General features: G+C 42.4%; 2 protein-coding genes and 1 pseudogene across 2 annotated transcripts; 2 read left to right on the top strand and 1 right to left on the bottom strand.

Moving 5' to 3' along the window:
- Positions 1-22872: 22872 nt before the first annotated feature.
- LOC147450329 (uncharacterized) lies at positions 22873-27072 on the bottom strand. Its single transcript, XM_086520449.1, has 7 exons — positions 24252-27072; positions 24009-24096; positions 23839-23962; positions 23602-23739; positions 23432-23489; positions 23272-23344; positions 22873-23101 (listed from the first exon to the last, which is right to left on the bottom strand). The coding sequence occupies exons 1-7, from the start codon at positions 27070-27072 to the stop codon at positions 22873-22875; spliced, it is 3531 nt and encodes a 1176-aa protein (XP_086376575.1).
- A 20865-nt stretch (positions 27073-47937) lies between these two features.
- Positions 47938-51387, top strand: LOC147450328 (uncharacterized). Its single transcript, XM_086519586.1, has 4 exons — positions 47938-48480; positions 48579-48779; positions 48890-50137; positions 50674-51387. The coding sequence occupies exons 2-4, from the start codon at positions 48588-48590 to the stop codon at positions 50851-50853; spliced, it is 1620 nt and encodes a 539-aa protein (XP_086375712.1). The 5' UTR covers positions 47938-48480; positions 48579-48587; the 3' UTR covers positions 50854-51387.
- Positions 51388-60306: 8919 nt separating this feature from the next.
- On the top strand, positions 60307-60862 carry LOC147450327 (uncharacterized; annotated as a pseudogene).
- Positions 60863-72089: the final 11227 nt, after the last annotated feature.

The following is a 72089-nucleotide window of genomic DNA, read 5'->3' as shown; positions in this document are numbered from 1 at the left end:
GCAACACTATGCACAATCCCGATTGAGCTTGGTGCCAATGTATCTCCTTGTCCTCGAGTAGTGTCATGGAGAAGCTTGCCAAAACATCTAAAATGACAAAGATGGTCTAGACATATTGGACTATGCCATGTACTTCTATACTTTGCTAGGAAGGATAGTGAAAGAACCTTATTATGAACCGTGAGGCACAATAATGCAAATGTACCACCACGATATTGTAACTTGGGAACAAAGTATAATAGAAGTGGACATGCTAGTGCTTTGCATTTTACAGTTTCAAAAGTTTTTGGCTCTTGTTCACTAGTATAGTAGTGTTTGGTGAATATGCTTTTATGCTTGTTTGCTATAGGTTCCTTTGGGCATTGCCTTACCAAATACTCACACTTGGCACCTACCTTATCCCCTTACTTTTCCTTCACTCAAAAGACTCTTTGATGTCACTTTCTCATGTCACGAAAGTTTTGTCCCCTTGGATACCTCAATTAATCACAAAATCTTGTTCATAGTTGAATATGCAGCTCACGTTCTTGAAACAATTTGATGATCTCTTTTTTTTTTTTTTTTGCAAAACTCATAATTGTGAGTGGATAGTATTAAGAACATCAGAGATATACACCAACCTCAAGCTCAGATCGAGCCTTGAGGGTCAAAGGATAACTGAAAATGTCGAATTATCATCATCAAACAGTTTGATTGGCTGAGCACTCGATTGCCATGACTTGGGTCATGGGTTCAAGTGTGACCTAGTGACTAGGATTTTGCTCACAGACACCTTTTGTAACATCGCAAGTCGGAATGCTCATACTGCTACAAAACAAAAAATGATAACTCAAAATGTCATTTTGTGCTCATTATTTGGTGATGTTGGTGGGAATTACTTGAGGTATACTTTACAAATGAACGTGAACTTTCTACACGAATCAATTATATTGGCCTATTTGAAATCCATAGATCTTTTATAATTTAAAAAAACCTAAAAAACCTCAGTATCACAAAATGTTACACAAAGCTCCGGCATATCCTTTGCATAGGGTTATCCCGAAAAAGAATACATCCAAGGAGGGTGAACTCCTCCGACTAGCCTTACTTGCAGTTGGTTCTTATTACATTGGAGTTTCCACCAACATGTATCCAGAATAGCATTTGAAACAGTCTTCGGAAAAAGTATCACATTCTTGGACTGCCACATAGCTCTTAGTATAGTAGCTCTTACAATGCATATGTCAGTTAGAAGGTCAAGTTTGTCAATGCGTCTTGAGGCCATAGCAAGGTCGCGTCTAAAGAATGGGGTTCCCAAATGAGTGAAAATCCTCCTGAAGACTAAGCCCGTGAAAACTCTGGTTTTCTGAAATCCTTAGATCTATTTTGAAAGACTACAAAATTCTACAACAAATAAGGTGCTATGTACGATGAAAAATGAGAATTTTTGCCATGTGAAAATCAAAAACTAGCAAGTGCATTCTGTTTATAATTTTTTCTATGAACGGTAGTGTCCAATTTTTGCTAAAAACCAGAGTTTAGAGTATTTGTAAGTGGATAGAATTGCAAAACCCCGATCAGTGTCCAGGGGAAGGTAGAGGGAGAAACTTATGGGGTCACAATTTTTGAATGCATTTTTTTGGATAGAATCTACAGAGATACCACTCTACAATGAATTGGATAAGGGTTGCAATGTTGAAGGAAAGGGAGGCTTTCGAGGAGAAAGTGGGTCGGAGGGTATGTGGAAGAGAGAGGAAAAAAAAATTTGGGAGGTGTAAAGGTGGAGGCAAAGAGAGAGAGAGAGAGAGAGAGAGAGAGAGAGAGAGAGAGAGAGAGAGAGAGAGAGAGAGAGAGAGAGAGAGAGAGAGAGAGAGAGAGAGAGAGAGAGAGATCATCCATGTTGCAACAAAGTTCCTCTTTTACCCAATGGCAATGGCCACAGGGGGGGGTTGAGAGGGGGATTGTGCACAAGGGAGGATGGCAACAGGGCTCAGAAGCGAGGTCGATTTGTTTTGGGTCAATTCAACCATGCACAAAACAGAATCTATCAAGATTTTGTGTTTCAAAAGTGAATGGAGCCAGTAGTATAGTATAGTGATATTGTAAGTATTGATTGCCTCAAATTTTAACCTAAAATTGGGAAAGTTATTCATAGAAAAATGTTTTTGGTGAGCCATACTGAAATTTGCATGCATTGCATCACTGCATCAAGTCTTTTGCAAAATCTTGAGTATATGTTACTAAGCATGGGTGAAGTTATGGGCGTTTTAGCTATTGGGCTTCGTTGAAGATGAATGATGAGTATTGGGTAGGGGTACTAGCTTGGGGAGTGGAAAATGATAATGAGAATGTTGTTAGAGTGTTGAAGATAATCCTTCCCAGGTGGCAGTGCTACCAGGTCTTCCCAGCTGGTAGCTGCCAACATAGACAAGGCCCATGACATCTGCAACATAGAACTCCTTTGGGACCCTTCCGGCAACATGAAGGTAATTCAAACGTGATTGTCACAAAAAATGTAGGTGTAGGCAAAGAGCTCTCTCTCTCTCTCTCTCTCTCTCTCTCTCTCTCTCTCTCTCTCTCTCTCTCTCTCTCTCTCTCTCTCTCTCTCTCTCTCTCTCTATGTGTCTCTCTTTGTGTGAGGGAAGTGACACTCCTTAATCTCCAATGGACATCAGAGACTTGGCAGCCACTTGGGAAACCCTCATCTCGATTGAGATTGAGAGATCCTACAATAGTGGAAAGTCTAAGCTTGCAAGTAGACTTGGGGCTGATGGTTCATGAGCACACAAATCAAGTTTCAATGAATATACTCACATTGGACCGAAGTCTCCCACCACAAGTAGTAAGGCAAAGCTTCCCATGCATGAGCCAAGCATGATGGCTCATTAATGAGGTAATTACCTTGTTTAGAGATAGAGAGAGAGAGAGAGGAGGTGTGCCCCCCTCATGTTTTCATGATATCGTGATGTTCTCCATGAGAAGCTAAAGGGGCACCCCCTAGCTGGGTTGCGGCTAGGATAAAGGGTGCATTTTGGGGGGGTTTGGTGTGTGTGTGTGTGTGTGTATGGTTTTCGGTGGGTGTGTGTGTGTCTGTGTTTGTGGGGGGGGGTTTGGGGGGGTTTGGTGTGTGTGTGTGTATGGTTTTGGGTGGGTGTGTGTGTGTGTCTGTGTTTGTGGGGGGGGTGGGGCAAATGCTAGTGAGAACAAAATAAAAAAAATCAATGCGTGATCCTTGCTATCATTTTTGTTACTTGAAAACCAAGAAAAGGTGAAGGAGGACACCAATGCTATGACAAAATTCTCCAAGAGTGCTTTGCTTTTAAGCGTGAAAGTGCTCTATTTGAGATAGCAAGAGAAAGATGAGCGTGAGAGAGATCTAGGTAGATGAACACCACCATGCTATCTACTAGCATAATATGGCAGAAGGGGGATCCCTTTACACGTGTCGCAATCTGCGACCTAAAGGCTAAAATCCAAAACTAAAAAAAGCCCCTTTGCATGCGATAAAGAGGGAGAGAGAGAGAGAGAGGCCGCCGAAGGCGGCTAGACGTACTAATAAACAATATGTCACGAATGATGAAGAGCAACGAAAAACCAAGAAAGAGTTGTGTAAAGGGAGAACATAGTAGATAGAACGATTTATTGATCTCTTATTGATAAGGAATCCTTGCAAGTGATGCTTTCCTTTTTTTTGTAGTTATGGAGCTAACACATGGTGCATGGTGATGGCACTTTGGTTAGCGAGTTAGGAGGGATGCTAGGTGTTAGTGTGCCAAGAAATTGTCATGGCCATATCTAGCATAATGGTGCCAATGATTAGTGTGTTCTTAATGTCCTTCCTTCTTAGTGGAAGTCATGATAGTGTGTATCTACATAGGGTAAAGGGGCTAATAACCAAACAGGGTCCAAAACAAGGCCACCTTTAAAGTAAATGAAAAATACCACCAAAAAATATGAGAATTATAATTGGGATAGCATTGGGAATAGCAAGAGCTTAATATAAGCTATCTTTTTGTATCAATTTCATTGAAAACTGTCAATCCTATTAAATAATTCATATCATTCAAGATTGAATGTCCCTCTATTGGTCCCCATGTTTTAATTGGCCTTATATTGGCCCCTTTACCCTAGTGCATTTGTAGAGTATCATGTCATTGTGTGTTGCCTTTTTTCAAGATGGTATATTGTCATACATAATGGTGTAAATTCCCTTGAGTTTAGCCTAGCATATCTTTATGTGATGTAACCTCCTACTCTCTTGGTGGGGTGTGTGATTCCCTTGGATGCCATAGCTTAGCATTCTCTACCATCTCCTATGTTCTCTCATGTGTCATCCCATGTGTGTTTATGTACTCTGCTATTCAAGTCCTCCTTGCTATGTGTTACTTCTTAATCCCCAAGTGCGCACACGACTTCCATTTATAGCCATGTAGAGGCTTGATTAGAGGAGAGAATAGGCAACAATGTCCATGTGATGTTGACATGGCAAAATCCTACCATCGTGACTTTTTGTGTCAAGTGATGATACATCTAGAAGATGCTTCTAGCTAGGATCCATGTGCCACTAGCCACATAGGGGGGGGGGGGGGGGGGGGGGGGGGGGGGGGGGGGGGGGGGGGGGAGAGAGAGAGAGAGAGAGAGAGAGAGATAGAGAGATAGAGATGTCGTTTGAGACCTAGTTAGGAGTACTTCACAGCCAATGGTCATTGGAGAGTTGTTTTGCCACTTCAATCCATGGTAAGTACTTGTGAAAGGATGATTGTAACTCTTTGCAAATCTCAATTGATATGCCTTCTTTCTTGTTATTTGGATCTAGGCGTACACATATGCATGTTAGTGTATGAGTGAGTGATTTTCATGTCTTTTTGAAAACAGGGTGAGTGCATATTCACACCATAGTGACGTGCTTATTCATTAGGAAAAATATGGACTTTGCATGGGCCTTGTAAGAAAGCCTAATTTTAGGGATTAAGGCTAATGTTGTGCAAGGTTAACGGGACAAGGGCATTCAAGAAGCTCATTTTTAACAGGTTTTTCTAGCCTTTACTTAAAGCCCATGTAGGATGTGGATCTAGGAGGTCCCTCTCTCTCTCTAGCTTTTTAAAAGTAAAGGGGGAAAGGGAGTGTGGCCACATCATAAAAAACGCTCATAACTAAGGGCCAAAATTTGACTTTTCTTAAAGAATCATTTTTACTTAATTTTTTGCCTAAAACTCTCCCCCAACATATATGCATATCAAAACAAATCATTTTTTGCCACTTTTTTTAATTGAAAAGCATTGAAAGTCCACTTTCTCAAAATTCTTTCTCCCTATTAAAAAAACCTTTGTTCTCTCCTCCTCCTTGCTCCCCTCTCCCCCCCCTTCCTCCTTCTCTCCACCTCCTCCCTTCCCTCTCCCTCCACTTTCCTCTCCCTCTTTCATCCTTTGATTCCTCACATATCAGCTGCCATGGTGTTGAATGACATCACAAATTGTGTTCCTCCACCACCACGTACTCCAAACACAAGCATACATAATCGCTTGCCCAAAGAATTTGCACCGAAGGTCACACATGTGGTGTGTGAGCAGAGATCTAGTGAGACTAATGTCGAACTTTAGGTGGATGGCCATTTGTACCTGTACCATCCTTTAAGTTTCTTTCATCCAACATTTAATAGCCTTTTGATGTTTCTTCAGTATCTTGGGGGGAGCAAGGCGGGCTTGTTAGGTTATTGCAAGTTGTTCTCTATGGGTGCAAGTGCTTCTTTGCATTGGTGGATGCACCAATGTCAAGCATTTCATCTCAATACATTGGGATTACAAGAAAGAATTGTTCTTGGAAGAGAGAAGTTGCAACTTTTTAACAACAAATGCAGGAGAAGGATACCAACATTTTGAAGCTTGGCAACACCATCATGCACATGAAAGAAACACCCATTGGTGCAAGAGAATGCAAGCGTGCATTTTTATCTATTGAAACATTTGCACATATGGGTCACAAGGTGATTTGTTCTTCACTTGCAAGAGATGTTTCTACTTCACACTAATTGCTAATAATTATCTTGTTGGTTGCTAGAAGCTTTATTCAAGAGGCATGCGGTGGAACAAGCCAAGATGATTGAGACAACCTTCTCACTCGTTGTCTCAATATCCATGATGTGATTTCTATCTTACATTCACCTGGGGGGGAAGCGCATTAGGTCAAGTGACATAGGATTCTTCTCTTATTTTATCCTTTGGGTTATCACTGTGGCTTGTAATATAGGACTCTTTCCATAACATTGAAGGATAGATGCCTCCATCATCTCTATTTGTCGTATTCTTGCTTCTCTAAATTGTAAAAAAGGTGTCATCAATGGATCTAAGGATAAAGGAAGGACACGTATCAAGTTGCCCCAATCTTTGGGCTAGGGACCTTATAGTGAGGGAGAGAGAAATGAAAAGGGTGGAGAGAGAGAGAGAGAGAGAGAGAGAGAGAGAGAGAGAGAGAGAGAGGGAGAGAGAGAGAGAGAGAGAGAGAAAGGAAAAAGTGGAGAGAGAGAGAGGGGGGGGGAGAGAGAAAGGAAAAGCGTGGGGAGAGGAGAGAGAGAGAGAGAGAGAGAGAGAGGAGAGAGGGGGGGGGGGGGGAGATTGAGATTTTATTATCATCCTTGGAGGAAAAATATAACCTATGGGATCAAGGATATATGTGAGGTACTATGTATGGGGGTGACAAGTGATTCTTGATGCTCTAGGATCATGGTGATGAGAATCAAGATGGAGAGCCCATGTTGTCATTGGGAGAGGAAAGTGTCTAGGTCTAAGTCATGGCTAAAAATGTGAATGCAAAGTTTGGATGTGAGAAAAAGTTAAGTAATTCATTAATGTGTGGTATTTAGACTCTTGAACTTGCATTAAGCATAAGATGTGTGTGTGTGTGTGTGTGTGTGTGTGTGTGTGTGTGTGTGAGAGAGAGAGAGAGAGAGAGAGAGAGAGAGAGTATATGCATGGGATTTGTTGTACCATGCAAGGAGGAGCGGTAGCCTTCACTTTTGCTACAACAGAGGTGTAGAAAAAGGGGGATACACATGCAAAAGGATATGTTAATTCTAGAATGAGTGGCCATGTACTATCAACTTCTAGTTTTCTTTTCATTTTTTGAAGAAAAAATTCTTTCTTTCAAGGTTGATTCCTGCCCTGGTAGACAGTTAGAGAGAATATATTTTAAAATTGACCTCAATAAAGGTAATCATCCCTCTAGCCCACTCCTCTTCTAGCTCCTTGTGATAATGGCTAGAGGAGCCTTTTTCCCCCTCTTGTTCTTCTATTTTCTCTAGTAACTTGATCTATAACCCTGAATCAAGTTTCTGGAAGTAGGGCTTCAGTATTTGTCAATTTACTCTTGTCTTTTGTAGCTTTTCACTAACATCGTGTCTCCTATAGCTCCCGTTGTTGTTTCTTTTCTTGATAAAAAAATGTCTCTCTTATATAGACATGAACTTCTTATCCTTCCTTATGCAATAATGGATCCCCCTTAGAGTGATGTTGTCAACATGAGCAGGCATGTATCTATAGGGAAGTGATAGGACCCATGTGAGTTTTCATAAAGGTGAGTAAGCCCAAATATGTGCAAAAAGCTTTGAACTTCTCACAAGGGCAAAGCCGTTGTGAATAGACCATGAGGGTTGTCTTGCATAGGCACATAAGCCAAGATGACCTCTCTTGTAGAGAGTTTCTTCCTGACATAATAATAATGCACCTCGATGTACTTTGTGCAAGCATAGAGCACTTGGTTCCTTGGAATTTCCAAAGCACTACAACTCTTAGTATAGGTAGTGGTGCCAGAGTGTTGTCCACCAACACCCAAGGTATTCAAAAGGTGATTGAGCCAAATGCACTCAATAATAGCTCTGAAACCTGCCATGTAATCAGCCCCACAACTAGAAGTGGCCACTATAGCCACTTCTTACTCAACTATGAGATGCATTCATTGCCTAGCATAAAACAAAAACCATTAGTGGACACTTGTGTGGCATAACAACCATTCAGGTTTGAGAAAACATGAAAATCCAGCAATAATGATCCCTTCTAGAATAAAAAACCCAAGATGTATAGTGCAACTCAAGTACTAAAAGAATCACTTAACTACCTTCTAGTATGTAGAGCCTAGGCTATGCATAAATTTTATCACCTTTGAGACTGCATATTGAACATTTGGCCTTGTAGTGCATACATAAATCAACAATCTATTGCGGATAGAGAGTGACATCAAGAACTCTTTAGCATCATAGATACTAAGCTTCAAACATAATTTCCCCAAAATTAGCAAGAAGCTTACCACCTTCAAGACTAACCTTATGAAAAAATGCTCAATTTGCTTTGTTTGACGTAAAGATATACTTCCATCAACCCTTAAGCTCAATGTCTTCTGTAGAAAATCTAATGTAGCTCTTCAGTCCTCATATTTGACTTCACCTTGCAAGGTCTCAATCATCAACTCAAGTTTGGTGATCTGTGTTTTTCCCTTTCCTCATCAAGGGGATCTGATGTAGTTGATTGTAAAGTCCTGTAGGTGGTGTTTGGAAGTCTCAAGCTGCTTTGTCACACTTTGAAGGACTCTCATGGATCCCCATTATGATGCAAATTTGCCTTCTAATCATCATGTTTTTCTTCCAATTGGGTGAGTTTTCCTCCATGCAGCACCACGTACACCACATCATCAAGCAGCTTAAGTGGTGGAATCCCAATCTGCCTCCTTCTTGGAGTTGTATGCAAACCAGAGCCCTTGCCTACATCCCCCCTTCATCCACATCAATACACATGGTCATGCAACAAGAACTCTCGGGTGTAGTAGAAGAGTGAAAGGTTGCTCACTTTTGCCTTTTCATAGAAATCTTTCTTGCTTCCATGTTGGCTACAATACTAACTTAAAATGTCCCCCAATTCACAAGCCCCTAAGATGGTCATATAAGAAACCTCTCACAAACACCTTCATGATTTCCATGTTGTAATTTACTATAGGTTCTTGATAAACATAGGTTAATGATGTGTAAAACTTCTTTCAATGCTCCCTCTTCATAGTGTCGCACTACCTTGCTACTTCTCCTAGGCACCTCAATGAATAGCTGCAACCATTTTTAGTCTAAGAAGTCTATCAATAAGAACCATAGGGTCTTGGCGTGAATCATAGAGATTGTACACCTTTGCAGTCTTTGCCATGTTCATTAAAAAACCATCTTCCTCTCAAACTTTACATGCATAGACCACCACCATGACATGGTTTCAAGGGCCATCACCTCAAGATGAACTTTTGTCCTACTAAACAATTTGACTCTTCTCCATTGCCCCAACACCCTGTCTCACATCAAACGGAGTTGGAGCTAACAAGTGGCTACAATAGTGCATATCCCTGACAAGGGGATAGACTCGAGCATGTAAGTGTGAGTACGATTTCCCCTTTCAGTGAAGAGTATGGTTTTATAGTTGGGGGCAACATGGGTGGTGTAATGTATGAAGCGTGACCCACCAGATTCCTCCCAAGCCGTAATACATTGTCTTTGTATAAAAGCTTCATTCACTTGTGAGTCAATCGACCGTTGAGTGACATAGTTAGTCAATTATGGTTATAGTCCATGACTATGCCAACACCAAACACACAGATGATAAAATGTTCCTAGAGATGTACAATTGGAGACAAACGCCTCATCTACTCGTTCATATTCATAAGAAATGATTGTGTACAAGATAGAAGCATGAACGAGACCATGGATTACAAACTAGTCTACCCAATTATAATGGTGCTCTAGACAACCACCTACTCATGTTTGAGTATCCACTTTCTTTTATCTCATCTGAAATATCCATTGTGCTTTTTTAATCTTGTTTCTTGATTCTAACTACCCATGATTGATGGTTACCCTTTCTAAATTCTCACCTCTAGCACATATATTCTTGTACTGACCATAAATGCTCTTTACCACATTTCATGTTTTTGCTTGCTCATCTTCTCCATTTTTATGTTGGAGCAAGGTTCACTTGGCCTCCAAGATGATGTTTTAATTGTTGATAAAGGATCACTAACTACATATAGACAGCTACATTCAATACAACACTGGCCCTTGAGACTTTTCATCATGCATGGGATGCGTATATCTCTAAGGGCAATGTGAGAAGCAAGGCTTCCTTTTTCATGCTTATGGTATAATACCTTTGAGCATATCAATTTGGGGGAGCTTTACCACTATATGACATGACCATGAAATGCTCCTATTATATCTAAAACCATTTCTAGTCAAAGGTGCTCCGCATGGCTGACCAGTTGTTGCTACTTGAGAAGCCGGCAAGGGTTTCTCTATTTTTGTGTTCTCGATTTGCAATTTTCTAGGACATGGTTCCAGGTAAAGTTTTCCCAACATTTCATTGATCAAGACAAAGCTATATGGTCAAGGACAACAATAATCAAGCCAAGCAGGTACGCAGTACATACCTTGCAAATTTTATTTTATTTTTTTGCTTTTCAATACGATGTACAAAATCGACAAGATCAATTATCTATGAATGCTCACAAGGCCGACTTTCTTTCGCTATGACATTGTCAGTTGGCAAGAGTAACTGTTAGCTATGAGCACAAGAACTCCATGAGTACTTATGTGAAGCAAGGCCTCAATTTCGACATCTGGCATCACGGTTTCCAAAGTTTGGAATATGCTATTAGCAAACAAACTTGGGGGAGCTTGCCAAGGTGTCTGCAAGTTATTACATCCCAAGAAAGCGCATATGGTACATATGATATGGCTATGAGCCAATTCGAGCGAGCTTCTTACTTATGGATTATCAGACACGTGGCCACAGGTGGGTGACAAGGTTACAACTTTTAAGTTCTTGTCTTTTAGTATGTTAACCTTTATTTTGCAAAAGATTTCTTGCCTGCAAAGCAAAGTGCTTTGATAGAATTCATAAGAAGCAAGGCTTCCAACCCCGCGCCCAGCCAGATATTTCCCATTGATTTGAGATCAAGGGCAATGGCACATAGGTTTGGGATTTTGGCAGTCGGGATATAAGTTCACATTTTACATAGGATAACGTTTAATTGTGGTCTCCAAGCCACTCCAAATTGTGCATGGCACTTATTATCTTGGCTCACTTTGTTGTTGAGACCATCATCGTAGCCAAGGGCTTACCTCTTTATTTCTCTGCTTTGCATGCATGGCATACCAATATTTTTCACGCTTCCTCTATAACACCAGCCACTCTATCAAGGATACAATCAAATGTTGAATGGTTAAAACCATTCAATCAAACAAATTTCATTCAAGGGAAACGCATTAGAAGTAAGTCAATCTGATACAGTCATGATCACTGCCAAGGATAGGTGGGTGAAGCTGTGACTTATGTTTTCTGTTGCATCTCGAAGAGAGAGCGTTGTACAAGCACACAATTGTACGCTTATACAATAAGCTACGACACAGACATTGTCTGCATAGAGGCATATGTAGGGGGCATATAGCACATTATAATAAGGGATTTTCCTTATCCCAGCATTCTCTCTCTCCCTCTCTTTCCTAATTCTCTACGAGAATAGTGAAATCAAGCATGATTTTACTAAAATCTTTCTATGTTGATACGGTGAAAGAAAGGGCTAAGAGCTGTCTGTTCTCAAAGGGCTATATTGAGCCATCTATTATGGAATGGCTAAGAGCCATCTCCATCAGTGATTGCTATAAGGATCGAACAATTCTATCCAATTGAGTAACCATCCATCCTTATGGACAAGCAAGAGTCTTTCCATTAGTGATTTTTTGGGGTGTTACTTTAACACTACATACTTTTAGTGCGAAGATCACGTTGAGTTTTTGAATGTCTTAAACTTGTAAAGGCTTATCTCTACCAAGGTGTATAGATAAGGCAAATATTTCAGACAACACCGCTGTCCACAAGAAATCCAAGCTCATGGATTTTCAAGTCCACCAAAGATCTGGTTGTGAATATGATTCCAACTTAAGTGGATCCCCTATTCTGACTATAGCACTAAGAGTGGCTATACAAGCACAGTTTTGGAGTAAGATCGACTCGCTATTACTAAATCACTTACTAAGTGTTGATGTCAATCCTTTGAACCTTAACACTTGCACTTTTGAGGAAAGAAGTCCACAAGTTGCCAAGGGGTTGTGGACAACTTCAACTTCCAAAGTTGACTTCAATTAGTGTTAAACACGATAGATTGTGATAGTCATTGTTTGCTGCTAGGCTCGCCGGGGTCACTATATGTAAAACCTATATATCACGTGCGTTCAAGGACTATTTATAAAACCCCTTAGCTATGAAGTTTTCACCAATAAAAGGGACCCTTTTCCTATTCAATCTGTTAAAAAAAAAAATCGAGTTCATTTTTTCATCACACTTTTGTATGTGAAAATGTGAGAAAAATATAGAATAAAATAATCCCTACTTTTGAACCCACGTGGTAGGCATTTTGTTATTGTAGTGACCCCCCCCCCCCCCCCCGTGGCTAGGTTGAGTAGTTGTTTGACATTGCAGCAGCTAACCAAGGGGTTTGGATTGCAAAGGCAACCCCGAGGGTTACCGCTTTTCTAGTAATGCTTGTTTTTCCAATTATATTCTTTCAGGTATGCAAAGTGCATGTGACTATAATTAAGTGAACGTTATGTTCAACCTCCATGTATGCATATGATTTGGTTTTCTTCCCTTTTCGAGTATACTTTGCTTGATTTTTTCAAGAAGGATGAATATGCTTGAATACTTTCATCCATTTTGCTCTTCAAAGATGTGACAAGTTCATGTTAGACCAAAGAAATCTGGACCATGGAGTCCCAAATTCATTCTACATTACGCAATTATGGACCTATATGTACGGTTTTCTTTGGCACATGTTGTCACATGGGATACAACATGGTCTAGGAACTCAAAGAGTTCGATTTAGCCAATGTGGAGCAAAGTATATGAGGGTCCCTCTCACTCATGTCGCAGATTGTTTGCATTTACCTCCACACACAAGTACATCTCGTCGTTGAAGGACGTTCTTCTTATGGACATCCTTATCTGAGACATATTCCACATGTGGAGAATATGAGTCTCTAAGATTGACACTAACACCGCTATTTCAACTATGTGTCGCGACAAAGTCCCATAGTGCTGGTCAAATCCGTTTTATAGACCATTTTGAGCATGTGGTATCAAGAACAATTTCAATGGTAAAAAATTGTCAGATACGTAGTCTAACTTGTTGAAGTACACATTCTGCTAAACAACATTAACGGATGGTTGTTTCATGTTGCATACAACAAGGCTATGTGTTATAAATGAAAATGTTCCATTGTTGTATGTAGAAGTGACTTCAATTTCACATTCTATTATGGTTCACACATTGCAGCAAGGCTTGCAAATGATTATAGTAGAAAGTATTTAGTTTCTTTTTAGGAATATATAGACTCCTCTTTCATGTATGCTATGAGCATCATATTCGCCATAAGCGTTGGCAAGTATGATCATGGATATGCACGCTTGGATTTGTTTTTTCTAAATGCATGCATGCTAGGTGTTATGGGCCCTAGTGTTTAACAAAGGCTAATTTGGAGTGGCATGCACATTCATGACATAGATCTAACAATCACCAATAGAGGTCATGGCTTGATTTGGGTGCTTGTGGATCTTTCAAGCCAACCAAGATGGTTATTTATAACATTTCTGATTCCTTAGCTACGTTGTAAAGCATTGTGACCCCTATTTACCATTCATTTTGGAAGACTCTTTGTAAATGTTGGGGAAATGCACCTCAGTCTTGTCGTTTTTCCAAAGAGGATAGGCAGATTACAAGTGCAATATTGTGCAAAAGGATATGCAAAGTGCATACATTAGCACCATCAGGTAAAGCATGTTTGTGACTCAGTTTAGTCTCTTTATGTGTAAGTCAAATTCTCAACCTTGAACACTAGTTATGGTGGGGTTGTTTACTGTTGATGAAAGTTGATAACAAGTCAAGGACTTACACTTTGGTGATGAGTCACATCAGCCAATTACTTTTATCAAAAGTGAAAAGGGGTAATCTTTTGGGTACATCTTAGTTGTGATAACTTGTTTATCATATGTTGGATATGGGCCGGTTACACAAGACGGTTGCAAAGGGACAACAATGTGAAAAATCAAGATGTTATTATTGATTTCATTGAACCTCCTATTGAACTGTGTTCCGGTCAAGTGAACAATTTGATCCATGAAGGACGCCACTGTGGAAAACAATAGTGTTCTTATGAAGATACAACCACTTTTGTTTTCGAGAAAAAAAGTGCTTCTCCAAGAGGGGAGTAATGCCAGGCCAAGGGACAAGACTCACATGCAGTCAAGGGGTGCCATATATGGCGGCCTATATATGGTGAGGATGGGTGGAGAGTAGCATGATTGAGTCCCTACGTTCTTATATTTCTTTTGAGCTTTTATATAAATATATGCTCTCCAACGTTTTTTGGAGACCATGGCTATTCCTACCTACGTATTTAATTAGGCTAAAGGTTTACTTTAACTTTCCTTATCTATGGAATTTTAGGTTGGCTACTATAAAAACCTTTTGCCCACATTATCCTGGCTCTAATGATAATAAGATAATTTTCTTTTTTGCATACCATAAAAATGCCGCCTACCTCACAAACTTTAAGGCTACAATTAAGCCGCTTACTGCTATCTGCAATGAATGCCAAATTGAAGCTTCTATATATATTATGCGATGCAATGTTCTATATGTGCTCACTCTTGACTACTACAAACCACCGTCATGGGCACATACAAACACACACACACACACACACACACACACACACACACACATATCACATGATAGTCAAACATGGATTTTATTGTGGGTCTTCGAGTTAGCTAAGCTATTTGTTGACAATCTATATATATTTTATGGATTGCCCAACACTATTGTGGGTGATCGTGATCCCTAGTTTAACAGTCACTTTTGGAGGGTTTCCTATAAACGCCTAGGAACACAAATCAATATCGATATTACAGATCATCCAAAAACAGATGGGCAAATTGAACGAGTCACTAAGTGTTAGAGGACATGCTATGAGCATACGTTAGCAAGAAACAAGCACATTTACCTCCCTCTTTTGGAGTTTGCTTAAATCATGTTACAACACACTTTAGTCTTTTCATGCTTACGTACGACTTTCAACCTAGATCACTAGCTACGATGGGGCTATTGAGAAAATTTAGCAAGTTAAGGACTTTATCAAAAATAATATGGAAATGCTGAACATTGCTCGTCAAAATGTTCAACAAGCACAAAATCGATACAAAAAGTATGCTGATAAGAAACGTTAGGCAAGTAATCTTCATGGAAGGAGAAGAGGTATTCTTACATGTTTCAAAACATTCAAAAAGTCCCAAGCTTGAGGGGCTTGAGGGCCAAGCTTGTGGTGAGATTTGGGCCCAAGGTTGAGGGGCTTGAGGTGTCACAAAATTCAATGCAAATCCCTACAAGGAGGGGGCGAGCCATGAAAGATTGCTGGACCACTTTCTCTCCCAAAGGGCACCCCTTGCCTAAGAGGCAAGTAGGACACATGTCAAGCCCCTAGCTAGGTTACCCTCATGGTGTGCCTAAAGCCTATTGGTTGGCCTTCCAAGGGGTCCAATGATAATTAGTGGATTTAATTAATTGTTTTATCATTTATCAAGTCCTCTCTCTCAAAGGGAAAGGGGGACACTTGTCCCAAGGCTACCCTTGTTGCTTGATATGCCTTTTCTTGTGATTGGCTAAGGCCAGGAGGGGTCCAATGAGCTTCAAGCATGAGCTAGAAGGGGGGGGGGGGGGGGGGGGGGGGGGGGGGGGGGGGGGGGGGGGGGGTCGACCAAAGCAAACTAGGGGGTTTCTTGACGGGTATACTCTCCCACACACACTCACACACTCACACACACACACACTCACACTCACACTCATTGTGTATTGTGCAAAGTGCAAGAGCTCCCTCTCCTTCTCCAAGCAAGAAGAGAGGTTGAGAGCCTACACCAACACTCTTGGCTATGGAATGTAAATCCAACCAAGAGTTTTTGCCCCTAGTTAACCCTCGTCACTATATCACACGGGGGTTGGCCCAAATGGGATCTAGGGCCCAAATTTGGGGGCACGGAGTGGCTTTGATCTCAGCTGTCCGATCTCTCGCCAATGAGGAACTAAGATTAACTAGGGATGGGTAAACCAAGGGGTCACCATCTGTCTGCTATGCCGACATGGAGATCGATGCAAGCTAGGGTGGCGATAGGGCTTTCGTGTGGCAAACAAGAGGTCTCGAGTTTGATCAACTCCCTGCTAGGCCGTTGAACTAGGGGTGAACTTGGGGCACCGTTTTTGCCTCTAGTTCACTCTATTTCACTCCTAGTTCACTGTGGTAATCTGACGACACAGATCAAAGCCACCCCCCCCCCCCCCCCCCCCCCCCCCCCCCCCACCCCCCCCCTCAACTTGGCCCTAGATCCCATAAAAACTAACTAGTTTGTTAGGTAGTTAAAATTTTGCACCTAAAACATGTTGCAGCCTAATTCGTGTCTGTTTGCGAGCAGAGGAAGATGACATCATGGTCTGCAATGAAGCTCTGTAGCGATGGCAGTGAGGGCTAGGTATTAGGGATCTTTAACCTGGGTCCCATCTTGTGGTTGTATGATGTTTTGTGTTCATCTCGGCCTTTAGTTCAACTAGCATGGCTTCGCTATGATTGGTCTTTACTGTTGCGGCGTCTCTACCTTCAGCTCAGCCAGCGGCTCTTGCCATTCTTTTTTTGTGCCTTGCGGTTTTAGCATCATCTTCGGCGTCCTTTCAATTGTCTTTCTGAATGCTTGCCTGCCTTTTGGTTGTCTGCTCTCCGTATCTTGCTCGTGATTATTGTCTAAGGGGGAAGACGATTATTACCTTTTTGACTCCTTGCGATTATTGTCTAAGAGGGAAGGCAATTATTACCTATTTGATAGAGCAATTATTATCTCTTTAAAGCCTTTTTGCCCTTAAGGTATTGAGTTTAATCAAGTATTGTAAGTCTTCGTCACTTGGTAATGGAACTCGATGCTCTGGCCATAAGTGAAGATATTGTCAAATTTTCACAGATGTTAGCGGCAGGTAAAATACCCAAAATGGAGTTGACCGTGCCGATGGATGAAGGCGATGGCTTGGTCTTGAGACCATTGTATGATGCGGAAATGTCAAGCCCCAATTCGCCAAAGGCTTCAACCATGAAAGAGGACAAAACTGTCTCGATTGAAAAAGTTCCCTCTGAGGAAACAAGAGAGAAAAAGGGCTCAGCTCAAGGGTTTAAATTCGAGGTAAAAACCCTCAAAGATGGGGTTCCTCACGGTCCCATATGAACAAACGTAAATAAGGTGTCAAGTGCATCTGGAGCTCGCAGGCTGGGCATTTCGTTTGCTAGCTCAAGGGGCCTGGCTCTAAGGATTATGGAAAAGGCTCATCATCAGAAGGGTTGTCAAGCGAAACTGTAGAATACAAGAGCTAGACTTCATCAAGAGCTCAAGAAATTCAACAAAATGATTGAGTCCGGCCCTAACAACACACAAAAGAACTTGTTCCCAAACAGATTACAATGGGCTGGTTGAAGACAGGTTGGCAGATCGGGCCTTTTATGCTCTAAAAAAGTCTTTGCCATAGCAAGTGGAGGTTGCTGAGGCTATTACTGGAGCAATTCCACCAACACTATCAAAAAACAATTAGCCAGTCAAGCTAAGGTAACGCTTGTATTTGGGTTCAATGGAAGAATTTCGAACAGGTTTGAGATGATTCAATGGCTTCAGGGACCTTCAATTCTTGGTCATGGAGGAGCAAGTACTTTTTACCTAGCTAAAGGTTTTTGTTTAGTGATATTCAAAGTGGCCTCTGATGTGGAACAGATCCTTGACAAAGGGCCCCTAGTATTTAATAGGACAGTGTTCGACTCAACTGAATCTCTACAAGGGTTTCATCCGGTCTGGGTTGAGTGAAATGGAAACCCTGATGGAAGGGTTGGAGAAGCAAGGAGGCAGTAACAAAGAGGCAAATGCAGGGAAGGATAAAGAAGCTATGGTAGGTGACAAAATGGATATAAAGATGTAGGAAAATATTGTGGAGGAATCGATTCCCATACAACAAATCTCTGAAGGTGCATGCAATAATAATATGATCATTACTCACGCTGCTACCCAGAAATTTATGACGGTGACAGATGTTCAAGTCCCTAGTCTGAAAAGAGCCAAAAGGATGAAGGCAGTGGCAAGAGACTCCAAAGTGCTTCAAGTCGTGAGAACACTTGAGGTGAAATGATCTAATCCATCCTCCACCCCTTTGAAAGGATGGGAGTTCACTATCCCACTGCACAATCCATTTGCAGCACTGCAAGAAAAGAAATCCCCTGACTTGGAACCCCCAGATTCTCCTGAGACCTAGGAGAGGGGGGGGGGGGGGGGGGATGATTCGGATGCTGAAGAATTTGTTCCTCTATCCCAATGAACCCCTCATTAATGATGGAGTCTCTCATATCCAATCTTGGAACGTAAAGGGGTTGAAAACCCGTGAGAAGAGTACCCTATTCCGGGAGGAAATAAAAAAGGAGAAGGCAGTCAACTGCTGGGTCATCCAGAAACACCACTTAGATGCTCATAGCAAGAGAAAGTAGGTGCTAGGAAAGAAACTAGTATTCTATGGAGAAGGAAGTAACGGTTTCAGTGGCGTCCTCAGCATTGCGGATAGAGAATTGGAGCCGAAGTTGGTTCTAAACCACCCATTCGACAAAATCCTGGGGATTAGAATCAGATGGGAAGGGCATCCCTTCACCAATGTGAATGTGTACGGCCCTTGCAATGCAAAAGATAGAGCTAAACTATGGATGCATCTTAGAGATACTCCTATTGAAGGTGAGTGGTTGTTGGTTGGCAACGTCAATATGGTAGAAAAGAGCAGGGATAGAACAGGATCCTCCAGTATACTGACTGGCTCGAAAAGGTCTAAATGGAAAAGTTTGTGCGAAAGTGGGCAATGATCGACTTATCGGAAGTCGGCCCATGCAACAGCACGCCTCGTTTCACCTACACAAGCTTACAGTATGCCCGCACTGCCTCCAGGCTGGACAGATGCTATTGCTCACACCAAGCTGACTGGATTCCTTCATTGATGGAGATGAAGGTAGTCCCAACAAAAAGCATTTCGGATCACATACCTCTCCACATACATTTTAAGAAGAATAAAGGGGAGGACCAGACCCCAAGAGATGGGAAAAAACTGTTAGTAACAGGGGCACACCTATTCAAAGACCCTCTTTTCAGGAATCTAACCAAGAAAGCACTGGGTAAGCTCAAAAAAGATGTCGACCTCAACAAACACAATGCGTGGGACCTCTTTGCTCGGAGCATCCAGAAAGCAATCTAAACCTCGGGCCCCCGAATCAAAAAATTTAGGGAGGTGCACCTTCTGCAACTTACAGTGGAGGTAAAATTGCTTACCTTCATAAAATCCAATGGGCTTGCTAGTGAGGATGAGCACAAACGATGGCTCGAACCAAATCTAACCTTGCTAATGAGCGGCTAGAAGATATCAGAAAGGCAAGGCTTTTCTCCAGGGAGACTTTCCTACAACCTGAAGCCTCTAATCAAGCTCAGTTTTTTAGGGCTTTAAAAATCAAGAGGAGCCGGGGCCACGTCCGCTTGCTCTATGATGAGAAAGGGACATCAGTTCATAACCAGGATGAGATGGCTGGTTTGATGTTGAGTTATCTTAGTCAAATCATTGGACGGCCAGAGATCCAGTCCCACGAAGTGGAAGAAGCCAGAGGGACCTTACTTCAGAGTGTCAAGAAGAAGATTCCCCACCCAGAAGCTAATAGCTTGGAAAGGGAATTTTTCAAAGACGAATGTTGACTATCATTGCAAGCCCTTGGCAAGGAAAAGTCCCCTGGTTGGCATGGGATGACGGTGGAATTCTGTAGAGAATTTTGGGATGATCTCAAGGTCCCAATCACAAGGTTGGCCAATAAAGCCATTGTCGAAGGGTCGTTCGAGATAAGTGTAAAGAGAGGGCTTATCAAACCCATCCCAAAACAGATCTGTTGTTATCAACTGAAACATTGGCGCCCTATAACGATGATGTCAGTGGCCTACAAAATTATTGCTAAAGCAGTAGCCCTCATACTAGCCCCCTTACTAACCAAGATCATCTCTCCCCATCAACATGGGTTCATGAAAGGAAGGTCCATTTACGATAACATCTTGGCAACAATGGTGGGCATCGAATACGCAACTTTCACAAAGCAAGAGTGAATTCTGCTACAGCTGGACCTGGATAAGACTTATGACAGAATAACATGGATATATATAGAAGCCGTCATGGAAGCTTTGGGCTTTGGGCCTCACCTATGTCGTCCGGTACATGTACTGGGGGATGGAAGCTAGTCTGAGCTCCTATTCAACGATATAATTGTGGGCTCTTTTGAGGTCAAAAGTTCTATTAAGGGATGCCCTCTACCCCCCTGCTTTTCGCCATAGGATCACATCCTTTAATCACGACGCTCGAAGCTAGTGCGGAATGAGGGGAGTTGCAAGTCCTGGCTTTACCAGGAAATAGCAAACCCCTACCAAAATTATTTGCACACGATTCTCTCCTCTTCTTGAAGGCGTGCCCCTAGGTCATCAGGAAAGTCGCTGGAGATTGTACAATTATTCTCAGTAGCTTCGGGGTCCCACTGTAATGTAGAGAAGTCAAGGCTGATCTCCCTATCGAAAAATGACTCATTTGACCCTTCTGACTTGTCGGGGGAGATTGTCAAAAAAGGGAATATCTTTAGACATCTGGGAGCCCCCTTGGGGGTGGACGTAACTCACAAGCAAAGATTTGAGTGGGTGCTTGAAAAAATCAAAACAAAAATGAGTAGGTGGGAGTATGCACTTCTCCCATTCCCAAGTCAGATAAAAGTGGTAAAGGCCTTTATGATTCCTTATATTGCCTTCACTAGCCCGCTTCTCAAGATGGCTAAGTGTCACTGGAAAGAGTTCTTAAAACCAGTAAAAAGGTTTTTATGGAAAAACAACACGATATCCTCCAGGCCATGGAAATGGGCCCGTTGGAAATTAGTTGTTGGCCGGTGAATCAAGGAGGCCTCGGAATTCTCAACCCTGTGGCCCATGCAGAAGCTTGTTGCGCCAATTTTGTTGTTTCATTGGCTAAACATGATCAAGTTTGGGCTGTCGTGATCAGAGATATGATAGAAGCAGCTAAACTTGGCTCGAAAGGTTGAAAGTGGAGAGGGGTGGAGGTTCATGACAAATTGTTAGCCCCGACGTGGTCTACCCTAAGACTGGGGGGTAGCTCAAGAGAATTGGTAAGAAAATGCAATAGAGCAGCAGGAGACTTAAAGTAGGGGGAAGAAACCAGATACTTCAAGAACTCCATTTTGCATTGGTCCCTCTGGCTTTCCAAAGTTGTAGATCCGCCACAAAATCCCTATTGGATAGAAACAACTAGGAAGCTGAATAACAAGGGTCTGAATCAACTTTGGCACTTTTGGGACAGTGACAACAAGAGTTGGAAAACCATTGACCTTCCGGCTACCCAATACCAACTTAATAGCTTGGAGGTCTTGCTTGTCCACAAAGTGATGAAAGAGCTTGACAATATAGTGATGCCAATCTGTGATTCGGAGTTTGACTTGAATTCCTGGAAATGGCCCGAAAGCAGTCTCTTATGGAAACCTCATCCTAAAGGCATTTATCATACAATGATGCATAAGAAGAATTCGTCTAGCCCCCTTAACAAGACATGGAAAAAACAATGGCCGTAGGAAAGGTGGGAGCAAGTAATGGAGAACATCTAAAAGCCAAAGGTTCCGCAGCACATGAAGGTATTTTTATGGAAGGTAATTTGGGGTGCTCTACCGACGGGGGTGAAGATTCAGGAGAGAGGGATTGGGCCAGATTGGTGCTTGGAGTGTAGGTTGGCTAGTGAAGATCTGGCTCACCTATTCATGGAATGCCCAACTATCAAAGGCCTCGCAGGGAAAATATGCAAGTGGGTCCAAAGAACATGGAAAATTGGTTTTTTCAAGATTAATCTATTCCTTCGAGATAAGAACTCAGGTAGTCCTGCCCTCCTCATCAGCACTTAAATCGTCAGGTACTTCTTCTTACATAATGTATGGCAGACAAGGAACCGCCGTGTGTTTGAAGGAGGTTTTGAGGTGGCAAGCTTCACAGAAATTATACAAGAAAGCAAAGTGCTAATATAGACGCTTGGGCACAAGCAACACTTGGAGGATTGGTCTAGGACTACTTGTGCCTCGTTGTCAGGAGATGGAATGCCTAGGACGGGAGAAAATCTTGGCCATTGGTAAATTAAAGATCTCAGAAGAACATGATTATGGAAATTGTGTATCAAGGATATGGGGGCGGGTCGGTAGGGGTGGCTGCCTTGAAATCCGATGTAATTATGGTCCCTGGATGATGTCATGGCTCAACACGAGCATGACAAGACGTAATTTTTTGAGTTGATCAATATGATTCACTCACAATTGTGAGTTTTGCAAAACAAAAAAAAAATTGCACCTAAATGACCTAGGAGCATTTCTTGATAAAGAACTAGCTTGCGCGACCCGCCTACCGACGAGTCTCGCTCGCTCTTACTTTGACACAAATTAAATTGATGACACACATGGTATTCATATAAGTTGTGCTTGTATGATCTTAATTAGTTTTTTTCATGGTACACACACACACATACACGCGCGCGCAAAGAGTGCACCATGGTTTTCATTCCAAATAGGAGCCAATAGTTTTGTTACAAAAAAGAGGCTTCTTGATAAGAGAGTAATCATCAGAAACATAAGGGATAAAACATAAGGAATCCCAACCCCAAAAAGAGATCACCATCAAACCAAACCCATTGTAGAAGGCATCATTTAGGTTGAAAGCGAAGCTTGCGATAGACACGGTTTCGCACCCGTAACACCCAGAGCCCAATGTATCGCACACTTCGTCCAAGCAGCCTTGGAGTATCATCGACAACATACATTCTCGCTTTCCAATTCTCTGCTTCAAATCCAAAGGAAGGTAGTGCATTTATGGGCCGTTGATACCCTATCTCTCTAAGAAGACATGACCCTGTCCTGCTGCCTCGTCTAGCTCTAAGGCAACATGATAGTATCCTATGAGTCCTAAATAGCACGTGGACTCATATAGACCTACCAATAGATGGGCTGGATAATAGTGTTTTCTACAAAAACGAAGAGTATGTTAAGAAAAATCCAAGCCTATTGCAAGACATAAATAAATAATAATAATTCAAAAGCCATACCTTATGACATCAAAGTCTTCTAAGATATGGACAACATCATTTGCAGGTATGGGTCCCCTCCAAAAAAGTGGATCTATGCATCATACAACATGATTAGTATGCTTTAATCACTCAAACTTCAAAGTGGGGCTCATTTTTTTGTAAAGTTTCAACAAATTACCTCGAATATATTCAGACACCCTATCCATTGTGTATTTGACTGTAGATCGGCTGGCCATCTATAAACGACAACAAAAATTAGGATTAATATAAAACTTCATTTAACAAAAAGTTAATGACAAAGAGTAATGCATGGATGAAAGATAGTATGATACCTTAAACATTTCTGACCTCTAGCACTTCTTTGTAGACAATGTTTGGGCTGCAAGCCATTGGATTTGCATTTGAATTTGCCATCGATGTTTGACTACCATCTATCAAAATCTTTATGGCAGTAGAAGAACGCACGCGAGACATTGCTACATAGAGCTGACCATGAGTAAAAACAGGTGTAGCAAGGTACAAACCTAAGAATCCAAGTGTTTGACCTTGTTCCTTGTTGATGGTCATTCCGAATGCAAGTCTCACAGGAAATTGTCTGCGCTTCATTTCAAAAGGTAATCCTTGAGAAGCTCCTATAATAAAGTCGATCCTTGGTATGAACACATTGTCTCCAACATGAGAACCTATGATTACTTCCGCCTCAATGACCCTGTGATAAAAATGCTTACATATCAATCTTGTCCCATTGCATAAACCACGCCTTGGATCCAGGTTGCGAAGGAGCATGATTGGAGCATTCTCTTTCAGGTGCAAGCAGTGTGGTGGGAAGCCACCACCAAGATCCTATGAGTTTTAAAACTCTATTGGATATAACCCACCATTACAATCTAATGTACAAAGAGAATCTGCACTCAAGTATTTTTTGTCAAGTCCTCTCATTTTATGCATAGCCAAGTCATTGATTTTGGAAACATCCTTATTGCATGGTGCAAGAATACCTCTGTCCCTAAAGAAGCTTGCATGTCTTTGGACATTTTGTAAGTCACCATATATACTGTGAATTAGGCCTTGAACATTGTTATCTTCGAGTATCATACTACTTGGAAATGCTACAATATCAAGTAAATCCCCATGACATACATTCCCATTGCCAATGTCTAGTACCCATTTTGCAAAGTCTCTCTCAACCAAGTCATTGGAACAATGAAGTACACGCATATTCTCTATTAGCTTCAAAGTCTTCACATGTTTCCATACATAAGATCGGCACAAAGAGGCATCAACAATATCTGCTCGACTTCCTTTGGGCACAACTGGTAAAATTTGTCTAAAATCACCCCCAAGGAGAAACACCTTTCCCCCAAACAATGCATCACTTTGCATAACATCTCTCAATGTCCTGTCCAAGGCCTCAAAAGCATAACGAGGGACCATGGGAGCCTTGTCCCAGATGATCAATGATGCTAATCTCAAAAGCTCTGCAAGTTGACTATTTACTTTGATGTTGCATGTTGATTCAGAATGCACTTCTATTGGTATCTTAAATCTCGAATGTGTTGTACGTCCATTGCTAAGAAGTAAAGCTGCAATTCCCGAGGATGCACATGCTAAAGCGACATTCTGTTGACCACGTACATGACAAAGTAGTGCATTATAGAGATAAGTCTTCCCAGTCCCACCGGGTCCATCCAAGAAAAAAAATGTCCCATTTGATGAGTCAACTGCTTGCATGATTTCGTTATAAGCAGCTCTTTGTCCACAATTCAAAGATGCTTCCATACGAATGGCTAAAGCCATTTGCTCGTTTGCATTGAACATCCTCTCTTCTGCTATCAAACCACTCCCACATCCAGATAATACAGAACGGTCTACTTCGGGCATCCCAGAGTAGTCACAAAGTCGTTTCCCATATGATTGAAGCAGAGACTCCAAGCTACATAATGCTCGATTCTTAGCTATCTCATGACATACATCCTCATCACTTGTACATTCATGCAAATCATAAACATAATCCTCAGAAAGCTCCAAGGAGAATCGGTGCCACATTGTACCTGGACATAATGGCTCACAAAATACCAAGATCATAACAAATAGTTGTCGTAATTGCAAGCCGGTACTTGTACATGATGCCTCTTGCAAACACACAAACCATTCATCATCATTTTGTAGCAAACCCCTGGCACTGCAAGCTTCCTTGAAAGTGGCATAGATTTGTCCGTTGAAAGTGCGAAGCTCCTCAAATGGTTTACAACCCTTGCATATGGTAAGCAGCATACGTAAATAATATAGATCGCCTGCATTGGGAACAACATTGTACATTCTCCCTATAGTATCACCTCTTTGCCTACGTGACCACACTTTATTAGTGGGGTTCCAAACCCATTCGGAGGGAAAATCTATATATAATAAATCATTTGCTTCTGGATATTGTTGATTCGCTACAAACCACTCTGTAAGTGTTGTCTTTCTATTATCATCATTATTCACCAAATTGGATAGTTCAGTAGAGTCTCCAAAAGCAACCATATTTTGTTGTGGAAGATGCACTTGCAAACGCAATATATCAGGCTTTTCCTCATGCAATGAGAATCCAAAATTTCTCCAAATTTCTTCCGATGCGGATACATAGCGTGCATCTAAATAACTCTTGATTTCATCAAGAACACCTTCTCCATCTTGGAGCACAATTGTGGCCCTATCATGTCCTTTGTACACATACTTATAGAGATACTTCACTGCTGATATGGTTGAGCATATCTCTACATTGATGTGAGCTTTATATCTTAGAGACAAAAATGGATTATAGGGAACAATCCATCTGTTATCAAGCCTCTCTCGCTTTTGAACCACATATTGACCATCATCTCGCCGCATATACCTTGGATATCCATCACCATCAACAGAAGTAGATTCACAAAACTCGTGCGGGTATTTGAATCTACATCTTTGATCTACCATGCATGGAGCATTTCGATCCAATGCGCCACACGGACCATGAACATTGCAATGACTCACAACATCATATAAATCAGGAAATAATTTTTTATCTGGAAGTTTAGCACAAACCATTCTATCGTAATGCGACATCTCTATCGGCTTATATTCGGATGCAAGAATCAGTAAGATATGAGCATGGGGAAGACCTCTCTTCTGAAATTCTATCACACAAACATGTCCAACAACCTTTCCAAAGATAGCCCTTTTAAGAAGTAAGTCCATCAAATCTTTGAATTTATTATAAAAGACACGTGTAGTCAAGTCAGGACGATTAGAAGCAGTCTGTCCTGGCAATAACGCATCTTCTATTTCCTTCCACCTTGGGTTGCATGTGAAAGTTATGAATAGATCAGGCTTTCCTCTCTTACGTACAATTGCCATAGAAACTTGATAGAGTTGCTGCATGTACCGAGGTCCCCCCCACAAAAGATGAAGGCAATACAATTCTTCTTCCAACATTAACACCCATGACCCCATGCGCATTGTCACTGGAACCAAGCATGTCTGCAAGGCCTTGATACACTTCTGCACGAATTGATCTTTGATTGTTTCTAAACCATAATAACCTTGACTCCTCCATAGTACTGTAGGCATCAACAATGTACTGCTGCAACAATCGTCCTCCACGTAAAAGGCATTCTGTGGTGTCACTCCTAATCTGCAACCTAAAAGTGTAATATTGTTTTTGTGTAATAAATTGCTGCTCATTGGGAGTTTGCGGTATATATGGATGCCACCCATCCTCTCCATTAGGAAATAATAGAACATATAGTAAAGGCATATATGATTGATGTAGGCTGGAGATCCTTTTAAGCCCCCCATCACGATACTGCAATAAATATCACGATGGCGATGTTGCTCTCATCTCCTTGCCTGGCATAATAGCTGCAACCTCAAATCCACGTGGAGCTAAATATTGCCAACATTTGTACGCTTCTCAGTAATGACCATCTTCATGTTTGGGATTCCTTCATTCCCCATTGTTGTAGCAGCAAACCGAAAGGCATTTGCATATGGGTTAACACGATGCATCATAGCTTGCAAACTATGCAAGGAATCTCTATCTAAATCTGGCACATGATGCAATCTATTGTTGAGCTCATTCTCTATATCAAAAAAGTACAATTGTGCAAAGAGAGGGATCTGATCCACTCTTTCGCACGGTGTCATGGGCCCAATATTATGGTAGATGGCACCGTGAACTTTAAAAGTGTACACACCTCTCCCTCGCGTAAGTTTCTCATCAACATGAGCACCCAAAGAAGCAAAAGCCAATACATTATTATATGCTCTGATGTGTTTAATAAAATTTTTGCTCTTGGTAGTACCACCTTGCATCAATTCTTTGAGCTCCATTGGCGGATCACTCAAAGGAAGTAATTTGACTTTTCCTGATAAGCAACAATACTTACCTACAAATGTGCGTATAGACCTACCTTCAACCTTCCAAACACATGCACCACAAAGGAGCACACAAAATTTAAGCCACCCAAGTTGTGGACCAAGCATTTTCCATGGTAGAGGGCAAGCATAGAGTCATGCTTCAAGATTGTTGCATTTGGATAAATGCAACGAATAGATAGACAATAATGCTCAATTTTAGAGAATCCTCCTTCTTCAAAAGCAATGCAGGGATGTTGTTGTTGACCCTCCCAATTGTTGGCAACTCCAATAACGGAAGGTACTTCTAAAGGTCTAGTGCTTTGAGCATTTGTAGTACAATTTTCAATATGCATAGCCATTGCATCCATTTGTTGACCGCCATGGCTTAAATGCATGATATTCACACAATCTCCTAAAATACCCAATGGGATTCGCTGCAAAGATCGTTGAGCCCTAGCCCGTGCTATTTCTCGCCTAGCTTTTCGAGAAATGTTGCACAATCTAGCTCGATGTGTGTGTCCTGGGGACAAAACCCGTGGTCCGGACACCATCTGTGTTAAATAAATTTTTTTAAAGGTTGTCAATAAATTGGAGTCTTCTAAATAGGAAGATTTGCATCTATCTAATATGAGCCACCAATCTACTTGGCCCTGACTATTTCCTCCCCCTTTCGCTACCTCTCCGTTTGTCTTTCTACCCCTCCCTATATCTTTTTATGTTTTCCTTTTTGTTCATTCCCTACCCCTAAAACCTTCTTTCGTCCCCTCATCTCTCTCTCTCTCTCTCTCTCTCTTCTCTCTCTCTCTCTCTCTCTCTCTCTCTCTCTCTCACACACACACACACACACACACACACACACAGAGAGAGAGAGCTTTTCATGCATGTGTTCCTGATAGAGAGAGAGAGAGAGAGACTACAATGATAATTTGAAATTTTGCAACATCATTAGATCAAAAACCATTACATTTAGGATAGGATGCACTAACACCCCCTTGTGCGTTATGCGTGGCAATGATAATTTGAAGTTTTGCTACAACATTAGTTAAAAAAACATTACATTTTAGGATAAGATGTAGTAACACCTCCCTGTGCGTTAGGCATGACAACACGACTAAGTCTCCTATCGATGGCATTCAAGAGATTAATTGCAATTTTTAAGGTCTTCATCTCAAACCCTAAATCTGCTACATGCGCTTTCAGAGCTTCAACTTGCTCCTTGTGTTCTTTAAAGGGTGCTTTCAAGGCTTCGACTTGGTCCTTGTGTTCCTTGAAGCACAAAGACAATTGTTGCACAACCTCATTCTGGAAATTTTCCATGAATGTATAGATTTCATGTTGATTGATTTCCAAACGTGCAGTTTCGTCCTTGATACCCTGCAATGCCAAATCACCTCCTCTCGAAGGTGATGTGGTCTCTTCACCTTGAACTTGTTTGCAAACCTTTTGTAAGTAGTTTTTGCACTCTTGTTGGACAGCTTCGTTGTGTTCACAAAGTCCATGAATGATTTGTAAACGCTTTGAAGGACCCTCGCAATTCAATCGCCCCCCTGATTTGGCCAACTACTTTGCGGCTCGCACACTATTGCACTCTGGAGGTGTAGGCATGATGACTTCATTTACATCATGATCTCCTTGAGAAACATTCCCAGAGTCGGAAGAAGGGCTATCCATCACTGAAAGAGAATAGATGCGTCGATTAATTGCAAGTGATCATGAAAAAGTATGCTTTGGTTAAGTAGAAACAAATTATGATGAAGTGGAACAACTTAGGTCTAAAAAGAGAGAGACACTTGTCATTGCTTAGTCATGGAGGTGCGTATAGCGGGGGGGAGAGGGGGGGAGACCACATTCGGCCAAGCATCATGCTTTCATCTAGAGAGATGTCTCCACTTCATATCCACTAAAAATAGGCCACAGCTTTGTGGTCCTAGCCCTATCTATTGTTGGCAATGTGTTTCACTTGCCATGGTCCCACTTAAAAATGACCAAGTTTTTCATATCAATGCCTACTCAACCCGATTACAATAACCATTGGTAAAGGCTTTGACAAAGATTACATGCAAAATGGCCATGAAGTCAGTGTTGCACCTCTCTTCCAGTGTCTGGGAAAAAATGTGTCTCAGCTTAATATTGTGGCGTTTTCAAAGATGGGTAATTCTGAATGAGAATCATGTGTCGATGGCTGCATGTGATTATCCAATCATCTATGTGCTTTGGCCTCAAATCCAAGTGTCTATATATTGTGTCAAAGCATATATAACTAGAAGTACCCATGTGAGTCCTAATCATTACTTAACAATCATCATAATTTGATTCTTTTCTAATGAGTTTTCTTAGGCATACATTTCCAAATGGTTGTGATGGCATCTAAATAATCCCATCTAAATAGTATTTTTAAACAAATTTTGGAAGCATTATTGAGAGCTTCCATAAACAAATTTTGCACGCATCTTGGCACCAACCCTTGCCTCATCAAGACACGTGGACGATGTTCGTGCTGGCCCAGTTTAGCAATAAATTCCACGTAGAAGATAAAGAAGAAGACAATGTCTTCATTGTTCTCCTTCATGGCTTCAAGGGCCGCAAGGACGGCTACTTCTAAACGCAGCGGTCTTGCCTATGTCTCTCTCTGCAACTTGCACCTGAAAGCTTTGGTACCTTCGTAACTTTCTGTTGAGCAAGACATTCTCAGTAATATAAGCTCTTGTTGAGAACCTCACATAACATGCAGGGCTAAAGAAGAATGTTAACGTTTGTCGAGAGTCTAGTGGTTGAAGGAGAACGAGGAGTAGGACACTGCCCCTTCACCCCTCGATGAACTCGGTATTGGCTCGGCAAAAGGCTTTCTCTGTCATAATAATCAATATCTAATTCTCCTAAATGATTTTCTCATATTAAACTGATCATTTAATGTGGGGAAGTGCCAAGGGAGAAAAAGCTAGAATATTGGTTAAGTTAGCAGACCGGCCACAGTAGGGATCCAAAGGAGGGAAAATAGGGATCCAAAGGGGGGGGCCATCTGCAAAAGAGCCATGTGAAACAATGGGCTAAAAAGACCCTAAGGTTCAGCCCATTAAGACTTCCAAAATGCTAAGGTTCCAAAATTCAAAGGTTGTGTCCAAAGGTCAACCTTAGGGAAAATTGGATGCTTAATGTGTGCCCCAAAAAGTCTTTTACATCCCTACATGGGAGGGGGCGAGCCCCAAAGCTAGGGGATGAGAGAGAAAGCCACACACACCACACACACAGGCTCCCTTTACACAAAGGGAATGAGGGACACATGTCAGCTCCCTAGGCCAGATGCCCACAAGGTGTGCCCAATTCCTATTGGAAGACCCTTGAAGTGGACCAATGAGAATTAGGCTAGAGTAAATCTAGTTTAGTTAATTTAAAAACATTTAATAAAAGAAACCAATAAGAATTAAGTGTCCTAGAAGACTATTGGGCAGTCTCCCAAGAGGTCCAATGAGCATTCAGGAGCCCCATGGCTTGCCTAATCCTATTGGCCAGGAGGCAAAGGGGTCCAATGAGAGTTTAGTTTAATTATTTAATTATCTAAAGCTCTCACAAAAGGGGAAAGGGGGACACATGTCAGAAGGCTATCACTTATGCTGCTTAATCCCTATTGGCTTGACCTGGGGAGGTCCAATGAGGCAAAAGCCAGCCTAACTTAGCAGCTAGGGCTCGCCCAAGAGAGAGGGGGGCTGATTTTTGCTTGGCATTGACACACACACTCTCACACTTGACCATGTGTGAAGGGGAAAATACTCTATCTCCTCCCAAGCTTTAATGGAGAGCTCATCACCTACTCCAAGCTTGTGAGATAGAAGCCTACATCAACACTCTCTTGGCATGTGGATGCAAATCCAACCAAGAGCCAAGCTTCAATGCATGCTCATCTTCTCTACCAAGCTAATTACTAAGCTAAGCTATGCTAATATGAGTGATTATGTGAGGAGATGTACTTCTTTCTCGTAAGATACTTTTTTTCTCTCAATCTACTCTCATACCCTGCTAGCTCTCACCATCTTCGAAGGTGTGTGAGGTCTTGGGTCTGAGAACGGGGATAATTCAAGTTGTGTTTGATTAAGTGTTTTGCTTGGTGTATGAAGCTTCCATCTTCATTGCACTAGCTAGTCTTGAAGGAACACAAAGAATTGTATTGTACAATGTCTCTCTTGATGGGAGAAACCATAATACAAAGCCTTTTGGAGGGGGGACCGGCTCCATGCAAATCCGGTCCTCAACTGTTGTCAATAGCTTAATTGCTCTCTCTTTTGAAAGTATTGTCGATGCTATCTAACTAGGTGTTATGCTTTTTGTTGCTCTCTCCACCCAAGCACTCTTGTAATTCTCATTAGGAATCTATTCTAATGAAATGCCCACTATGTTCATGCTAATTTCCGCTACAAATAAGATTTTAGGCCATTAAATGTTACATTGGTATCAAAGCTCAAGGTTTCTCTTTTCTTGCTCAAGAAGGGAGGTCCTCAAGCTAGCTACAAATGGTTGGTATTATTAATTGCCTGTGAGTAAGTAGAATAGGGATTTTTCAGCCTTTCAGTGCGCCTGCCTTTGTGCAGTTAACGGGGCATCACCGTCGACAGCTATGGTCTTAATAGTGGAGTCCTACGGGGCTTGCCTACGGCTTAACCACTATTGAGCTATTAGAAGCTTGACAGGAGCCGGTGCTGTTTTGGTGTCGAAAGACCCTCTCTTCTATTCCTTGCAATTAATGGTATTCGAGCCGCGGGTACAGTAGCTTGAGTGCTTTTTCTAAAGGGGTAAAGAGGAGTAGCAACTAGGGCTTGAAGTGCCAAAGTACACCTAAAAAGTTTACACCTAAAAGTTGTTAGAATGGCTGACAATATTAAAGAGAGTGAAATTAATGTTGATAACTTTGATTTTGCTCATGAGCAAGCTACTAATGATGCTTCAATGCTTGTTAATTATCTTGTTTCTAGGCTTCAACAAGCCATGGGCAATCCATCTCTCCAAAGTGAAGTGCAACGGCAGCTCCGTGCTCACGGGATTCTCCAAGCTCATCACCATGACGAGAGAACACCTAGGAAGCCTCCTTGTGAGACTACCAAAAGAGGTCTCTCTCCGATTCGGGAAGAAGAAGAGAATCCATATGAAGGGCTCAAGAACTTACTTCTTGATGATGCATCTCCTTCCCAAAGGAGAACTCAAGAGCCTCCACCGAAGGAACGAGAAAGAAGCGAGTCTCCGCCACCTCGGCGGAGATGGCTCCACGAAGACGGCGGGCTAAACGCTCTCCATCACCACCAAAGCGGAGAAGACCATCACACTCTTCTCCACGCCATAATTCAAAGAGGGATGATAAAAAGCAAGAGAAGAAAAAGGCGAGAAAGAGGACACCCTCTTCTCCATCTTCTTCATCCTCTTCCTCTTATGAAAGCTATGGTGAAGACGACAAAGATCAAGACAAGAAAAAGGCGAGAAAGAGGTCACCCTCTTCTCCACCTTCTTCAAATTCTTCATCTTTTGAAGAAAGTGATGGTGTGCAACTTTTGAACCATCAAAAAGAAGAGGCCATAGGAAATCCTATGCCGCATGGAAGAGGTCGTCCAAGCTGAAGAAATTCAAAGAGGGAGGGAAGAAGAGCATCTCTTTCCTTACCTATGATGGCACCTTCGGTGCTACACGACAAAGTTTTGGCCTTTATCCAGCAATTCGATGCGGCGTTTGGAGATGAGGGCTTCACGGAGTCCTCTAAGCTACGCCATGTAGCTATGCACTTTCAAAAGTCTGCCAGACAATGGTGGTCTAGCCTACGAAAGAGGCCATAGGAAATCCTATGCCGCATGGGAAGAGGTCGTCCAAGCTGAAGAAATTCAAGAGGGAGGAAGAGCATCTCTTTCCTTACCTATGATGGCACCTTCGGTGCTACCGACAAAGTTTTGGCCTTTATCCAGCAATTCGATGCGGCGTTGGGAGATGAGGGCTTCACGGAGGTCCTCTAAGCTACGCCATGTAGCTATGCACTTTCAAAAGTCTGCCAGACAATGGTGGTCTAGCCTACGAGCCAACGGTGAAGCTCCACGAACATGGAAGGCTTTAAGAGCTTCCATTATGAAGCAGTTTTTGGCCACCGATGCCAAAGACAAAGTACTCACCGAATGGCGAAGCTTAAAGCTCTCTCCCAATGAATCCATCCACAAATATGTAGACAAGTTTTGGGACCTACAACTCAAAGCCACTGTCTTCAAAAAGTTGGATTTTGGAGAGCAAAAGCAACAATTTTGTGCGGGCTTAACCGAAGAAATGGCGGAGTATGTCAACTCCCAAAGGCCACGTACCATATCGGCGGTAATACACCATACTATGGTGGCCTCGCGAATCAATTTCCAAACGGGGGGTAAAAGAAATAATAAGCCCCGGAAAACAAAGGTTCCAATGAGCCTAGGGGGATGGACAATGTCAAAAGTTCCTAAGGGCAATTCCAACAAAGCTAAAGAGAAGGGAGTTTACAAAGGAAAGAATAAACTCTCTCCTGAAGAGCTTGAGCGTTATCGTAAAGATAACCGGTGTTTCAAGTGCGGCGAACAAGGGCATGCGTACCGCGCTTGTCCCAAAAGAACAACCGCCAAGATCCTCCTAGAGCTTCTTTGGTTGAAATCCAAGAGGAGGAGATTCACCAAACTCTCCACAAAGGATCTCTCTATGCCATGCTTGGGGAAAGGTAAGAGAAATGATGCTTTTATTCTCTTTGACCCTGGTTCTACTCACAATTTCATATCTATGGAGTTAGCCACCAAGCTAGGCATACAATCCTACGAGATGGGAGATATCCTACCCGCAGACAGTGCTTCAAGGGGCAAGAAGCTTCAGTCACTCCCTTAATCGGGAAATTGAGGCTTCATGTCCAAGGCTATGTGGACAAAGAGGATTTCTTTATCTCTACTCTCAAGCATGGGATGTCATCTAGGGGCACCATGGTTTGACCGTCTGGCTGCCCATGTTAAATTTCCTGAAAGGAGAATCTCCTTTAAGTTCAGGGAAAAGGACATGTATATAGATGTAGGAGATGGGTAACACCATCCCCATTGTACATACACCAGCTTTCAACAAGTCAATAAAAGAGCTCTATTTCCGTGTACATGATTTTTGTTAAAGATTTTCAAAATGAACCTAATGCTTTAGCAAAAGAAAATAAAAGCAACCAAAAGGAATTAGAGTTATCCAATTTTCTCAAGGGGTTTCAAGATGTCTTTATTGACGACATCCCTTCTGAGCTACCTCCTAAACGAGGTAATGACGACCATGCAATTGAACTTCTTCCAGGAAGTTCACCGCCTAACAAACCTCCTTATAGAGTTTCTCAAGCTCAACAAGAGGAGATTATGCGCAAGTGCATGAGTTAATTGAGAAGGGGCATGGTTAGGCTAGCTCATCTCCATTTTGCTCACTGTGCTATTAGTGCAAAGAAAGACGGTACATATCGTATGTGTGTCGACTATAGAGCACTAAATAGGATCACTATCAAGAATAGGTTTCCCGTTCCACGGGGGTAGAAGACTATTATAAGCTACAAGGGATCGACCTACTTCAGTAGGATTGACCTAAAAAGTGGCTATCATCAAATAAGGATAGTTGATCAAGACATTGTAAAGACCGCATTTCGTACTACATTTGGTCTTTACGAATACATTGTCATGCTTTTGGCTTGACTAATGCACCAGCCACATTTAACCGCTTGATGGAGAAGCTGTTCAGACCTCATCGAACCTTCACTGGAGTGTTCTTGATGATATTATCATCTACTCTAATTCATTAGAGGAACACAAGCAACACCTCCAGGTAATATTTCAGTTTTAAGAGAGAATAAACTTTATGTTAATCGAAAGAAAAGTGAATTTTTCTTGCAAGAGATTCAATATTTAGGTCACATTATCTCTCAAGATGGAATCCAAATGGATCCATCCAAGTTAGAGGTAATAAAAGGATGGCTAAACCAAGGAATCTTCATGAACTAAGAAGCTTTATAGGTATGTGTGCATACTATAGACGCTTCATAGAAAAGTTCTCACAAATTGCGGGACCATTACATGACCTAACAAAGAAAAAATGTTAGGTATACGTGGTCTGCTAAGGAGAACAATGCTTTCGAAAAGCTTAAAGATAAGCTTATCTCTCAACCTGTGCTTACACTACCGGATCTCTCAAAACCATTTGAGGTCCAATGTGATGCTTGTGGTGATTGCCTTGGGCTGTTTTGCTCCAAGAAGGGCACGCCATAGGCTATGAGAGTCGAAGGCTCGACCTGTTGAGCAAGCTCTAGGCATATACGAAAAAGAACTCTTGCAGTTTCTACATGCCTTAGACTCATGGAAGCACTTTTTATGGGGATCCTTTCATTCTGCGAACGGATCACCAAAGTCTTAAGTACTTCATGACGCAGACCAAGCTCTCCGACAAACAATGAGGTGGGCAAATTTCCTTTCGCATTTCATTTTCATATTGCTCACATTGCTGGCAAGCATAATCAAGTAGCCGATGCACTCTCAAGACGACCGAGAGTGAATGCGGTTTCCATAGCAACTCACAATGATCTATCTTCAATGATAGATGAGTATGCTATTGATCCCGATTTTAGAGATGTGATTTTCAGCCCTTGCATTAGGGAAGAAAGAAGAACATTTACTTTACAAGATGGTTATCTTCTCTATGGCAATAGGACTATGCGTTACTAACTCACTACGTGAGAAAGTAATGTATGAATCTCATGCTCCCCATATGCGCCTAATTCACCATGGAGAGCATAACCATGGATTTTATCTTTGGATTGCCTAAGTCTATCATGGGAATACGGGAATATGGACGATAGTAGACAGGTTCAGTAAACAAGCTCATTTTATACCTGTCAAAAAGACTATCAAAGCCCATCAAATGGCAACCCTCTTCATTTCACAAATTTTCAAGTACCATGGCTTGCCAATGTCCATAGTGTCGGATAGAGATCCTAGAATGACCAGTAATTTCTGGAAGGGTCTCTTTGAGAATTTAGAACAAGGCTAAACTTCTCTTCGGCCTATCATCCACAAACTGATGGCCCAAGTGAAATAGCTAACCTAACTATTCTCGATTACTAAAAGCCTATGTAACGGAAGTAGATCAAAGATCCCAATGGGAGAAGTACTTACCCTTAGTAGAGTATGCTACAATAACACTGTACATACTTCTACAGGAAAAGCACCTTTCGAGGTAATTGAGGAAGATCAAAAAAGTCCCTTGCTACTTAAGGTACATGGGAAGATCTTCGCTGCAGATGAGTATAGCCGAGACCTACAACAATCTTTCCAAAAGATTAAGGATGCTATCTCTATCTCACAGCAAAGGCAAAAGGCTGCTGCGCTACAAGCACAGAAGAGCCCAAGCCTTTAAAGAAAACGATTGGGTCTTGTTAAAGTTTCCCAAGGCTCGATTAAGGCACACGACGGGCAAGAATCCTACGGGCCACCAAAAGTACTATGCTAAACTAGCAAAAAGGTACTATGGTCCCTTCCAGATTCTTAGGCCAATCAATGAGATGGCCTATCAACTTAAGTTTCCCAATCATTGGCTCATACACAATGCTTTTCATGTGAGGCCTCTTAAAGCCTTACAAAGGAGAGCCACCTCAAGAACCAACTATTGAAGACCCACCGGAGATCGAGGACCACGAGGAGGTGCTGCAGCCCGAGTCCATTCTCCGACATGAAGACAAGGTATTAAGAAGGCGGTAAGACTATCCGACGATATCTTATTAAGTTTAAGAATTATCCTTTTGAAGATGCTAGATGGATGCAAGGCATACAATTAATAGGATAACCTAAACCTTGTCAATGCTTACAATGCTTCCCAAGAGTAAGCAAATGTACAAAATGTTAAAATGAACAAAAATTTTTGTCTTATAAGACTCTCTTTTTCTTTATTTGTGCACAAAAATGAAGTAGTATGCATGCTTAGATCAAGTTTGCGGAGACGACGTCTCCTGAACACCAAGTAGAGCTTGTCACTCTACTATGGAAGACTGATAGAACTAATGTGCAGACATGCTTGCGGTAGCCTCAGGCTCTCAAGCGCCAAATGGACTAGTCATCCATTATGGAATGATGTCGTAGGGTAACATAGGGATCCTCTACCCGCTAAGAAAGGACTCATGCATATGCTTTATCTTCTCTACACCATAGTCGAGGACGACTATGATTTCAAGAGAGAGGTAATGTCATAATAATCAATATCTAATTCTCCTAAATGATTTTCTCATATTAAACTGATCATTTAATGTGGGGAAGTGCCAAGGGAGAAAAAGCTAGAATATTGGTTAAGTTAGCAGACCGGCCACAGTAGGGATCCAAAGGAGGGAAAATAGGGATCCAAAGGGGGGGGCCATCTGCAAAAGAGCCATGTGAAACAATGGGCTAAAAAGACCCTAAGGTTCAGTCCATTAAGACTTCCAAAATGCTAAGGTTCCAAAATTCAAAGGTTGTGTCCAAAGGTCAACCTTAGGGAAAATTGGATGCTTAATGTGTGCCCCAAAAAGTCTTTCTACATCCTACATGGGAGGGGGCGGCCCCAAAGCTAGGGGATGAGAGAGAAGCCACACACACACACACAGGCTCCTTTACACAAAGGGAATGAGGGACACATGTCAGCTCCCTAGGCCAGATGCCCACAAGGTGTGCCAATTCCTATTGGAAGACCCTTGAAGTGGACCAATGAGAATTAGGCTAGAGTAAATCTAGTTTAATTAATTTAAAAACATTTAATAAAAGAAAACCAATAAGAATTAAGTGTCCTAGAAGACTATTGGGCAGTCTCCCAAGGGGTCCAATGAGCATTCAGGAGCCCCATGGCTTGCCTGATTCTATTGGCCCAGGAGGCAAAGGGGTCCAATGAGAGTTTAGTTTAATTATTTAATTATCTAAAGCTCTCACAAAAGGGAAAGGGGGACACATGTCAGAAGGCTATCACTTATGCTGCTTAATCCCTATTGGCTTGACCTGGGGAGGTCCAATGAGGCAAAAGCCAGCCTAACTTAGCAGCTAGGGCTCGCCCAAGAGAGAGAGGGGGCTGATTTTTGCTTGGCATTGACACACACACTCTCACACTTGACCATGTGTGAAGAAGGAAAATACTCTATCTCCTCCCAAGCTTTAATGGAGAGCTCATCACCTACTCCAAGCTTGTGAGATAGAAGCCTACATCAACACTCTCTTGGCATGTGGATGCAAATCCAACCAAGAGCCAAGCTTCAATGCATGCTCATCTTCTCTACCAAGCTAATTACTAAGCTAAGCTATGCTAATATGAGTGATTATGTGAGGAGATGTACTTCTTTCTCGTAAGATACTTCTTTTTCCTCTCAATCTACTCTCATACCCTGCTAGCTCTCACCATCTTCGAAGGTGTGTGAGGTCTTGGGTCTGAGAACGGGGATAATTCAAGTTGTGTTTGATTAAGTGTTTTGCTTGGTGTATGAAGCTTCCATCTTCATTGCACTAGCTAGTCTTGAAGGAACACAAAGAATTGTATTGTACAATGTCTCTCTTGATGGGAGAAACCATAATACAAAGCCTTTTGGAGGGGGGACCGGCTCCATGCAAATCCGGTCCTCAACTGTTGTCAATAGCTTAATTGCTCTCTCTTTTGAAAGTATTGTCGATGCTATCTAACTAGGTGTTATGCTTTTTGTTGCTCTCTCCACCCAAGCACTCTTGTAATTCTCATTAGGAATCTATTCTAATGAAATGCCCACTATGTTCATGCTAATTTCCGCTACAAATAAGATTTTAGGCCATTAAATGTTACATTGGTATCAGAGCTCAAGGTTTCTCTTTTCTTGCTCAAGAAGGGAGGTCCTCAAGCTAGCTACAAATGGTTGGTATTATTAATTGCCTGTGAGTAAGTAGAATAGGGATTTTTCAGCCTTGCAGTGCGCCTGCCTTTGTGCAGTTAACGGGGCATCACCGTCGAGAGCTATGGTCTTAATAGTGGAGTCCTACGGGGCTTGCCTACGGCTTAACCACTATTGAGCTATTAGAAGCTTGACAGGAGCCGGTGCTGTTTTGGTGTCGAAAGACCCTCTCTTCTATTCCTTGCAATTAATGGTATTCGAGCCGCGGGTACAGTAGCTTGAGTGCTTTTTCTAAAGGGGTAAAGAGGAGTAGCAACTAGGGCTTGAAGTGCCAAAGTACACCTAAAAAGTTTACACCTAAAAGTTGTTAGAATGGCTGACAATATTAAAGAGAGTGAAATTAATGTTGATAACTTTGATTTTGCTCATGAGCAAGCTACTAATGATGCTTCAATGCTTGTTAATTATCTTGTTTCTAGGCTTCAACAAGCCATGGGCAATCCATCTCTCCAAAGTGAAGTGCAACGGCAGCTCCGTGCTCACGGGATTCTCCAAGCTCATCACCATGACGAGAGAACACCTAGGAAGCCTCCTTGTGAGACTACCAAAAGAGGTCTCTCTCCGATTCGGGAAGAAGAAGAGAATCCATATGAAGGGCTCAAGAACTTACTTCTTGATGATGCATCTCCTTCCCAAAGGAGAACTCAAGAGCCTCCACCGAAGGAACGAGAAAGAAGCGAGTCTCCCGCCACCTCGGCGGAGATGGCTCCACGAAGACGGCGGGCTAAACGCTCTCCATCACCACCAAAGCGGAGAAGACCATCACACTCTTCTCCACGCCATAATTCAAAGAGGGATGATAAAAAGCAAGAGAAGAAAAAGGCGAGAAAGAGGACACCCTCTTCTCCATCTTCTTCATCCTCTTCCTCTTATGAAAGCTATGGTGAAGACGACAAAGATCAAGACAAGAAAAAGGCGAGAAAGAGGTCACCCTCTTCTCCACCTTCTTCAAATTCTTCATCTTCTGAAGAAAGTGATGGTGCAACTTTTGAACCATCAAAAAGAAGAGGCCATAGGAAATCCTATGCCGCATGGAAGAGGTCGTCCAAGCTGAAGAAATTCAAAGAGGGAGGGAAGAGCATCTCTTTCCTTACCTATGATGGCACCTTCGGTGCTACAGACAAAGTTTTGGCCTTTATCCAGCAATTCGATGCGGCGTTTGGAGATGAGGGCTTCACGGAGTCCTCTAAGCTACGCCATGTAGCTATGCACTTTCAAAAGTCCGCCAGACAATGGTGGTCTAGCCTACGAGCCAACGGTGAAGCTCCACGAACATGGAAGGCTTTAAGAGCTTCCATTATGAAGCAGTTTTTGGCCACCGATGCCAAAGACAAAGTACTCACCGAATGGCGAAGCTTAAAGCTCTCTCCCAATGAATCCATCCACAAATATGTAGACAAGTTTTGGGACCTACAACTCAAAGCCACTGTCTTCAAAAAGTTGGATTTTGGAGAGCAAAAGCAACAATTTTGTGCGGGCTTAACCGAAGAAATGGCGGAGTATGTCAACTCCCAAAGGCCACGTACCATATCGGCGGTAATACACCATACTATGGTGGCCTCGCGAATCAATTTCCAAACGGGGGGTAAAAGAAATAATAAGCCCCCGGAAAACAAAGGTTCCAATGAGCCTAAGGGGAAGGACAATGTCCAAAAGTCTCCTAAGGGCAATTCCAACAAAGCTAAAGAGAAGGGAGTTTACAAAGGAAAGAATAAACTCTCTCCTGAAGAGCTTGAGCGTTATCGTAAAGATAACCGGTGTTTCAAGTGCGGCGAACAAGGGCATGCGTACCGCGCTTGTCCCCAAAAGAACAACCGCCAAGATCCTCCTAGAGCTTCTTTGGTTGAAATCCAAGAGGAGGAGATTCACCAAACTCACCACAAAGGATCTCCTCTATGCCATGCTTGGGGAAAGGTAAGAGAACATGATGCTTTTATTCTCTTTGACCCTGGTTCTACTCACAATTTCATATCTATGGAGTTAGCCACCAAGCTAGGCATACAATCCTACGAGATGGGAGATATCCTACCCGCAGACAGTGCCTTCAAGGGGCAAGAAGCTTCAGTCACTCCCTTAATCGGGAAATTGAGGCTTCATGTCCAAGGCTATGTGGACAAAGAGGATTTCTTTATCTCTCCTCTCAAGCATGAGGATGTAATCCTAGGGGCACCATGGTTTGACCGTCTGGCTGCCCATGTTAAATTTCCTGAAAGGAGAATCTCCTTTAAGTTCAGGGAAAAGGACATGTATATAGATGCTAGGGAGATGGGTAACACCATCCCCATTGTACATACACCAGCTTTCAACAAGTCAATAAAGAGCTCTATTTCCGTGTACATGATTTTTGTTAAAGATTCTCAAAATGAACCTAATGCTTTAGCAAAAGAAAATAAAAGCAACCAAAAGGAATTAGAGTTATCCAATTTTCTCAAGGGGTTTCAAGATGTCTTTATTGACGACATCCCTTGTGAGCTACCTCCTAAACGAGGTAATGACGACCATGCAATTGAACTTCTTCCAGGAAGTTCACCGCCTAACAAACCTCCTTATAGAGTTTCTCAAGCTCAACAAGAGGAGATTATGCGGCAAGTGCATGAGTTAATTGAGAAGGGCATGGTTAGGCCTAGCTCATCTCCATTTTGCTCACCTGTGCTATTAGTGCAAAAGAAAGACGGCACATATCGTATGTGTGTCGACTATAGAGCACTAAATAGGATCACTATCAAGAATAGGTTTCCCGTTCCACGGGTAGAAGACCTATTTGATAAGCTACAAGGATCGACCTACTTCAGTAGGATTGACCTAAAAAGTGGCTATCATCAAATAAGGATAGTTGATCAAGACATTGTAAAGACCGCATTTCGTACTACATTTGGTCTTTACGAATACATTGTCATGCCTTTTGGCTTGACTAATGCACCAGCCACATTTAACCGCTTGATGGAGAAGCTGTTCAGACCTCATCGAACCTTCACTGGAGTGTTCTTTGATGATATTATCATCTACTCTAATTCATTAGAGGAACACAAGCAACACCTCCAGGTAATATTTCAAGTTTTAAGAGAGAATAAACTTTATGTTAATCGAAAGAAAAGTGAATTTTTCTTGCAAGAGATTCAATATTTAGGTCACATTATCTCTCAAGATGGAATCCAAATGGATCCATCCAAGTTAGAGGTAATAAAAGGATGGCCTAAACCAAGGAATCTTCATGAACTAAGAAGCTTTATAGGTATGTGTGCATACTATAGACGCTTCATAGAAAAGTTCTCACAAATTGCGGGACCATTACATGACCTAACAAAGAAAAATGTTAGGTATACGTGGTCTGCTAAGGAGAACAATGCTTTCGAAAAGCTTAAAGAAAAGCTTATCTCTCAACCTGTGCTTACACTACCGGATCTCTCAAAACCATTTGAGGTCCAATGTGATGCTTGTGGTGATTGCCTTGGGGCTGTTTTGCTCCAAGAAGGGCACGCCATAGGCTATGAGAGTCGAAGGCTCGACCCTGTTGAGCAAGCTCTAGGCATATACGAAAAAGAACTCCTTGCAGTTCTACATGCCTTAGACTCATGGAAGCACTATTTATTGGGGACTCCTTTCATTCTGCGAACGGATCACCAAAGTCTTAAGTACTTCATGACGCAGACCAAGCTCTCCGACAAACAAATGAGGTGGGCAAATTTCCTTTCGCAATTTCATTTTCATATTGCTCACATTGCTGGCAAGCATAATCAAGTAGCCGATGCACTCTCAAGACGACCGAGAGTGAATGCGGTTTCCATAGCAACTCACAATGATCTATCTTCAATGATAGATGAGTATGCTATTGATCCCGATTTTAGAGATGTGATTTCAGCCCTTGCATTAGGGAAGAAAGAAGAACCATTTACTTTACAAGATGGTTATCTTCTCTATGGCAATAGACTATGCGTTACTAACTCACTACGTGAGAAAGTAATGTATGAATCTCATGCTCCCCCATATGCGGGGCATAGAGGGATTCAGTCTACCCTAAAGGGAATTGAAACATATTTCTATTGGCCTACCATGAAAGTGAACATACATGAGTATGTTTCCAAATGTGTGGTATGTCAAAAGACAAAATTTGATAGAGGGAAGCAACTTGGATTGCTTCAACCCTTGCCAATCCCTAATTCACCATGGGAGAGCATATCCATGGATTTTATCTTTGGATTGCCTAAGTCTATCCATGGGAATACGGGAATATGGACGATAGTAGACAGGTTCAGTAAACAAGCTCATTTTATACCTGTCAAAAAGACTATCAAAGCCCATCAAATGGCAACCCTCTTCATTTCACAAATTTTCAAGTACCATGGCTTGCCAATGTCCATAGTGTCGGATAGAGATCCTAGAATGACCAGTAATTTCTGGAAGGGTCTCTTTGAGAATTTAGGAACAAGGCTAAACTTCTCTTCGGCCTATCATCCACAAACTGATGGCCAAAGTGAAATAGCTAACCTAACTATTCTCGATCTACTAAAAGCCTATGTAACGGAAGTAGATCAAAGATCCCAATGGGAGAAGTACTTACCCTTAGTAGAGTATGCTTACAATAACACTGTACATACTTCTACAGGAAAAGCACCTTTCGAGGTAATTGAGGGAAGATCAAAAAGTCCCTTGCTACTTAAGGTACATGGGAAGATCTTCGCTGCAGATGAGTATAGCCGAGACCTACAAGAATCTTTCCAAAAGATTAAGGATGCTATCTCTATCTCACAGCAAAGGCAAAAGGCTGCTGCTGACAAGCACAGAAGAGCCCAAGCCTTTAAAGAAAACGATTGGGTCTTGTTAAAGTTTCCCAAGGCTCGATTAAGGCACACGACGGGCAAGAATCCTACGGGCCACCAAAAGTACTATGCTAAACTAGCAAAAAGGTACTATGGTCCCTTCCAGATTCTTAGGCCAATCAATGAGATGGCCTATCAACTTAAGTTGCCCAATCATTGGCTCATACACAATGCTTTTCATGTGAGCCTCTTAAAGCCTTACAAAGGAGAGCCACCTCAAGAACCAACTATTGAAGACCCACCGGAGATCGAGGACCACGAGGAGGTGCTGCAGCCCGAGTCCATTCTCCGACATGAAGACAAGGTATTAAGAGGCGGTAAGACTATCCGACGATATCTTATTAAGTTTAAGAATTATCCTTTTGAAGATGCTAGATGGATGCAAGGCATACAATTAAAGGATAACCTAAACCTTGTCAATGCTTACAATGCTTCCCAAGAGTAAGCAAATGTACAAAATGTTAAAAATGAACAAAAATTTTTGTCTTATAAGACTCTCTTTTTCTTTATTTGTGCACAAAAATGAAGTAGTATGCATGCTTAGATCAAGTTTGCGGAGACGACGTCTCCTGAACACCAAGTAGAGCTTGTCACTCTACTATGGAAGACTGATAGAACTAATGTGCAGACATGCTTGCGGTAGCCTCAGGCTCTCAAGCGCCAAATGGACTAGTCATCCATTATGGAATGATGTCGTAGGGTAACATAGGGATCCTCTACCCACTAAGAAAAGGACTCATGCATATGCTTTATCTTCTCTACACCATAGTCGAGGACGACTATGATTTCAAGAGAGAGGTAATGTCATAATAATCAATATCTAATTCTCCTAAATGATTTTCTCATATTAAACTGATCATTTAATGTGGGGAAGTGCCAAGGGAGAAAAAGCTAGAATATTGGTTAAGTTAGCAGACCGGCCACAGTAGGGATCCAAAGGAGGGAAAATAGGGATCCAAAGGGGGGGGCCATCTGCAAAAGAGCCATGTGAAACAATGGGCTAAAAAGACCCTAAGGTTCAGTCCATTAAGACTTCCAAAATGCTAAGGTTCCAAAATTCAAAGGTTGTGTCCAAAGGTCAACCTTAGGGAAAATTGGATGCTTAATGTGTGCCCCAAAAAGTCTTTCTACATCCCTACATGGGAGGGGGCGAGCCCCAAAGCTAGGGGATGAGAGAGAAAGCCACACACACACACACAGGCTCCCTTTACACAAAGGGAATGAGGGACACATGTCAGCTCCCTAGGCCAGATGCCCACAAGGTGTGCCCAATTCCTATTGGAAGACCCTTGAAGTGGACCAATGAGAATTAGGCTAGAGTAAATCTAGTTTAATTAATTTAAAAACATTTAATAAAAGAAACCAATAAGAATTAAGTGTCCTAGAAGACTATTGGGCAGTCTCCCAAGGGGTCCAATGAGCATTCAGGAGCCCCATGGCTTGCCTGATTCCTATTGGCCAGGAGGCAAAGGGGTCCAATGAGAGTTTAGTTTAATTATTTAATTATCTAAAGCTCTCACAAAAGGGGAAAGGGGGACACATGTCAGAAGGCTATCACTTATGCTGCTTAATCCCTATTGGCTTGACCTGGGGAGGTCCAATGAGGCAAAAGCCAGCCTAACTTAGCAGCTAGGGCTCGCCCAAGAGAGAGAGGGGGCTGATTTTTGCTTGGCATTGACACACACACTCTCACACTTGACCATGTGTGAAGGGGAAAATACTCTATCTCCTCCCAAGCTTTAATGGAGAGCTCATCACCTACTCCAAGCTTGTGAGATAGAAGCCTACATCAACACTCTCTTGGCATGTGGATGCAAATCCAACCAAGAGCCAAGCTTCAATGCATGCTCATCTTCTCTACCAAGCTAATTACTAAGCTAAGCTATGCTAATATGAGTGATTATGTGAGGAGATGTACTTCTTTCTCGTAAGATACTTCTTTTTTCTCTCAATCTACTCTCATACCCTGCTAGCTCTCACCATCTTCGAAGGTGTGTGAGGTCTTGGGTCTGAGAACGGGGATAATTCAAGTTGTGTTTGATTAAGTGTTTTGCTTGGTGTATGAAGCTTCCATCTTCATTGCACTAGCTAGTCTTGAAGGAACACAAAGAATTGTATTGTACAATGTCTCTCTTGATGGGAGAAACCATAATACAAAGCCTTTTGGAGGGGGGACCGGCTCCATGCAAATCCGGTCCTCAACTGTTGTCAATAGCTTAGTTGCTCTCTCTTTTGAAAGTATTGTCGATGCTATCTAACTAGGTGTTATGCTTTTTGTTGCTCTCTCCACCCAAGCACTCTTGTAATTCTCATTAGGAATCTATTCTAATGAAATGCCCACTATGTTCATGCTAATTTCCGCTACAAATAAGATTTTAGGCCATTAAATGTTACAACTTCGGACAGTTCGGATACTATCCATCGACACCCGCGACTGCTCACAGCCCGACAAATGTACAACAACCTCTCTTCTCTCCCTTGCTTGGCCCTGGTAGCCTAGAGCGTGCAGGCACACTCTCACTCGCTCTCTGTGTGGCTGCAAGCTTTCCTCCCCCGCCATGCTTTCCTCCCGTGCATGCACACCAAGCTCACAAAGCGGGTAGAGGTAGCGCAATTGCAGAGACAATTATCCTGTGTGTGTGTGTGTGTGTGTGTGTGTGTGTGTGTGTGAGAGAGAGAGAGAGAGAGAGAGAGAGAGAGAGAGAGAGAGAGAGAGAGAGATCATAGCTAAAGTGCAGAGGCAGCTTTGTTGGTAGCGAAGCCGACAACATAAGCAGTGGCAAGCGACAGCTTCCCACGTCCACGAAGTGAAACGCTTGTAAGGGCCTGCCTTTTTTCTTTCCCCTGCTGGCCGAAGGGAGAACCGAGAGAGAGAAAGGTTGAGAAAGGCTTATAAGCCTCCTGCTGCCCTCCCGACACAGTATCTGAGAGAGAGAGAGAGAGAGAGAGAGAGAGAGAGAGAGAGAGAGAGAGAGAGAGAGAGAGAGAGAGAGAGAGAGAGAGAACCTGGGCGGTTGGTCGTTGTCAGTCAGGTGGCTGCGCCAATGGAGAGAAGCGAACCACCTACAGCCAATGGAGAGAACCGCCTAGCATAGCAACAGAAAGAGCATTAGTTGGCTATTGCATACTATGGCGGGAGAGAGCCAAATCTATCTATACTCTATAATCTAGCTCACCTTGCACAATGTCGTAGGTTAGCAGCAGCGAAACTTTTCACTCAGCGATGCTTTTATAGCACGACGGCCAGGTGAATTGAAGGGTCTCTCTCTTCTTGTTTTCTTGCAAGGTTGGGTGAAGTGCTCGCCTAACGTTTTCTTGCAATTGAACTCCTCAGATTGCCCTGCCTGTATTTGAGCCGGAATGTGCTTTTGAAGACACGTAGCAGCCGGAATATTAGTCTCATTCATATGGAGTATAGATAGATGGAGATTTTTAGATTCTTTTTGCTATTGACGAAAGCTTGACAGGCACACCAATGGCATTGCCCACGATCCATACTTTTGTCGACTTTTAAGTTCCCAATCACTCCCGCCTTCACTTTTCAAGAAGCGAGCTTCCGCACATGCACGCACCCGTCTCTCTCTCTCTCTCTCTCTCTCTCACACACACACACACACACACACACACACACACACACTCACCCTGCGAGGATTCAGCCAAGCTTTGGCTGCCTTCTTCTGCTACTACGGTCAGCTTTTGCTCCCCCAACCTTTTTCTGCAGAAAACCCTAATGATCGCTAGCCTTCAGCTTTCTTGCCTTGAGCTCCCAGCCGTGAATCGTTACCTACCTTGCTTCCATTCTTGCTGTTATTAGCTGCCCGCAAGGCTGGGCCACTCGCCTGGGTCTTTTCCCGTGGCGTTCCTGTCCGCAATCATTGCTAGCCCTAACTAGCTAGCCACCTCCCTTCGAAGGGGATCGTTGTTAGCACAGTTTCGCAGCCAAGGAACTGTAGACCCGTAAAGATTGTTGAGGTTGTCAGCTTCGTCGATCAAGAAACCCATGTCTTGGCCATGCTCATCCTCCCACCTCTCATTTTGATTCAGCCGTCTCAATTTTCTCTTTGCTGAGCAAGAATTCCTTTAGTGATGCCACATTGCGATTGTCAGGTTCGTATCGCAGAGCAAGATAGCTTTCGGTAGCTGTAATGCTGCACGCGGAAGTTGAGTGTGCATTTTTTAAAAGCTTGTAATCTGTCAAATCGCAGTAGAGGATCATGGGAGGGTGCTCCAGCAAGCCCAAGACTGCAGAGTTTGAAGGGGCTATGGAGATGCTAGAAGAGAAGGCTCAAGATGAAGCTGCTAGCAAGAACATAGAAGCGAAGAGAATCGATGTGGATGCTGGATTGAATACCGTTATCAAACAGCAGGAGACTTCAGAGTGCGGCATTCAAAATGCCATTGTCAAGGTTCAATTCTATTTTTTGCATGCTTTGTAGGGCTCTTGATGATATATTTCTTGGCTGAAAACACGATCAGGTCTCACCGCTCATCATGGGTTTGTTTGTTTTTGAGACAGAAAGAGCGCGAATTCGACATCCTTGCAGAGGCAGAGAAGAATATTTGTGCAAATTTTGATGCTGAAGGAGAGTCCAAAGTTGAAGGAAAGGTTCTTGAAGACAACTACATGAATACGAAGCAGATCATTGACAGAGAAATTAATGGTAACCTTTCTTTTGACAGACAGACTTCTGGGAAAGAGAGAGTAGAGAAAGGTCCAAAGATTTTGGGACCAACTGGCTTTGAACTTAATGAAGATCCAGTTCTTATCGAGGTTGATGCACTTGAGCTCACGAGAACACCTGTGATATCCACCATGAAAGCTGGTACTATGAATTCAGTGGAGGAACCATTTGCTTCCTCAAAGGCTAGTTTTGCAACACAAGTACGACCAGTCATGCTGGTATATGAGACCTCAGCTACACAGGGAGACATTTCCCATGACAAAGGGGCTTCCTATCTTCGACAGGATGAATCCAAGACATCAGGAATAGATTCATGCATTGAAGCAGAAAAGGCCATGGCACTAAGGGAGTCTGTCACTCCAGAATATGTACCTTTAGGGCTGCAACCGTATCCTTTTGAGGAAGTAAGGAAGAGGGTAGTGACTTTGGAGTCTCAGGAAGCAAGTGATGAGAATGAGGGGCAGACGATTGATCATAGTCCAAGGCAGAAGAAACAAGTTGGGACAGAAGAAGTGGAGCCCCAAGAAAAATACAAAAGTGCAGGGAAGGGGGTGGTGGAATTAGAGTCTCAAAACTGCGTCCATGAAATCGAGGGTGAGATACTAGTCAATAATCCCAAACAGAAGAATGAACTTGAAGAAAGTAAGGGTGGTGACATAACTGCGAATGGAGCTTGTATGCAGTGCTCTCATTCTGAACAGAGAATGGAAGAGATTTTGCGATTCAAAAGCTTGCTCCTGGGGAAGGACCAGAGTGCCAAGACCGAGGCAATTGGCGTTGCAAATTCTGATGCGTACAGAGTTAAGCACAACTGCTTTGTTGATGGAGGTGTACATGAAGGGCAGATGCCGGAAGAACTCTTGCCTGTAAATAATGATTTGCAAAAGGATTCAACAGGGGAAACGGTCTCTGACGACGGCTGGTATATTCTAGAAAAAGTCGAGGTCCAGAGCAATGACCCATCGACAGCGGTTCATGAAGAAAAGGATCACAAGGATTTGCCAGAAAATGGTGATCATGCTCCAACAGATCCACCGAGAAATGATGTTCTATGTGATGTCAAGGTCCTGTCAAGTTTGAAGGTAACAACAGTTCGAGTTCTCTTGTTAATTTTGCTCTTCTGAAAGCTAGCAGGTGCTACATTGTTTTGCTGTGAAGGGAAGCTGCAAAATTGTTGAGCATTTGCCTATGATGGCTCAAGTCTGTTGTGTCAAGTACGGCAGTCCCATGGAGTCATAAACATAGGCTCTTTGTATGTCACTGCAAAAAATAATATTGAGGCAGTGACAGCTTGTTATTTGTGGTGCTAGCTAGTTTGAATCAATCAGGATGGGTGCATATCTTAGCCACTATAGACACCTGTGCCGTAGAACCTCAAGCCCAAATCTGCGACAAAGATGGCTATAATGTAATCCCCATAAATATGGTGCCATTTATTGAGGACCCCGCAAAAATAGAAATGGAAGAGCACCTATGACAGCGAGCGAGGATACCAAAACCAGACGAGAGGGAAGTGTCTTGATAGTGGATTGGTGGGGAAGGATTTTGTTATAACTGGCCTTTACTGCTGAGAGGTGGTTTGTTAGGTTTGAAAGGGCTAATTTTGGTCTGTCTGCAGGTTATAGTGGAATCAAAAGAAATGCCAGGGGCTCAACCTGTCCATGCTTTGGATACTGTAGGGGTTGCCTTCCAGAAGACAGTAGCCCAAGAAATGTCTGCTCCTGATATTGATGATGTTTTGGAGAAACTGGCATCAGAATTTGAGAGGCAGGAAAGTTTGGCCCGCTCCAATTCATAGCCAATCCATGACCTTCACTTGACTAGCATCCATTTGAATGTTATCATGGCTATAGTGTATGGTCACTTGCAAAAGAAGTTTTAACCAGATTATGCTGCAACCAGCTTCAGTTCAATTGTTTCAGCAAAATTGTTTGGGACACGTCGGGGATCGCAAGGGTTGTTTCTGGGACTCATTGAAAGTGTTGACATGGTGTGGGAGTCATTGATGTCTGAAGAGTTGACATTTTTTGCATTTGGAGACAACCCACATGCGTTATCAGTATGGATATCAACGTCTGATACTTTTTCTTGAACCTTTTCACTGTGAAGCCTTTCTTTGCTTGAAGTTGAAGAGGGACCCAACATTGAGTTTGATTGCCATTTTCCCTCTTTATACAGTATAGGTGAAAGTGAATAGCCTGCTGAGATACAAAGTGTTGAGTATTGGCAAAGTTGTAGATAACATGTGAATGCTTATTATCTGTTGTGGCACCATCCATTTGAGATTAAATTGTAGATAACATATTTCCTATGGACACATGGAAGGTTTCTATGTTTTGAGTTGCCATGGCAAATCGAAGTTGGGTCTTCTGTTCCAACATAAACAACGTTTGGGTAGTTTATCAATTTTTGAATGCTAGGATTTTTGGCATTGTAAAACATGCTTTAGAGAAGAAGAGAGCTTGCAAAGCTCTATAGTCAATGGGCCTTATGAGTTTTTCTTGCTGTAGAATGTCCTTGTGATTCTTAACCTTGTTTTGGGTAGGGTGCAGGGGAGAGGGCATGTGGGTGTGTTCTTTAAGACATAAAAGGGCTTTCCTAGGGCCCTCCAATGGTATTTAGAAGGTCCATCAAAATGGATGGGGTGCATACTGGTAAATGTGCCATAATTGGAAGTGTACCCAAACGACCATGTGGGACGGTCTACCTTCCAGGTTTTACCTCCTTGTACGCCTTCAAAAGAAAAAAAGGGTGACCTATGGATAAGAGGTTGTTTGGTGCCCACAAGATTGCACTGTAAACTTTCTAGAAGACAAACTCTGATCTTATAGTGAGACCACCTTAATTAATTATGCAAATAATCACAAAATTTGGTTTACAGTGAGACCACCTTAATTAATTAAGCAAATAACCACAAAAGTTGTTATATCTCAATTCCTTACATTATGATGTATGTTGAAAGTATCAAGAGAGGGAACTAGTGCTCAGTAAAGTTCTTTACATTGAATCAAGATTAGGAAGTCCCATTTGCTTTTTGCAGTTTTAAACTTGTTAAGAAACATGATGAGACAATGGCTACACATTTCAAAAGAATCAAGGAACTTTAATAAAACACCTGTTAAATGTAAAGAAAGAAATTCTAGAGGAGGAAGACATTGTTGCCTTGCTCAATAGTGTTGACAAGCCTATAGTGTCAACTTTGCAAAACTTTGTGAGGTCTCAAGGGGAAGCAAAAAATGCACTTTAGAGTTCAATTCAAAGCACAAAACAAACTCAATAACAAGCTAAGGTTAGATGTAGGCTTTTGAAGAGTCAATAACATGCTAAGACGTAGGCTTTCACACTTGAAGAGGATGTGCTGCTGGGTGAAGACAAGGAAGCCATATTTGTGGATGAGGAGAAATAATTTGTCACAAGTTGGGAAACACAAGTTTGTTGAGACTGGAAAAACGTCCTGAAATTGAGAATAATCCCACATGTGAAGGACTCTCATGATTTGTCAATACAAAAAGGGCACATATCTTGATGCATGTACCTAATCATTCAAAGCACACAACCTCTACATGTGTTCTACTCTTTTCACACATTTCTTTTCCACCATCATGGTCTAGGGAATGGTCCCCCATTCAACCTAGCATCTAAAGTTGGTTTCTCAAATAGTAAATCAAAAGTCCATTAATTTCTTTTTTGTTTTTTATGCAAAACTCACAATTGTGAGTGATTGTATTAGAATGCCACCAAGAAATATACAAATCAACCCGAAGCTCATGCTGAGCCTTGAGGGGTAGATGATTTACATCAGTAACGCACTATTGCCAAAAGCCCAGTCCTTTACACAGTAAGGCTCGATCAATAGGGAGTTCGCCCTAAGCCAATCATCCGAGTTTTGCCTTTTATCTATCACACATATTATCTCCTTAGCTAGCCACATAGAGGTCGCTATCATATATACGGCAATAATTGACCTTCCATATAATATTGAAGAAACAATATCTAACAATTTGAGTACAGATTAGAAGTGCAAGACTTTGAAACTGTTTCCCACCTAGGCACATATCCCTCTTGAAAAACCCTATCTTTCATGTTCTTTGTATCCATTTGCACACCTTTCTTGCCAGGCCTCTAATTGCCGGACATTCCATGAAAAGGTGGGTGAGGGCTTCGCTAGCCAATCTGCACCCTGAACATCTATCGGACCCGATACCACGTGCTTGAATCTTGACGCCTTGTTGGCAAAGCCCCCCACAACACCTTCCACATAAATATTTTCATAAAATGAGGCCAATGTGGATTCCAAGTGTTCTTTGTGAACTCAACCCATCGAGCTTCCGACCATTGTTTCTTCCACTATTTGCTCAAAGGGGGGAACCAATTAGCCTCGTGCATTAATGCTTGGTAGATGCCTTTGGTATGAGGTTTGCAGAATTGGCTACTCATGGAGCATTTCCAAGTTTTTCATTTAAAATTAGATTCCTAGATCGGTATCAAGATATTGTCCACGTCTTCTATAGCTCTCTTGACAAGTAGCTTCTCAGTGCCATTGAGTCGAAACTGGTAGCCAAGTGGTCAGAGGATTTCCAGCACTTGCTATTTCCTTCCCAAAAGTGGATCAAGCACTGGAGTTCTTTATATTTCATCCTTCTTGCAATTTCTCTCTAAGGCTTCAAAATTACACCACCAGCTTTAGACAGTCGAGGGATCAATGCGAGATGGACTTTTGGAAGTATCTGGTTGATACACCCCATTCGAGTACCCATGTTGCTCTATTGCACTTTTGCACCAATTCTCGTGTGATGCCACCCAGTCTTTGTTAAGTATGGAGCCTGATTTACCCTTGTAATTTTCTGTGGTAAAAGCGCACATTTGTAAGGCCCCCATTATGAGGAGAAGCCATCGTGCGTGAAGGAAAATCACTCGCCGGAAACCAAAATTTTCACGGCCAAAAATCAGGGGCAACTTTAGGGGCCTCGGGGGCAGAAGCCCCCGATACTTTTTTCCCCTTTGCCGGAATATTCCTTTTCGCCGGAATATTATGGCCGGACGGCAGCCGGAAAGTGGTCGGAAAACAACCGGTCGGTTGGCCGGTGGCCGGTAGTCAATGGCCGGTTCCGGTGGTCGGAAGTCAATGGTCAGTGGGGCCGGTGGCCGAATTCAAAAGCGGACTTGTCTTCTCAAGGGCGGCCACACATGGGCGGATTGAAGGGTCCGATTTGGACTCATCTACATAAGGGCGGCTACACATGGCTGCCTCTCATGAGAGAGGGCAGCCCTTTTGGCCTATAAAAGGAGGCCATTTCTACACACATTTCATAGTGTGAAGTTGACGCAACAAGGTGGGTGTGAGGTGGTGAGAGTGAAGCAAGGCGGGAGCTCTATTAAGGGTATAATCCCTTTGTAAATTAATTTTTGTTTTGAAGTACTAAAGCCATTGAGTGGTTGCTTTCCCGTGGACGTAGCCCACATTGGGTGAACCACGTATATCGTGTGTACTCTCTCTCTCTCTCTCTCTCTCTCTCTCTCTCTACTCTATAATCTCGTGTATGTAAACCTGCCCCTCTCCATTAAGTAATCTACTCAATTATCTATTTAGCTACGTCTTATTTCCTAACAGTCTCAATCTAGACCGCCTCAGGGCTAATAATATGTCGTGCACCTCGATCCCTTTCCACTGACCCCCTTTAGAGCAAATTTTTGCCTTGTCTATCATATCCTTAAGGGGTCATGATAGCCCTCTTGCTTGGCGATTGAGACCACAAACTTGGCACACATGGCCTCAGCATGGACAACATGGTTGAGAATTCTGAGGCAACCTTGGACTACCGATCAAGCAATAACTTACCATTTTTCACATTGCCATGACGACGAGGCTTTGTTGTTCCTCCATAAGAATCTTTCAACATGTTTCAAAAACTCCTTCCAGTTACATTTGGCTATTTTGAGGAGCGGGTTGGTGAAGGCAATATAAGGAAGCATAAATAAATTCATCACTTTGACTTGACTTGGGAAGGGAAGCAACCACCTTCTCGTTTTTCTCTGGATTAAGCATAAATGAATTGATCACTTTGACCTGACTCAAGAAGGGAAGCAACCCCCTTCTTGTTTTTCTCTGGATCTTCTCCAGGATCCATTGGAACCTTTGCTTGTGTCTAACGTCCATCCCCAAGGGCTCCCAGAAGTCGAACAACCTTCCTTTAAACACAATCTCCCTTGACCAGAGTCTGATGGGTCAAATGAGTCATTTTCCATCAGTAAGGTATTAATGCAACAAGCATCCCCTCCCCCTTCTCTCTCTTTCTTACATATATAATTGTGTTTGCTTGATCATGGCCGATACATTTCAAAGCAGCCCGAGCACTATCTCTCTCTCTCTCTCTCTCTCTCTCTCTCTCTCTCTCTCTCTCTCTCTCTATGCGTCCTAGTTAGCATCCAAAACTAGGTGGTGCCCCAAATTTGTGTAGGGTTAGGTTGCGGGTTTGTGTGTGTGTTTGTTGTTTTTTCCAACCCCAACCCAATTGAGCAGCACGGGAGCCTAGAAGGGTGCTTAGAGGCCACTCTTCTTGTTGCCCGCCCCGGACCGCCTCAAATTGGTGCCCCCACGGAGGAGCCAACTTGTGTATGTTTTTGTGTAGGATCCATCTTTAGAATAGTCAAGTAGTTTGCATGAATCACGACAATTTGTATGATCCTTTCATTCCGATTGCAAGGAAAGGTACACATAATTGTTAGTACTAAGTTGCAATTTCAACGCGTAATTCGTAGAATTTTAGGTTCTCTTAGGTTAGCCGAAATAAACGCTTCGGTAAATCCTTTTATTTTGCCTCTCATTAGGTACGATCTTAGTTTCGATGTATATATCTTTGTTCTATTTTAGGCATTAGGTTATGTATAGAGCATGGATATTGGCCCAGAAATTTTCCCTTTTTACTTCACACCACATATTAGGATAAATATTGCACTTAGTAGAAAGATACATTTTCAATACATTATACTAGACTTTGACCCCGAAGCCACAACAAATGTCTACACAATACATTTTCAATACATTATACTAGACTTTGACCCCGAAGCCACAACAAATGTCTACACAATCTCTAGCGCCTTTTTGAGTTCCTGAGGGCAGCCTTTCAAAAAGAGGAGGGAGTCATCTCCGAACATCTTCGCCAGGAGCTGGTCATGGTCGGGCAAAGTTAAACCTTGAATTTTACCCCACGCAGTAGTAGCTTCGAGCATCATTATTAGAGGATGTGACCCAATGGCAAAGAGAAGAGGGGCAAGGGGGACATCCATGCTTGATAGATCCTCTGGCTTCAAAGGAGCCCACAATCTAACATTGAACAAGAGATGAGATTGACGGCTTGCACCCATAATGTGTATAAGTCAACAAAAGCGAGGCCCAAAGCCCGGTGATTTCATGACATCTTCAATGAAGGGCCACATAATCCTATCATACGCCTTGTCCAGGTCTAGTTGAAGCAGAATGAAGTCTTGCTTCGTGAAGGTTGCATACTCAATACCAACCATTTCTGCCAAGCTATTGTCATATATTGACCTTCCTTTGATAAACCAGTGTTGATGAGGGAGATGACTCTTCCCAAGAGGGGGAAAATTCTAAGAGTGATTGCCTTGGTAATGATTTTGTATACCACATACATCATAGTTGTTGGACTTTCGTGCTTAAGATACAAGCATCAAACTTGTTTTGGGATAGGCTTGATAAGCCCTCTTTTCACACTAGGATCCAATGACCCTTCACAAAAGCTTGGTTAGCCATACACGTGACTGGGACCTTGAGGTCATCCTAGTACTCCCTGAAGAATTTAGTGGTCTGACCATCCCAGCTAAAGGAGTTTTCCTTGCCAAGAGCTTGCAATGTAAGCGAGCACTCATCTTTAGAACAAGCCACGTCAAGATGATTGGCTTCAGGTTGGGGAATTTTTCTACTGACACTCTCAAGCAAGGTCATTCTGGCTTCATCCACTTCTTGAGACCGGGTCTCTGGTTGGCCAACGATTTGGCTTAGATGATCAAGCATCAGCATAGCCATTTCATCTTGGTCTTGTGTAGCATTCCCATTATCATCTGTGAGTGAGTGGATGGAGCCTTGGCTTTGCTTGATTCTCAAGGCATCAATCTCTCCCTCCTGACCTCCTTGAGCTGCTGCTCGGCTAGGTTGGCTTTAGCTTCCAACCACCTTTTGTGTTTTTCTTTGGAGGTCAACCCAATAGCTTATTTGGAAGTTAGATGAGCAACCTCCTCTTCGAACTGCCTCCAATGCTCTTCCCGAGCCTTTTTCACATGAGGACCCGAGGTTTTGATCGCTTTTTGTATGCTCCGAGCCAAGAGGTCCCAAGCTTTAGTTTTTTCTAGCTTAAATAATTTATTGAGTTTACTCAAAGATTTCTTGGTAAGCCTTCTAAACAGAGGTTCTTTGAATAGGTGTGTGCCAGTATAACAAGCAGCTTCTTACTCCCTCTGGGGTTCTACCCCTCCCCTTTGGCTTTCTCGAGTTTCATGTGTAAAGGAAGAAGGTCTAACAGGATCTTCATTGTCAGCATCTTCATCTCAAGTAGCAAAGTGATCCAGTCAGCTTTGTGAGAGTAGTAGCACTTGTTAATCCCAGAAGCCGTGCGGGCATACTGTAGGCTTGTGATGTGAAGCCCAGCATGTTGTTCCAAGGACCCACCTCCCACAAGTCCATCATAGCCCATATCTCAGAGAGATCCAACCATTTATTTTTTTCAGAACCTTTCAATAGAGTGGTTGATCCTGTTCTATCCTTGCTCTTCTCGACCATATTAAAGTCACTTATCAATAGCCACTCTCCTTGAATATGGGGATCCCTAAGGTACATCCATAATTTGGCTCTATCCTTGGCATTGTAGGGGCCATATATGTTTACAATGGTGATAGGTTGATTGCCCAACTGACTCTCACTCCTAGGACTCTCCCATATGGGTGATTAAGGACGAACTTTGGGCTCCAGGTCCTTGTCCACAATAGAGAGGATTCCACTGAACCCGTCCACTCCCTCTCCATAGAACACCACCGTCTTCCCCATTGCCTATTTTCTTTTGCTGCAAACATCCAAATGATGTTCATGAATGGCCTAACAATTAACTTCCTTACCCTTCTAGCTTCCTCCCAAAAGAGGGTGTGATTCTTCAGGGTCTTCAATCCTTTCACATTCCATGATTGGATAGCTAGAACTTCCATCATTGGGAGAGAGTTAACAATTCCTCAAGATTCGATTCCTGTCCCGCTTTTGCATGCATGAATCTAGGAGAGTCAGGAGGCTCTCCACCAGCAACCCGGGGTTCCTTCTCCTGAAGCGCTTTGAAGAGATTGTGGAGTGGGAGGGCACAAGTCCCTCCCTTCTGTTGAGCAGGAGGGGGAAGAGAATTTCCCTTTCAAGGTTCAAGTATCCTTTAGTGACACAAATTCTCTTGCCACTACCTTGACCTTTTTGATCCTCTTCACTCATGGGACTTGCACATTTGACGAAGTTGTTACTGTCAAAATTTTAAGTGTAGAAGCATGAAAAACAATCAGATTAACATTGCATGGGCCTTCGGGGATTTCTAGTGTGAGGCTTCGCTTTTCCATAGAATTCTCTTGTAATTTTGTGGCTTCATTATCTCACATCATAGCCTCTTTTTCCTCCCCTACACTTGTCCCTACGTTACTCTTCATTTGTTTGTCCTTCTCTTCCACAATTGCTTCCTTCACAGGGACATGGTTGCGAGCCCTACACCGAAATATTTTATTGTAGGATCACTATTCCCATTAACCTTCATTAGACAATCCTTGGCAAAGTGCCCAAATTTGTTACACTCAAAGCACCCCCCAAAGTACGTCCCGAAATTGAGCGGAATAGTAATAAGCCCAACTCCAACCTTGATCACCATGCTCTTTGGTGGTGACTTAGAAATAGTCCAACCTATACAAACTCGGGTAGAGGATCAACCAAGTCCCCTCTTGTTAGGAGCAAACAAGGCCGGGGTGGCCAGCTGACTGGCAAGCAACTTGATGTTATCCTAGAGCTAGCTAGGAAGACCCACAAACTCGACCTAGCTAGGATGTATCTGCTGAGGGATTCCGTAGAGTCAAATACTGGCTCCCATGGCACCACACACATAGTGTTCGGTTGAATATCAGGGGACCTTTACCTAGGATCTTTGACATGTCGGAGACCTCCTTGAATCTAAATGAGCAGAAGCCCTTGGCTAGGTAAGTAATGTTTTCAATGGTCCCCCCCATGTCCAAGAATTTGTGGTCCTTGAATCCATTAGATCAATTCAAATCTATTACGGTCTCTCCCACTAAATCCAAATATGAGCGTAAGCTTAGCTTGCATGGCTAGCTATGATCAAGTTTTGTTGTTACCATTTGGGCCACATTCTAACTGTTTGTTTGCTTCTTTTAGCTCCTATTTGAGCCGAGCTTTTACATTCTTCAATTTTTCATGGCCTCCCTCACTTGATGCCTCAGTAGTTGTGACTTTAGCATAGTCCTTGGACCCTTTAGAATTCTTGTGAATGAGATGCCTGGTCTGAGAGCAGCAAAAGCTGTTGATCCCTTGTTGATCCCACCTTGAGGGTCTTCACCTCAAAGTTGATTCCTTGAGCAGTTTGGAGTAGCTCTTTTCCTTTTTCTTTAACCAAGAGGACCTTGTCCTCTGAGAGAGCATTATTAATCATCTGGGTTGGACCCCTTGTCGAAGCCTCACCCTTCATTAAGACCTCGTTCGAAGGTCGCAAAATGGTCCCTTCCCCTTCATTTATCGGAGCGACTCCATCGTTCGTTGACATTTTTCTAGCCACGAGCATTTGCAAAAACATGATGATGTCTTCCTCCATGGGCAAGGGCTTGAATTCCATTTTTACTTGGTGAGCCAAAGGTCCTTTTCTGGATCTTTGAGCCCACAAGTGGCCACTTGGCATGATCGAAGCGGTTGCCCACAACTCTAATCGCATGGCCAGGCGCCTAACAAGAAAGCGCTGCTTTTTTACTGTTATTACTTGCGCTGCATCGTTCTGATTCTGATTTTGAAGTCGCAATTTAGGACTAACGACGATGAGGCAGTTCAGCCCACAGCTGGCTGCTTGGCTTGATCTAGGCCATTATCTTGGACCTCAATCGACTGTCAAGAGACTGTTGTTTCAAGGTTCTTGCTACAGCGGTGAAAAGCTGCCTGAGGACTTCATCTCCTGATACACCTCCGCCTTCTTTGCCTGCAAGCCATGGGCCCTTCATGAGGCCAAGCCAACTTTCGGTGGCCCCAGCATTTGCATCTCGATGCTGCTCACGGGCTCCGACGCAGGGCAATTCTACATCCATTGCATCAGCGCCATGGCCACCTCCTTCAGAGCAAGCGTTGAAAAAAAACGTTGAGGCAACTGATCTTGTTCAGATCACTCCCATCAATATAGAAGCACTATTGTGCCTTTCTTGAAGAGCTCGAATTGCAAATCGCCCGCAAGGTTGTACTCCTGCACGCTGCTTCCAATATCCTTCACGGGCATTGCATTGCTGCATGCCCCTGGGATGAGACTGTCATGCAAGCAATCGATTCTAACCCTAGTGTTTCCCTCCAATATCATGCCATCCCTCCAGCTTATCTATGCCGACCAACAACATTGAAGCTGCCGGTAGCATATCTCTACCCGCCTGCGCTACCGCGAAGACATTGAAGCTACCGACAACATCTTTATCTCCGTCGACCAAGTAGACCAAAGTTTCGCAACTATTGTCAACCGTTGTCTATCCATTCCTGGAGACAGGCATACCAGTATGTCAGCACCTATTAACCTCCAGCAGTAGTTCACTACTAGCGATTCAACATCTGAGTGGGATAGCAGAGATTTTACAAACAATATGGCCAATATTGCGGCTTGTAAAGAGATTCTCTTTCTAAATCGCATGCAAGCGGCAGCCAATGCGGCCACTTAAGACTAGCAACAATAGTATACTGCAGTGTTGCTCTTCAGCAGATGCATACGAAGCAGAGAATGCTGATGGTGTGGATTTGAACGCATAGTAGTTACTGCTTTGGAGCTCCCTTCTTGCCAATAACCATGATTCGGTGGCGGATCCTATGAGCAAAGTTCCATGTATGCAGGATCAAGTTCATACGGTTGCAAATGTAGACATCAATTTGGTATTGATACATAACGCAGGTTAGTTAGCAAGAAGGCAAGAAGACATAATTGCTGACCGAAGCAGCTTGCAACTTTGAGAGAGAGAGAGAGAGAGAGAGAGAGAGAGAGAGAGAGAGAGAGAGAGAGAGAGAGAGAGAGAGGGAGAGAGAGAGAGAGAGAGAGAGAGAGAGAGAGAGAGAGAGAGAGAGAGAGAGAGAGAGAGAGAGAGAAGATAATATTGATCATAGGACATAGAGCATAAAATTACATCTGCATGTTTTGTGTATGGCAGGGAGGACATATATTCACAACACTGCACATTCCAATTGCACAAGCGTGACTCCAACTTGACAACATTGCAAGGTCCGTTATCTGCATCCAATTTTCCATGCGCATATGTTTGCGTGGCGCAACACCTAAACGCTATGGGGCAGGGCACGGCTTCCGTTTCTTATAATTTTTTTGGAGAGACCACAGTGCCAGCTCTCCACCATACTTTTGTATGGCACCTCTGTATGACGTGCACAATATAATGTGCACTTTCAGTGTGACGTTTCATTGCAAGACGATATGTTTAACTATTCACATTGCTTTTTTGTAGCTTGACTCACATATCGGCCTGTACATTGGACAATCAAAAATCACGAGTACAACATTGTAGGTCGGTAAAGCACCTCATTTATTATTGCAATTCATTCATGCTTTTTTTACTTCCTTGTTTTAGAATTTTCCGCATTACTTCCTTTGCTTTGGTTTATTTGGATCTCATTTTCAAAACTAGACACTCAATGTCGACCAACATCTGCATGTAAGTTACACGCGTAACTTTTTGCATACGGTTGCTTGCCAAATGTATTTGATGTATTCCATTACCAATTCAAGATACCAACCACGAATCAACAATATCCTCTCTCTATTCATGAGATTGATGAGCAATATTTGGATATAAAAGAGGAAGGTATTATAATTATAGACGAGCTATCCATGGCCTTATCATAAGACAAAATATCAATGTAATAAGAAACAAATTGGCAGATCCCTTCAACAACAAATGTGTTCTCTTGCTCGGTGATCTTGCCCAGCTAACCCCAGTTTGTAGTCACGCACGGGAGCTTTGTAACACATGCCATATCACAAGCTCGCTCCACAGGCTATATGCAACTTTGTACAAGATGTCATGCTCTATAAGACATGCAACGAACCCTGAATTGCTTCAGTTCTTCACCATTTTTTGTGAAAGAAAACTAGTCATAGATGAGATCAATTGTACACTGGGTGCATGTATTATAGATGAAACGCATGTGCATGACCACATCGACAACTCTATTCCGATAATGTGTACTCACATGTCGGATATCCAACACTATAACAACCTTACATTTAATAAATTGTACAATCAAACTGACATTACAAAACTTAAAATGAAGACAAATGCGGGTAACATAAATGCCCTTGAGTAGTGGCTCCTAGACCCTAAGTTCAATGAGCTAGATTCGATCGCGATTTGCGTGCACTGCATCATCACTGAAAATATCGACTTGACAATCGGTGCAACATGCATTATCGATGCCATGACACAAAACACAAAAGGTGAAGTTACATGTAACATTTTGTCCTCATTCATTGTACTGGGAATAACTACAAAAGAAAATAGGAAAAACACAAACAATTATCAAAGAAGAAAGGCAAAACAAACTCAAAATCCACCTTCACAATTGCGAGCTGACGTATGGCGCTACCAACCATTCAATGAATTATTATTTTTTGAAATACTTTCCATTTGCAAGAATTTACATGTAGCATGCATACTAGGAAAAACATTCACCTCTAGACATAGTATGACAACCTCTCTTGGATATAATCTCAACTGTAACCACCGCTATAATTTCTAATAATTGATGCACTTAACTTTGTCTCCTCCTATAAACAATATAACATTTTTCAAGTGTATATCCATTTCACGCAATGCCGTCCTTCCCACATTAGTCTTGCTCTTGTTCCCTTCAGTGCTAGCTGCTAAATGTCAATTTTCATATGTCATGTTATACTATATATCTATATATATATATATATATATATATATATATATATATATATATATAGATGTTATATAGCAAGGCCCACCAAGCAAGACTAGTTAGCACCACATGATGGAGCACAACTCTATGCACAAAAGAAAGGGGGTTGTTGGGGTGGGGGGTGGGGACACCAAGCACCCTAGGTCGGTTAAGGGCTAGAAGCACGAGGGGAACAATCCCTCGTGGAGGGAATACAAGCACAAAAGCACACTAAATATAGATCTAACTGGCACTAATTATAAGTTTCAAATGTGCAAATTATAAGGATAAAAAGCGTTAGTAGCAAAGAACACCGATTATAGATATAATATGTGCTTTTGTTAAAGATAATAAGCACGATAGCTAGGGTTTTCAATGGATTTGGAGGGCCACTTTAGAAAGCAAAACAAGTGAGAGGCGGAAGTGAAAAATAGACCCGGTGGCCTCTACACCAAGACTATGCACAATGGACTCATCATGGGGGATACACAATAGGGGCACCACCTAGCAAGATATGCGGCTAGGACGCATACATATACACAATGAAGCATGCCATGGAAAACAATTTCAAGATCCACGCCCAAATGTGGAATGGGGTGGCCGGAGAATAAGGTGAGAGGAGTGGTGAATGAGTGAGAATGGGCTTGCTACTCGTGCATGTTAGTAAGGAAGATAATGAGGTAGGGGAAACTTGCAAATATGCTCACTTATCATACAAGAGGTGGCGAATCCGCACACCTCAAGATGGAAGTAGCAAGATGATAGGAATATGAGAGGGAGAGAGAGAGTGTATGTGTATGGTGGAGAATCCGTACACCTTTACATAAGCAGAAAAAAAAGGCAAGGAACAAGCATATACCATACTCACAATGAGATGTATCCAAAGCGACACAAAGTATGGCACCAAGAGGGAGTGTGTTGATTGCTTGCAAAAGATGAATACAATAGGTAGCGTATGGCAGGAAAATGAGAAGGGGACAAGATCGTAGGAGACATAATGGAGAGATGGGAGTTGATGGCGAGGAATATCATGAGTGTGTCCACCCTTCTTCTTCTTGAAATTGTGCCTTCAACCCTTAATTACAAGTGGTGTGGAGGTGTGGTGTTCATCTTTTGTGCATGGTGATGGTGATGATGATGGTGTTGTGATTATGTAATCAGGGTTCATGCTACAAGCATGTAGCACAAGAGTGTGTATGGATAGGTGTGTGTGTGTGTGCGTGTATTTTTGTGTGTGTCCAAGTGAGCTCTCATGGCCTCCTTATATAGGGAAGGAGGGAAGGTTTTAGCAATATTTCTAATTGAGGTGAGTGTCCCACTCTGGTGACTAGGAAAATGGGGTGCATGTGACTGTGGCTCCCATCTTGTCTCCTCATTATTTAAAATACCAGAGTCAATAGAGAGAGAATAAGAGAGAATGTGGGTAGGATGTAGAGGATAGGAGATATTTACAATAGTCTAGCTTTGGCTAGACATAAGCTTATTAGGGAGAGAAGAGAGAAGTAAGAAAATTATAAGAGAGGTTGTCGAAGGTGGATAATTGTTGATGAGGATGGATCCTCCAAAAATGGTGATAGAATCACTCTAGACTTGCCAAGACCTCATTAAAAGAGCCTTGTCTCTTGTAATCATGCTTGAAGACTTGTAGAACCATAGCCATTCTAGAGGAAAGAAAATTGGGGATGGCCTGTGTCACCATTACACGAGAAAACTGGGGTCCACTACAAAAATCATATCTCCGTGTTCATAACTCCAAAAATTCTGAAAAAAATTGAGCTAAAATTTGAGATCACGAGATACATCTTTCATGTTGAACGCTCCTTCAGATTCGGGGTTCTTCTTTACTTAAAAAATTCAGCCAAATAATGTATTATTTGTGGCTGCAAAAGTCTTTTGGTGGTCCCCTTTGAGTGGACTTTTCTCTTGCCTTCAAGTGTAAGCTCCTTCATGTGTATGAAAACATGACCTAGAGTTTTGAAAAGATTGGCAATCATCTAGATGGAGGTATTATTGAAATTTGAAAGTGGGGTTGAGGTTTGAAAATGAAAACTAGTGAATAAAATATTTGGTAAGGTGGAATAATATACATACATGAAAAATATATTAGAAAATACTAAAATATATAATGTAATTTAGAATATATATATTTAATATTTAAGGTCAAAAGAGAGATCAACAAAGAAAGCTTACTTATTTATGCTACATCGTGATTGATTAGCATAAGTCTTATTTATTTAATAAAGGCTAAAACGTTTGTAAAAAAGGGATGAAAATATCAAAAGTAACTTATATAATAGGAAATATTTTTGGTAAAAGAGAAAAAAAAATATGGGGGGTTCCCATGCATGGAAAAGCTTGCCTCATTAGCCCTCCCCCTAAGGCTAGAGGTATTCATGCCTCTAGCTCTGTAATTGAGCATGTTGAAATAGAGTGGGATTTCTCCTTGGTGGCTGGTAGATCCTTGTAGGGAATAATGGATCCCTTGGAAGCATGAGGCTCCCCAAAGTTCTTTTCGGTGTCCACCTGGGTCCCACACTAAGCGTAAATCCATTGTATGCAATAATGTCCTCTTCAAAAGATCACACTTATTATGATTCTTGAGTCCACAAGCTGCACAAGAATTAACTCTTGCATAAGTGATAGAAGGTATGGAAAGAACTTGATCAGTCCTTGAAAGTATTCCAAAGCGGGACCATGCATGGCTTCCTCGTCCAGACACATAGCCAAAAGGGAGTAAGAAACCATAATCCTCATATCTTGCTTGTTTTCCTTCTTCATGCCAAATTGATAGAGACCTGTTGCCCACATGGATAGATTGCATGGTTGATGCCTGTTGCACAAGAGAGCCCACCATGTACAAAAGATAAACTGCAAACCACATTTTGAAAAATGACTCCATGTTACCACTAGTATGCAAAACCATTCTTCCTTGATTGGTGTGTCCTAGATTGATTCCACTGGTTGTTGATGTCAATCCTTCCACTCTTGTCGCAACCCAACTTAAAGAGCTTCCCAAATTAATGTTACACACAATGTTCACAGTTAGAAAGGAAAACCTAAAGTGCCAGTAGACCTCAATTGCATTTCTCTGCATGAGTCTTTCACCAATCTCGTGCCATAGGGGTAGTTGAAGTGTCTTCACCACTTTCACATGTGGTTGCAAATTTGAAGGGTCCACCTTGTTGTGGTTGAATGTGAGGCCCATTACCTCAATGAAGCTATCACTTCCTTCACTCCCTCTTGACTCCTCCTCTGAAGTGGTTGAAGAGTCACCACTAGAAAACTCATCCATAGAGGTTTCTAGATCCATGTCGCATTGCCGACCTTTCTTCATGTCGTAAAGTATTGGCCTCCCTTTTGCATCCTTCATCTGGATTATGCCGGTGTCCTAGTCCTGCTTAGCTCTCATAGCCATAAGCCAAGGCCTCCCTAGAATGATAGGGTAGCCCTCCCCTTTGTGTGGCATGACAAAGATGTCCACATCTACCTCGGTGTTGAATGCCTTTATCCTAACTGCATTTATGACACCAACACATTGAACTTTTAAATTATATGCCATTTTGGCTCGGCATGGTGCCGGACGACTCACCTCTAAACCCAAACGGTGCATCATTTTTTCACTCATGACACATATTTGTGCGCCACCATCGATGTAGATATTGGAGATGTGTTGCCCTTTGATGTAAGCATCCATCACTAGTAGTATGTCATCTAGATTCCTCCCAGAGATAGCCCCAGCTATCTTTGGCTTTGGTCGCCTCGTGCTAACCATCTTTGTCCATTGTCTCCTCACCCTAGGTGCTAGGTGGAGTAACTGGGGCCAGGTGATTTTTGGGCCCTACACAGAAACATCTTGAACCAAATCATATGGTTTAGAACATTCACCCAAAGAGAAATCTACAATGTCAATTTTACGTCGTGACTTGGACGGCTTTTTGCTAGATTCCCCTTTAGTCTTCATCTTTTCTTCCTTTTGGGAAGATTCACCTTGCCTAGCGCGTTTTACCCCTATGGCATCTACTCCTTTAAACTTGGTCTTACCTTTTGCTACTCCCTTGATATCCTCCTCCACCTTCTCCTTTCCTTTACCTTCAAGACTGATGACGCTTACTGTCTGATTGCCAACTAGTGGTGGGGGTAAGGGTGGAATGAGAGGTTGTGGTGGTGGTGGTTGTGGTTGAATGGGTGGTTGTAGGATTTGCATGGGTGGTGCTTGTTGTGGTGCCCTCGGTGGTGGTGGTCTTGCTCTCGGTGGTGAAACCTGGTTTTGCCTGGCTCCTTTGTTGAAATTCTTCCTCCTTGGGTGTGGACAGTAGTACACGCCATGACTATCCTCCCCACAATTGTAGCAGTGGTATTCTTGGTTTTGCCTTCGTTGTCCTCTTCCTTGATCTTGGTTGCGATTGTGTGCATGCCCTTGTTGTATCAAATGGACTGAGAGATTCTCAAGTTGATTGGTGATTCGATTGAGCAGGTCTTGCTGATCTTCAATTGGTTCTTGTGGTTGAATCCTCTGGGCGGCTGTTGTAGGTGGTGCTAGAGGTGGTCGGGTCCTAACGGCTTCCTCTTCATCGATATTCTTGGCTTGTAGGCGCAACTTCTTGTCTTTAAGGCGGGCCACTTCAACTGCTAGCTCATACGTAGCAGGAAACCTTCCCTTCACCTTCTCTTTAAGAGTTGGCCATAACCCAGCCACAAATCGATCCTTCTTTAGGAAATCAGGTGCCCCCTCATCCTCTCTTAGCGATGCAACCCATCGCCCCCATAAATCTACAAACTTTGACTCATATGATGCGTATTCCAGCATACTGCCCTGCTTCAACTCTGTCAACAATTGCCATAGCTTCTCTGATGTTGTGCCCTCTCCAAAACGCTTGACAAAGGCTGCTCTTAATAAGTCCCACCGTTCCTTGGTTGCTTGTGCCAAGGCATTGTACCATGATCTTGCCTCCACCTTCATTAGAAGTGTGAAGATGCACAAGCGCGAAGCATCATCATCTCTCACAGAGATGACACATGCTATTTCCAAGTTGTCTAGAAAGTCTGCAGCATCCTCACCCACCTTATCAGTAAAGGTTGGAAATGCTACACTTGCCATTGTGAGAGTGAGAAAATTAACTCGACTTAGAAATCTTAAAAAAAATTAAAATAGAGATTCAATACATGGGTGCTCGGTAGATGGAAAACATACTATACAAGGATGAAAATAACTACATCAAAAGACACTTCATGATTAATCATAGGGAGGATAAAGGGTAGAGAAGAGATGTTTATCTCTTGCAGTCGTTCTCTACCAAACATGGTTGTAATGATCTGCTGATAAAACATCTTGCGGTCCAAGATTACTTTGATTGATTGAATTCGTTGTGGTGCATAAGTTTGGTTCCTTGCAAAAGGCTGATCCGCTGGGTCCATCACATGATAATTCGGAAAGGCTCTCTCCTTCGTGGTGGAAGGTTATAGTCGGAGGTGTAGAGCTCTTGGTAGTCGAGGTCAAATTTATAGTACCACAGGACAAGGTTGTCTTCGTCTTCTAGCTCTAGGACTGCCCCTCTAGCAAGCTCTTGGAAAAGCTTGAACTCTCTCTCTCTTTGAGCAACTTCACTTTCCTGCAAGATAGAGTGCCATCTAGTGTATACACAGGTGTGATGAGGTAGGTGGTGAGTCTTACCACTTCTATTAATCCAAGTTGGATGGATACATAGCAAGCTGTAAAGTCATCATCATAGCCTTGATTCACAAGCAATACCCCTTGAAGGTGGAGGGTCTTGTCTTTCCGCCAAGCAAGAACTGTGTCAAAGACCTTGTCGATGACAAGCTCCGCCACTTCACTCGGTAGACGACGTAGAATCCATGCTGCTGTTTCTAGTTCCTGGCTCATGAGATGAGAGTGAGGTATAGAAAGACTTTGGAGTATTTACCCTTTTGTTTTGGAGACGGGGTGATTGTCGGCGCTGGAAAACCCTTGAATCTTTTGGTGCAAGGGAGAGGGAGGGACCACGCGTTCGTAGTAGCTTCCTCAAGTTGTGAAGGCTTGTTGTGGATGTAGGTGGAATAGGTGGCAAAGATGGGGACGTAGATATAGAGAAGCCTGGTGCTACTTGAAAGCCTACCGTTGTGAGAACGCCTGTGTGGATGTCGAGGGAGAAAATGATGGCCTTTTCTTCACTTTGGGTTGCACTCATGTTGAAGGTGCGATTTTTGGCTACAATGTGAGTATGATGCAGCTTGTGCCTTGCTTTTACGCTTGCGGGGATGATGAGAAATGTAAACAATTTGAGTAGGGAAAGAGGGTCTTACCACTTCTTCTATGCTAACAATACAACACCCTGGCAAGAGTGTCTTGATGACTTGTGTCAAACCTGCTTGAAGCTCCTCCTCTTCAGTGGTCCAATTAGAGAATTCAAGAAGCCACTCGTCCATGAAGAGAAGTAAACATGTCAGCCTTGTAAACTGAAGGTTTCAAGAGCCCTCCTCCGTGGGGGCACCAAATGAGAGGCGGAAGTGAAAAATAGACCCGGTGGCCTCTACACCAAGACTATGCACAATGGCCTCATCATGGGGGATACACAATAGGGGCACCACCTAGCAAGATATGCGGCTAGGACGCATACATATACACAATGAAGCATGCCATGGAAAACAATTTCAAGATCCACGCCCAAATGTGGAATGGGGTGGTTGGAGAATAAGATGAGAGTAGTGGTGAATGAGTGAGAATGGGTTTTCTACTCGTGCATGTTAGTAAGGAAGATAATGAGGTAGGGGAAACTTGCGAATATGCTCACTTATCATACAAGAGGTGGCGAATCCGCACACCTCAAGATGGAAGTAGCAAGATGATAGGAATATGAGAGGGAGAGAGAGTGTGTGTGTGTATGGTGGCGAATCCGCACACCTTTACATAAGCAGAATAAAAAGGCAAGGAACAAGCATATACCATGCTCACAATGAGATGTATCCAAAGCGACACAAAGTATGGCACCAAGAGGGAGTGTGTTGATTGCTTGCAAAAGATGAATACAATAGGTAGCGTATGGCAGGAAAATGAGAAGGGGACAAGATCGTAGGAGGCATAATGGAGAGATGGGAGTTGATGGCGAGGAATATCATGAGTGTGTCCACCCTTCTTCTTCTTGAAATTGTGCCTTCAACCCTTAATTACAAGTGGTGTGGAGGTGTGGTGTTCATCTTTTGTGCATGGTGATGGTGATGATGATGGTGTTGTGATTATGTAATCAGGGTTCATGCTACAAGCATGTAGCACAAGAGTGTGTATGGATAGGTGTGTGTGTGTGTGCGTGTATTTTTGTGTGTGTCCAAGTGAGCTCTCATGGCCTCCTTATATAGGGAAGGAGGGAAGGTTTTAGCAATATTTCTAATTGAGGTGAGTGTCCCACTCTGGTGACTAGGAAAATGGGGTGCATGTGACTGTGGCTCCCATCTTGTCTCCTCATTATTTAAAATACCAGAGTCAATAGAGAGAGAAGAAGAGAGAATGTGGGTAGGATGTAGAGGATAGGAGATATTTACAATAGTCTAGCTTTGGCTACACATAAGCTTATTAGGGAGAGAAGAGAGAGGTAAGAAAATTATAAGAGATTGTTGAAGGTGGATAATTGTTGATGAGGATGGATCCTCCAAAAATGGTGATAGAATCACTCTAGACTTGCCAAGACCTCATTAAAAGAGCCTTGTCTCTTGTAATCATGCTTGAAGACTTGTAGAACCATAGCCATTCTAGAGGGAAGAAAATTGGGGATGGCCTGTGTCACCATTACACGAGAAAACTGGGGTCCACTACAAAAATCATATCTCCGTGTTCATGACTCCAAAAATTCTGAAAAAAATTGAGCTAAAAGTTGAGATCACGAGATACATCTTTCATGTTGAACGCTCCTTCAGATTCGGGGTTCTTTAATCAGCCAAATAATGTATTATTTGTGGCTGCAAAAGTCTTTTGGTGGTCCCCTTTTAGTGGACTTTTCTCTTGCCTTCAAGTGTAAGCTCCTTCATGTGTATGAAAACATGACCTAGAGTTTTGAAAAGATTGGCAATCATCTAGATGGAGGTATTATTGAAATTTGAAAGTGGGGTTGAGGTTTGAAAATGAAAACTAGTGAATAAAATATTTGGTAGGGTGGAATAATATACATACATGAAAAATATATTAGAAAATACTAAAATATATAATGTAATTTAGAATATATATATTTAATATTTAAGGTCAAAAGAGAGATGAACAAAGAAAGCTTACTTATTTATGCTACATCCTGATTGATTAGCATAAGTCTTATTTATTTAATAAAGGCTAAAACGTTTGTGAAAAAGGGAAGAAAAAATCAAAAGTAACTTATATAATAGGGAATATTTTTGGTAAAAGAGAAAAAAAAATATGGGGTGTTCCTATGCATGGAAAAGCTTGCCTCACAAGCATGATGCCTAATGTACATCACATTAGACAACCATGCCAAATCTTGTCTGAAGGGACATCGACATAGGGAACCTTAGCAAGGCAAAGTCCGCTAAGGGAGAAGCAGTCCCACTCTTACCCACACCCTCAGTAACGCATTAGACTTCCCACAAGCCCTTTAACCGTTCATACCCTCACTCTCCCAGCACTCTATAACCTCTGCGCCAGCTTTAGCTTCCATTGCTCACTCCTCAATTCCTAGAGTTTTGTATTTGCAGGAAAAATTGAAGTCCATAAAATGAATGGAAATGCTCACAAGAAAGCACATTTTGGGACTTCGGAAAAAAAAACCAAACCTATGATCCAAAACTACTCATACAAGGTGAATAAATACAATTTGCGTCTCAAATGTAGCATGAATGATACT

Source organism: Adiantum capillus-veneris, chromosome 9 (genome assembly GCF_014529385.1).
Source record: "Adiantum capillus-veneris isolate H3 chromosome 9, ASM1452938v2, whole genome shotgun sequence".
Taxonomy (NCBI): domain Eukaryota; kingdom Viridiplantae; phylum Streptophyta; class Polypodiopsida; order Polypodiales; family Pteridaceae; genus Adiantum; species Adiantum capillus-veneris.
This window is presented reverse-complemented; position numbering and strand designations above follow the sequence as displayed.

Bases quoted from the DNA above. Each gene is read 5' to 3' on its own strand.
- LOC147450329 (XM_086520449.1), bottom strand. From the start codon at position 27,072: ATGGGGGGCTTAAAAGGATCTCCAGCCTACATCAATCATATATGCCTT. The intron at 23,740-23,838 runs GTGAGACTTGCA...ACTCATGGTCAG, and splicing joins TGAAGCGCAGACAATTTCCT to CTCTATGTAGCAATGTCTCG. The intron at 23,102-23,271 runs GTATGGCTTTTG...ATGTTGCCTTAG, and splicing joins GAAGACTTTGATGTCATAAG to AGCTAGACGAGGCAGCAGGA.
- LOC147450328 (XM_086519586.1), top strand. From the start codon at position 48,588: ATGGGAGGGTGCTCCAGCAAGCCCAAGACTGCAGAGTTTGAAGGGGCT. The intron at 48,780-48,889 runs GTTCAATTCTAT...TTTTTGAGACAG, and splicing joins TTCAAAATGCCATTGTCAAG to AAAGAGCGCGAATTCGACAT. The intron at 50,138-50,673 runs GTAACAACAGTT...GTCTGTCTGCAG, and splicing joins AGGTCCTGTCAAGTTTGAAG to GTTATAGTGGAATCAAAAGA.